Source organism: Delphinus delphis, chromosome 16 (assembly GCF_949987515.2).
Source record: "Delphinus delphis chromosome 16, mDelDel1.2, whole genome shotgun sequence".
Classification (NCBI taxonomy): Eukaryota; Metazoa; Chordata; class Mammalia; order Artiodactyla; family Delphinidae; genus Delphinus; species Delphinus delphis.
Genome location: NC_082698.1, coordinates 15407490 through 15479578, shown reverse-complemented (window position 1 = coordinate 15479578; position 72089 = coordinate 15407490). Strand labels below are relative to the sequence as shown.

The 72089-nt window shown below is 38.5% G+C and overlaps 1 protein-coding gene across 2 annotated transcripts; it reads left to right on the top strand.

Moving 5' to 3' along the window:
• Positions 1–25673: 25673 nt before the first annotated feature.
• On the top strand, positions 25674–61723 carry FHIP2A (FHF complex subunit HOOK interacting protein 2A). 2 transcript variants are annotated; one of them, XM_060034016.1, is made up of 17 exons: positions 25675–26065; positions 33347–33425; positions 37750–37919; positions 39622–39726; positions 40167–40289; positions 44858–45151; positions 45327–45523; positions 46870–46984; positions 47623–47699; positions 47780–47972; positions 48156–48325; positions 48705–48848; positions 49738–49828; positions 51871–52014; positions 57739–57879; positions 58226–58329; positions 58434–61723. In XM_060034016.1, exons 1-17 carry the CDS (start codon positions 26021–26023, stop codon positions 58537–58539), a joined length of 2298 nt encoding a protein of 765 aa, XP_059889999.1. In that variant the 5' UTR covers positions 25675–26020; the 3' UTR covers positions 58540–61723. The 2 variants fall into 2 exon arrangements, with proteins under 2 accessions (XP_059890001.1, XP_059889999.1); XM_060034018.1 differs by lacking the exon at positions 57739–57879 and having other exon boundaries at positions 25674–26065.
• The last annotated feature ends 10366 nt before the right edge of the window (positions 61724–72089 follow it).

The following is a 72089-nucleotide window of genomic DNA, read 5'->3' as shown; positions in this document are numbered from 1 at the left end:
TGGGAGCAGAAGCCAAATTAAAGTGGATAGAGTAGTGCAATAAATGTAAGAAAGGAGAGACAATATAAAACTCTCCTGAAGAAATAGATTGTGGCTGGAGGCAGAAGAGGAGTCAAGATTAAAAAAAAAAATTAAAACTTAATGAAATTAAGATTTTTGCCCTAAGATACATTAAATAAGTATAAATGGCATGGATAGGATTTGAACCCAGGTTAGTTTGACCCAAATGCTTATGCTTTATTCAGAGCTTCCTGGACCACAGAGAAAAAAAATTTTATAAGCCATCTAAACACAGAATTATAGATGATTTTTCTTTTTATATTTTTCTGGATTTTTCCATTAGAAGAATTTTAAAAAGAGAATAAATTACTTTCATAATCATAAAAATGCTTATAAATATATAATAGATTTTATATTTCCCAAGTACCTACTGGGATACAGCAAAGTATATGAAAATCATTAACTAGTCTAGTTCAACATAAATAGCATATTACCAAACAGTGCCACCTAGTGTAAAGTTTATTTTGAGATAAATATTTAAACTTCCATTCTATTTTACAGCTTATAAATCAACACACATTTAGATACCTGTGAACTAAAATACCTAAAGGTGCTATCTTCAAAACTCATGATTTCATAGATTCTAACTCTTAGGTGGTTTCGCAACATTAGATACAGGAAGGGACCATGTCCTGTTCTGTGTGGTGCTAAGTACACTGTCACAGCTCAAAAGATAATAAATAGTTTTAGGAAACAGTGGTGTAACTTTTCTGTAAAGAAATCATTGGCTGTTGTATTGAAATTTAAATAAATTAGGGACTTTATTGGAGTTCATTAGGATGTTTTCCTTTGGCTTTGTAAGAAGACAGATATCTGTGATAAGAATAAGCATTCTTAGTAGAATGGGTGGAGGGTAGAGGTATGGGTGTAGATACAATAGATAATTGAGGTTCCATTTTTACATAATTCTATATTATATCATTTATGTATAAATACAATTTTAAGATTATGGCTGTATCTTTGGATTGTGGTATTAAACTATTATGATGATAATAGTTTTGTGTGAATACAAAATCTCGTGCTCATGGAAACAGATTTTTTAAGAGCACAATACAATTAATATATTTTTCTTCTGCCTACATTTAATAGAATTATATTTAGTTTAAGTATAAAAGAGAGATTAATCACTGTTTTGAAAGAGAGAGAAAAGTACATTATTTGCAGATAGTTTAATTGTATATTAGAAAGCTCAAGAATATTCATATTAACACTACTTGAACTACAGAGTATGGTCTAAAACAAAAATAAACATACAAAAATCAATCTTACACATCAGAAGTAGTCTGTTAGAAAAATATAGGGAAAAAATTCTATTTACAATATCATGAAAAGCTACAAAATTCTCAAAATAGCCCTAGAAGTATGAAGGCACCGTACTCCACTAGAACTGGACCACATATGGGTTTCAATCCCTTTGATGATGAGTGTGGGAAAGATGAGGACTGAATTATATTTATTTTTGAGTACCTTAAAAACTATATTTTTGAGAACTTCATTTATCTATCTTTTTTAAAAGCCTTTTTAATAGATTAATAATAAAGTATTAAACTTGGATTTGCCAAGCAGCTCCCATAAAATTACTTGATCACACTGCCACCTACAGGTGGTAAAAAAAAAGCAGGGTGGCACTAAAATGTATCACCTACCATGTATCAGACATTGTATTAAGAAAAATGCTAGGGTTGCCAGACAAAATAAAGGATGCTCACCTAAATCTGATTTCAATTAACAACCAATACTTTTGTACTATAAGTATGTCCAAAATATTGCATATGACATACCTATGCTAAAAAATGATTAATTATTTATCTGAAATGCAAATTTAATCGGGCATCCTGCAGTTATACTTGCTAAATCTGGCAGCCCTTAAAAATGGAGATAATAATGTTGACTGTACTGTGCTGCTTAAAACCTTTCAACGGTGTCTCACTGGCTTCAGGAGAATGTAGGAGCACCTTAACATAGCATTATAAGAACAATCACGTCTCTACTCCTGTCTTGATCCTCCCTGCCTTAGCACCAGCTTCCCGTCAATATCAGAATCTTCCCTTTGCTTAGACAGCTCGGTTGGCCTAGGATACAGAAGTTCCTGGTTTGCGTGTCTTTTAATATTGTTTATGATAATTTTATTATGTAGTTACATCTTACTTACAGAGTCCAGAGTGAAGTGAAGTGAAGGTAAAAATTATAATCTGGACTTAAGTGAAGGTAAAAATTATAATCTGGACTTAAGTGAAGGTAAAAATTATAATCGCAGATTATAATTAATACATTACCTCAAGGAGAAAAGATGAGTGAGAACATTACTGTGGAAAGGCACATTGGAAAACACTTTATTTCCAGCAAATTTTGTGTTCTTATTTAAATGTAATGAAAGAAAAATTCTAGTGAACTTAAATTGTATGTTTGTGCGTGCGTGTGTGTGTGTGTGTGTGTGTGTGTGTGTGTGTGTATCTGGCTATATAATTTGCAGGGCAGCATGCATTACGAAAACGTGGAACTTCTTATTCAAAAAATTATTAAGAATTGCAGGGTGGTAGCAGCACAGCATTAACTCAAGCATGGGAAACTCTTAAGAACAGGGCTCTGACTGCACAGGTCACATGCCCTGTATATATGTTTTTTGTTTTTTGGCTTTTTCACCAACTGAATTGACTTAGAATTTAAATTTCTCTGAGGGAAGGTCCTTTTTGTTAAAAATAGAAGTATATGAGTGACTTAAAATTCATGATGTTTTGACATCCTACTTAGTGGACCCTAAACAATCAGGAAGGAAATCAAGCTTATAGGAATATGGACTTTGCAGCCAATTCAAGACCTGGCTTCATGGCTGCCTAAAGGGTTCATGGGTTGGCTTTAGGAATCCACAGACTCGCTCAAATTATAATCAAAATTGTGTGTGTGTGTGTGTGTGTGTGTGTGTGTGTGTATCTGAGTATGCATTTTTCAGAGGAGAGCTTTCACCTTATTCTCAAAGGGATCAATAACCCTAAAGGGCTTAAAACTACTGTTCTATGAAACTATTTCTCCTTACTTTGACTTTCTCTGTCCAGCCAATACGTAAAGAAGCCTCTGTTGGCAACTGGTTTAAAACTTTAAATACAAGGAGTTGTGAAGATTTTAAAAACAGTTTTATTTCAAAATATAGAAAAGAAATAAGAAAAGAAATATGAGGAGAAAACAAGTACATAAGGATCCCAGTCAGAGAAATGAAATCTGAAAAGATCTACATTAAACCCTAAAATCCTAGCTGCTACCATCAGAAAACTTGAGAGAGAGAGTAAAAGCTATTGTTAATGGCAATATTTCTTATGTAATGATATATAACATTTATTGAATACTTATCGTGTGTCAGGCGCTGTCCCAATAATCATTTACAACTATTACCTCACTCAATCCTCTCAACAACCCTATAATCCCCAGTGTAGAAATGAGAAATCAGAAGACTGAGAATCTTGCCCAAGGACACACAGGAAAGGCAGAGACAGGTTTCGAATTGGCAACAAAGCCAAAATGCTTATAAGCTTTATTTTCTTTATTATTTAGTAAGTCCACTTAGCAAGATATTAATACTTCATAGAACTTTCATTTAATAGATATCAAGATTAAAGAGGTAGAAAACTGAAATTTTATCCTTCCAGAACATTTTCTCACTTGGCTCCCTGGACACCACCCTTCTGTGCATCTCCTCCTACCTGCTACAGCTGCTCCTTCTTCTGTCTTTTTCCGGGATTGTCCTCTTCTCCCTGTTAGACCTTGAACCTCTTCTTTTCTCCAGCTATATATATTACTTAGGTAAACCAATCTGGTCTCATGCTTTTAACTGCTATCCATACACTGGTGATTTTCAAAGTTACATTTCCGGTTTGGAACGCTCCTTGGAAATCTAGATTCATCTATTCAGCTGCCTTTTCAACGTCTCCACTTGGGGGTCAATTCAACATCTCAGACTACATGGCCAAAATGAACTCCTGATTCCCCTCCTTCAAGACCCCCTCAGTCTTCCCCATCTCAGTAAATGGCAACCCCCTTCTCCTGATACTCAGAACAAAAAACCTTGGAGGCGTCTTTGTCTCTTCTCCCTCCCTCACACTCCATATCAAATCTACTGGCAAAAGAGGTCAACCTAACCTTCAAATATGTCCAGATGAATATACAGCCAAAATCCATCTACTTCCTGAACCCAAGCCACCAGATCTCTCATACCTAGATTATGGCAAAAGTCTCTGTGATGGCCATCTGAAAGCTCCCAGTCTGACTGATGGCCCCAGCTGCTGCACTCTGAAATCCATCAGAGTTCACCCTGAGGCCGTGTTTCCCAAGGACTGCTTCTAGCTAATGACAGCATGGCAGGAACACAGGGGCAGGCCCACTCCTGGGAGATGAGGGACTTCTACGATGGGTGACTTTGACTCAAGGGCTCCTTATTGGCCTTGCCAAACTTTCATAGACCTGCACTGCAGTTTCAGACTCTTCCATCTAACCTTCCTGCCTCCTTGACCTGGGTCAGAACTGCATTGCATTCTGAAGGTCCTCAAAGCCTTTTCTGACACCCCCTTCCATTTCCCTTCACAGGTGTTCCCTTAATAGATCTCCTACACATGTAATCCCAAATTCTCAGGCTTCTCAGGGGACCTACACTAACTGGTCTTCCTGTTTCCACAATTACAATGAAAATTCATACTACAGTCTCTTGACACAGCAGCCAGAAGTGATTACATTAAAATCAAACTCTTCACTTTGGCCTGTGGACTTCACAAGGTCTGGCCCTTGCTTCCCCACGGATCTCATCTCCTCTTTGCTAACTTTGCTACGGCCAAACATGTCTCCTGGCCATTTCTTGACCCATTAGGTATGGTTTGCCTGCCTTTGCACCTGTGTTCCCCTCTGGAATGCTTTTGTCCCTGACAAATACATATCTTGACCCCTGTCCTCATCTAGTCTATCACTTTCTATCCTCTTATCTTGCTTTTTTTTTTCATAGCATTTAATCACCATTTGACATATATCTATTTTGTTTATTTGCTTATTAGCTCTTCCCCCACTACAAAACCAGACACTTCATATGTTTCAGTCACTCCCATATCCCCAACACAAATAAAAGTACCTGGCACATAATAAGTACTCAATAAATTTTGTTGAATGAATGAGTTCTTACTAAAAACCGTGTATAAGATCTTAAAAATCAAAGGAATTTACAAACATAAGTTTGATTAGGAACATCTGAGTTTTCTGAAGAACAAGACTACAACTAGAAAAATTAGTACCATCAGTGATTAAGGACACATATTTCTGTTTCCTTATTTTTGCAAATTATAAAAACAATGCTAAATTTTTACAAAATTCAAACTACACATTAATCACTAACCTATTTACTATAAAATATGAAATTGTATTTTTGCTCAAGCAAGCTCAAACCACACTTAATTACCTGAATTGTAACTGGGAAAGTGCTAAAATGTCAAGGGAGTAAAAATTGTCTTTCTGTGACTCCCAAGAGAATAAGTGATTCTAGGAAATAGTTGGCAAATCTATTTTTTTCAAGCACAGTAGAAAAAAACACAGGAAAACATTCAAGAATCTCCATAATGCTGAGAATATATGACAGCAAATTAACTTGCTGACTGTAATGAGGAGTAATTGGAAACACATCTGAATTTTTGTGAGATTTAATGAAATTGGAGCCTTGAACACACTTGAGATTAATTTGCTTTAAATCTATGTTCTAGTGAAACCCAAATCTAATTTTCTACTCTGCTCCCTTCTTTCCTAGCTATATTCTTAAGGAAGGAAAACATAAAGTAATTGTAGAATCATATTTTTGAAAACTGAGTCCCAAACTGTAAGTCAAATGGTCACACAAAATCTCTCTGACGTAACAATCCGGTGCATACAAATGGCAGACTCTATGGCATGGAAGTAGAAGCCACAAAGTGACTTTTTGGCAACATGCCCTTCTATGAATATTACATTTAGAGACAACAAAGAAAAATGCAGACACTAGACCCTGTCACTGATTCACTGCACAGGAAGGGCAGAATTATTGAAGTATTTAAATGATATAACTAATACCAGTTACTCTATGTCATTCCTGTCAAGTGGTTAAAAGAAGCCAAGGAGAAATTATATTTCTGGTTTTACCACCAAGCTATTGCACAAACTTTAATTAGTCCTTTCAATCTTTCCATGAATTATGGCAAAAAGATATAAGCGTGCTTTGGAAATGCTTATGTGTTACACTCTATGTTGATGACAAAGAAAAATTTGCCTTACTGAATCTTATTCTGCATTCCATGAGTTTTTATTTTATTTTGCCTAAGAAGAAGCAGAACTATGATCCATTAAACATTTTTAGATAGGTATTAACACCTCCCGAGTGCATGTGTTTCAGTACCAAAAAAGCACAAGATACACCAGAATACAGCATGACCGTAAAGAACAATGAATTGAGAGTGAGAAGCCCTGTGTTCTCATTTTAAATTGGCCACTACCTAGCCTTGTGCCTTTGGGTAAGTTACCCAAATTCTCAGTATTATTTATCTCTTGCTGCTTGACCAAGTATCCCAAACTTAGTGGCTTAAAACAACCAACAAGTATTATCTCCCAGTTTCTGTAGGTTAGGGATTCAGGAGTGACTTAACTGGTTCTGGCTCAGGGATTTTTCATGAGGCCGCAATCAAGATGTCAGCTAGAGCTGCAGTCATCTAAGGCTTGACGGGGGCTAGAGGATTTGCTTCTAAGCTTGCTCACGTGGCTACCGGCAAGAGGTGTTGGTCCACACCATGTGGGTGTCTCCATAGGGTTGCTCATGATAGGGCAACTGGCTTCCCCCAAAGTGAGTGATGCAAGAGGGAGAGAGTAGCTAGACAGAGGCTGCAATATCCTTTCTAACCTGACCTCAGAAGCAACAAACCATCCCTTCTGCTGTATTGTACTCTTCATGGGCACTAACCCTGGTGCTCTGTGGGAGAGGACAACAGAAGGGTGTGAATACCAAAAGGTGGGGCTCATTGGGGAACATCTTGGAGGCTGACTACCACACACTCTGGCCTCAGTTTCTTTATCTATGGAATGAGATCTTTTAACTAGATGAGCCTTAAAGTTGATGACCTCCTCTTTCCTCAGTGCCTCCCAAGTGTCACCTCCAGACTTTGCTTTTCACTCTCATGTAGAAATGCCTACTCCTTTTAGCCTTAAGCCATATGGCTATACCAAGCTCCATCCCTCCACGTTGCTGTCATTTACAGACATCCTGGTCACTGCCCCATCACCCATCACTGTGACTTGGTACCCGGCTTACAGTTGTCCTTCTCACTCCAAGTCCTGCCATCATCACAAGATATCCATATCCTCATGGGTGACCCATCTGTCACCGTGGCCTTCAGTTCCTTAACCTCCTCATCTCCAGTGTCCTTCCCATCCACCCCAATTCAGACCCCACTCCACACCAACACCCTGGAGTTGTCAACACCAAAAGTATTCAACTTTGTAAACAATAAATTCAATCATCTCATTGTTTCACTGTAACTTTCTATTTTTCCAGTTCGCTAATCAGTGAGTCCTGAGATGGGTCCCCAGACCTGACTGGAACTTCCAGGAAACTGTCACATCTACTTTCTCTGTATCAGATCTCTCTTGTCGTCATTTCCATTTCAGATTAGATTTTAAAGTCCATCACTTGAACCCCTCTCTGCATAGATTCCTCATCTCCTTTGTCTCATAGGCTCTCACTCACATCTGTCTGGAAGCGCCTTAGTTTTGACTGATTTCAACTGACAATCTTACACCTTTTCTACTACCTACGACCAGGTTAAGGTAGGCTGCTGGAGAAAATCACACAACAGTATAGACCAGATACATGGTCATCACATTCACACTGGCTTCTGAAGTGGTTCAACAGTTCCACCATCAGTGTTTCCTTGGCCAGCTCTCTCTCTCCCCAGTCCCCACAGAGACTATTTCAGATACATGGTCATCACATTCACACTGGCTTCTGAAGTGGTTCAACAGTTCCACCATCAGTGCTTCCTTGGCCAGCTCTCTCTCTCTCCCCAGGCCCCACAGAGGCTATTTCAGATACATGGTCATCACATTCACACCGGCTTCCGAAGTGGTTCAACAGTTCCACCGTCAGTGTTTCCTTGGCCAGCTCTCTCTCTCCCCAGGCCCCACAGAGGCTACTTCAAATATTCTCCACTTTCCTCAAAACTTCAAATCCACCACCACTGCCACCCTCCACCTCTCCCGTCATTCTCATTTGCATTTTTAGTTCCCAAAGGAAATAGAATCTATTAGCTGGGGACTCTTTGTGTCTGGACCCATCCTCTCCTCCTTTCCTCTTGTTACAATGAAAGAGGAGTTTTGCCTCTGATCTGAAGTCAGTCCCTCCACCTGTGCTTCAAATTTCATTCCCTCTCAACTTCTCAGCAACCCTGATATTTTTTACCCAGGTGCAATCTCACTCCCACCTTCCTGTCTTCCCTGAAGTAGTCGCTTTCTTACTTTATTTTGTTAGCTTCTTCCTTTGTCTAAAACTGTGCTGCCGAACATGGTAGCCATTGGCCACGTGTGGCTATGAGCACTTGACATATATAGTCCCAACTGATAAATCTAGGCCTCAAAGACTTAGTATTTTTAAAAATGAAAATAAATTATCTAATTGATTAATTTTATATTGATTACATGTTGAATGTATGACTTTCTTGGGGGAGGGATGTTGGGTGGAACAGGGTAATTAGATTAGCCTCTGATACCTAAATATTCTGTCATCTGCCTTTATGAAGTTAGATACAACACATTTCCCTCTGTATATATTCAAGGTTAAATTTCTCACATAGTTAAACCCATTATAAAAAATGCTATCTTTGGGCCTCCCTGGTGGCACAGTGGTTGAGAGTCTGCCTGCTAATGCAGGGGACACGGGTTCGTGCCCCGGTCTGGGAAGATCCCACGTGCCGCGGAGTGGCTGGGCCCGTGAGCCATGGCCGCTGAGCCCGCGCGTCCGGAGCCTGTGCTCCGCAGAGGGAGAGGCCACAACAGTGAGAGGCCCGCGTACCACAAAATAAATAAATAAATAAAAGTTATCTTTGGGACTTCCCTGGCGGTCCCATGGTTAAGACTCCACGCTTCCATGCAGGGGGCAGGGGTTTGATCCCTGGTTGGGGAACTAAGATCCCGCGTGCTGTGTGGAGCAGCCAAAAAAAAAATTCCATCTTTATTTGTGAATAAAAGAAATGATCTTCTATTTCAATATTAACTGTGGTCATAAAGTAGGTAATTGTGTAGTTACTATTGTTTAAGCTGCAGAAATTAAATGTGACTATTTTCTCTTTTATACATTAATATACTCTCACATACCATACAGTATAAATAATATATATCATTAACAAATATCATAGTATGTATAGTATTTATAAATGAAATTAATAGTGCTGATACTATTATTAATAATGTTATTCATATTTAAATATAGGGCTTTTTTGGATTTTAGCACAGTGAAACTCATTCCAGACCTCTGACCTTCAGTACTATAGGATAATCCATTTTTGTTGTTTTAAGCCACTAAATTTGTGGTACTTGTTACAGCAGCAATAGGAAACTTATATACCAGTTTTAGACTCTGAAGTCTTTTGACTGTTGTTGTTAGCTTGTACATGATATCTATTGCTGAACAGAAATAGTTAATTTTGATATGATAACATCTCTCAATCTTTCCCTTTATAGTTTTCTTTTTGTGGTCTTATTTAAGAAAATCTTCCTACTCTATATTCTCCTACATTTTCTTTGATTATTGAAACTACAGATTTACCTTTCATGTTTATGACTTTAAACCATTTGGTGTTTTTTTTGATATAAATATGTTGTGATGGACAGATCTAGCATACATTCTTTTATAGCCATAGAGTTTTCCAAGAGCAGTCTGCATTGTTACATTGGTTTATTAGTCTCTCCCTCCATTATCACTGTGCTATTTTATTGCCCTGGCTTTACAACTGGGTTTTTTAAATTGAGGTGAAATTCACATAATATAAAATTAACCATTTTAGGGGCTTCCCTGGTGGCGCAGTGGTTAAGAACCTGCCTGCTAATGCAGGGGACGCGGGTTTGAGCCCTGGTCCGGGAAGATCCCACATGCCGCGGAGCAACTGGGCCCGTGAGCCGCAACTACTGAGCCTGCGCGTCTGAAGCCTGTGCTCCGCAACAAGAGAGGCCGCGATAGTGAGAGGCCCACGCACCGTGATGAAGAGTGGCCCCTGCTTGCCACAACTGGAGAAAGCCGTCGCACAGAAACGAAGACCCAACACAGCAAAAATTAATTAATTAATTAATAAACTCCTACCCCCAACATCTTAAAAAGAAAAACAAAAACCCTCAAATGGCTTCCAGGTTGACTCAGAGTAAAATCCTGAATCCCTAAGCCCTAGCCCTATGGTAAGATCCCATGGTAGTCAGTCTTAATGGAGACAGTACTAGCATATGCTAGCAGGTGTTTTGGAAATTAGTGGAGGACTATGAAATTCAAGGAACAGTTCTAGACATCCTGCAATATACGGGCTATTCCCATAAAAGAAGGACTTTTGAATTTCTGGCTGGATATTCATGTAGATGAAAAACCTATTTACCGTTAGTTGAATATTTAGTATAAAATAAAATTTCCAGGAATGCACTAATTTGTAAATCAAGGGAGAGTGGTACATTATTTTTTTTGGAACGTTACCAAAAGTTGCTCACCATGTTGAAGAATCACATTATTCTTGGCAACACCATTTATTATTTGCATCACTAGTGTGACATGCCTGAATAGATTTAGAGCTGTCACCTTCGTGCTGATCCCTCATATGGATGTAAACATCTATTTTATCATGTCCTCTCTGGAACTGAGTCTCTGCATTTATGTGTTAAAACACACATAATCCTATTAAATCAGGTCCAAATCCACCCTCCTGAACTCTGCTTTGTGGTCTGGGTCTAGGTCTACAAACTAGTTTCTCTTTTGCTGGATAACTGTTCAGTTCTGCCAGCAGGGGGTGCTGGAGGGAGAGTATGAGGTGGAAGAAAAGCAGCAGAACTGCCTCTTCCGGTTGCGTGCAGTTCCTGTCATTGTTACCTACGCAGCAGCATTTCCCTCTGGCACCAGCAGTTACTTCCAGTCTTTAGGTTCTTTTGACGCTTCCAAAATTATCTTTATGGTGCTCCCTATGAGGTACTGGCACCAGGAGGGCAGCACCTCCTTCTCAGGGGTCTAAGTCCTAGCTCTGTGGGGCTCCTCTTCCAAGCCTCTGGTTTTTGAAAATACCAACTTTTTTTTTTTAGTTAGTTAGTTATGGCTGTGTTGGGTCTTCGTTGCAGTGCGCAGGCTTCTCTTGTTGTGGAGCACAGGCTCTAGGCGTGCAGGCTTCAGTAGTTGCAGGCTCAGTAGTGTGGCGCACGGGCTTGGTTGCTCCACGGCATGTGGGATCTTCCCAGACCAGGGCTTGAACCCGTGTCCCCTGCATTGGCAGGTGGATTCTTAACCACTGCGCCACCAGGGAAGCCCTGAAAATACCAACCTCTTCCCTTTGTTCCAGTGGCAGGTCATTATCTCTGGGCCTCAATGTTTGCCCCATGTAACACATTTCTTACATTAAATTCTCTCTGCTGAAATGACTGGTGTGGTCTCTGTCTTCCTGACGGTACCCTAACAGGTACAGTACTCAGTGCCAGAGTGGTTCTGGGAAACAGACCCTCAAAGATGGGATTTGGGATTGTTTGGTTATGTCCTTAACTTTGAAAGCAGTGCCGAGATCTTTTGCTAATAGAAAATAGGAATCTAGTTGCCTGTGGTCATGCAGGTCATCATGATTAACTAAAATATCATCTGTAGTTGACTGTGAAGAAGTGTGTACTGAAACAAGTAGCCTGGAGGACCAAGTGGTTGATGCACTGGGTTGCTATGATAATACTGAAAAGTATGAGAACTAGGGGGTCATTGGCTGCTTCTGACTGCACTGGAGAGCTTACAGAAAGAAAACAACAAGATCAAGGTTTTAAAATGTGATTTTAAACTTTGAGACATTTCAAGTCACAAAGAACTCGAGAGAGTCTATGGTGACCCTAAGATAGTTTGCAATTTCTTATAGCTGCAGGGTCAAACTCACTGAAAATCATACCCCAAATTTAGCTGCTTGGGTTGCAAAAACAAAAAAAAAAACAAAAAAAACAACTTGAGTTGAATTCATAGACTTGGCCATGTCTCTTACGTTAAAGTTATGGCATTGAGAGGGAGTGGATCTGAGACTTGGAATGGGGACCTCTGGTGGAATTGAACAAAGATGAGAACTTAACTCCAAGTCTCTCTGAGCCTCTCCTGCCAACACAGACAGCCTGTCCTCCTGTGTCCAAGGAGACTAGATTAAAGATCCTGTGTAAGATCACCTAGGGAAGTTGCCTTGCATATCCTTCTCGAGACCCACCCTGACCACCCCTAATGACTCTAGACTCAGATCTCAGCATACTCCTGAGAGAACAGTGTTTTCCTGAAGACTCAGTTACACCACCAGTTTGAATACAACATCCTGTCAAAAGAAAACTCAAAGACAAAAGCACTCAGAAAAGAAAAATAGTTTGCAAAGGAGATTTTTAGAAATAACATTACCAAAAAAATACAATAAGTTTTTTTAATCCCACAAAGTTACCAATGTTACTGAGTTTATATTTCATTTGTACATGATGGAAAATAGCAATTTTCTCATATTATTATCACATCCACAAAGACCATGACATTTTTTTCAGGCATCAGCACTACAAAACTCAAGGATGAAGTTGGTTGTTTTTGTTAGGGAGTGAGAAATTTCCAGAAAAAAAAACCACTTAAGGTTTCATTTATTTGGGGGACCAGAATTATATGGGGAGATTTTTTGTTTGTTTGTTTTTTAAAGCACAGTTATACATAGAGTTTGACATGGCTTTGCTTCAATATCCTGAGCGTCTGTACTGTGATTCACATATAGCAGCCTGCCAAGTGCTCCATACAGCGTCCCTATCTGCCGCTGACATTTCAGGCACCATTGGATCTGCTGGGTCATATGGCCAAGTGACAGAGCAGCTTATGCTGCAGCCCAGTCCTGTTTTGGGTCCCACTCAAAACTGGAAGCTTTGGGGGTCACTTCTTATATGGGTCAGAGCAGCATGCAAGAATGAGGTATATATTGCCTCCAAATTCCAAAGAGGCTTACTAGGTATTGTACCTCTTTCTTAGTGGTAGTGGGGGCCAGATGGAGCAAATTATCCTTCACACGGGAGACATATCTTGACATGCCCCAGACCGCTGAACTTCCTAGAAGTGTCACCAAAATGGCAACAAGCCTCTAAATTTTTGTGGGATTTATTTTGTACCTTCTGGCACATGTGTAGCAGGAAGAGTTATTACTTCCTGCTCAGCAATCAGCATAATGTCATCAATGTATCAGACTAGCATGATGTCATGTGGAAGGAAGGGTGATCAGTCTCTGAACACTGGATTATGGAATAGGGGTGGAGAGTTGATTTGTCTCTGAGCTAGGACATTGAAGGTGTATTGTTGGCCCTGCCTGCTGAAAGAAGACCCCATGTGTTGATATTTAATGATGCAAAAGGTCAGCAAACCATGGCCTGAAGGCCGATCTGGCCTCCCAGCTGTTTTACATAAAGTTTTACTGGATCACAACCACGCCCGTTAATTTATATATTGTCTACCGATGGTTTTGCACTACAATGTCAGAGTTGAGTAGTTGTGACAGGGATCTACGGCCCATAAATCCTAAAATATTTTCCATCCGGTCACTGACAAAAAAGTTTGCTGATCCCTGGTCTTTACTAACAGGTATAGAGGAGGAAAAAAATCTCAAAATAGCTGCGAGCCAGTTGCAAGAGGATGTGTTGATTTGCTCCAGCAATGAAAGCACATCTGGAACAACAGCTGCAGTAGGAGTCACCACCTGATTAAGTTTACAATAAACCAGTGTGGTTATGCAAGACACATCTGTCTTCTGCAAGGCTACATAGGCAAGTTGAATAGAGATGTGGTAGGAATCACCATCCCTGCATCTTTTCAATCCTTGATGGTGGTACTTATTTCTGCAATCCATCCATAAATATGATATTGTCTTACTATTTTCATAAACAGAGGCAATTCTAGTGGCTCCCACTTAGCCTTTCCTGACATAACAGTACTCACTCTATGAGTCAGGGAATCAATGTGGAGATTCTGCCAGTTGCTGAATATGTCTATTCCACTTATGTATTACAGAACTGGGCAAATAACCGCAAGGTAGATTCAGATACCCACTGGGACCACTATATAAGAACCTGTGACAAAACTCCATTGACCACCCGACTTTAATTTCCTAAGGCCCTACCCTCACTGTTGGACTACAGTAACATTTGAGGTCTCTAAAAATTAGTGTCAGAGCTAGTATTTAGTAATTCCTAAAATAATCTGACTCTTTCTCTTTCCTCCATACACAGCCACGTTGGTAAATGATTACATGTCCTTGGGAGATGGCTAGAAAGAAGATGAACACTGTAAATATTTGGCAGTATGGCATGGTCCTTTCTCAAGGGGACCTGGCTTTCTCTCCATTCAAGGAACTCCAGGTTTGTGACATGACTCAATCCTGGGAAATGATAGAGTAGCTGAGGCTCTCTGTTTTGGTGATACAAGCCAGACTTCTGTTCATTAGAACTAGAGTAAGAGATGAAGTAAGACTTTAATAAGGATGCCCATCTATTTCAATTCTAGGGATACCATGATCAATTAGCCAATGCCAAAGACCTCTGCAGGTTAGAGGTCTAATTATCGCTTTGACTCTGTTGTCCATTACAGTCATTATGTCCACCTTGACTTTGGTAATTAAGTGCTGCCACTTGGCCCCTGCTATCCCACGATCCTATCATCCCCATTTAATTTAGGGGTCCCAGTTCAATGGTAGTAGTTCCCAACTTCAATTACTTACCTAAAGAAGAGCCAGCACAGAACTCTTCAAGGATTCTGGGGATCCCTTCATGAATCTATTTCTCACTACTTTGATGAAAAGCATATCCTGAGAACCCTCTTGGGGGACGTGGTGGGAGGGTGGATGAGCAGGTCTTACATGATAAATCCACTAATATTCCAGTTTCCTTAAACTTTACAATTTCCTAAATACCTTTCTCTACAACATACGAAAGAAGTTCTGGCATTTCTACTTCATTTAATGGAAGCCACTTTTGGGTCCAGAATTTGGGTCAACCAAACAAGAAAACTATCAGATCTATTTCCATGTTCGTTGGCTAACATGCTGAATCTAGACTCTCTGATTAGTGAGCCATCATTGGCCTGATCGAACTTTATATTCCTTCCATCCTTAAGATTTATTCCCACACCTATTCTCTAGGTTTCTATCTATATAAATTGGGAAAATCATGATACATTACCCTCAAAAACATGGTAAGACTGATAGATGACTTCTTAAAAAAAGTAATGGAGGCCAGAAAAATGGAATGATACATTTAGGGTGCTGAAAGAAAAATAAGTTCCAACCAACAGTAAGAATATCCTGGGCTTCCCTGGTGGCGCAGTGGTTAAGAATCTGCCTGCCAATGCAGGGGACACGGGTTCGAGCCCTGGTCCAGTAAGATCCCACGTGCCGCGGAGCACCTAAGCCTGTGCGTCACAACTACTGAGCCTGTGCTCTAGAGCCCACGAGCCACAACTACTGAGCCCATGTGCCACAACTACTGAAGCCCATGTGCCTAGAGCCCGTGCTCCGCAACAACAGAAGCCACCGCAATGAGAAGCCTGTGCACCGCAACAAAGAGTAGCCCCCGCTTGCTGCAACTAGAGAAAGCCTGTACGCAGCAATGAAGACCCAATGCAGCCAAAAATAAATAATTAAAAAAAAAAGAATATCCTTCAACATTGAGAGTGAAATAAGTGAATAAATAGATAAAGATAAAATAAAGATATTTTTAGGCAACGCCCCACTGCAAAACTAAAAGAAAAAAAACAAAAACGAAAACCAATCATGAGAGTTCTTCAGGGCAGAAAGAAAGTAACCCTAGAGGGAAACCAGAGGGAACTGAAAGGAGAAATAAAGAACAGAACAAGAAAATATATAGTAAATACAAGTGGATATATACTGTTCAAATAATAATAGTAATGTTTTACCCTAAAGGGTAAAAGTTAATAAATAGAAATAAAGTATTTTAAGGTCCCAGCATTATTATGGAAGTTATGAAGGTAATAATTTGTATTAAAATAGAATATGTCAAGGATATATGTTATAATTTCTAATCTATCAATATTAAAAGAAATATAATGTCTAATTAACAAATTTTGTTAAATTGTTATATAAATGTAACAATATTAAAATATTAATATTAATAGAAATAAAAAATCTTGATTAATTCAAGGAAGGTAATATATGAATGAAAAGGAAACAAAAAACTGGTAAAATAGAAAATAAATAGTGAGAATGGTAGACACAAACCCAAATTATCAGCAACTATATTAAACAGAATAAAATTCCAAGTAAAGGACTGTCTCAGTAGATGAAAGATAAACCTATGTTGTCAACAGACAGATCTTATTTTTTAAGCACACAGAAAGTCTGCAAGTAAAAAATGGAACTATATACTCAGTATGCAAACATTAACCAGTTATACTTATAATCAATCATAGCAGACTTTAAGGCAAGAAGCATTATTATCATAAAAGGTACTTACATCAGGACAAAGAGGTCAATCCATCAGGAAGTGACTGAAAGTCAAAATCTGAATATACATATAACACAGCTTCAAAATATATAAAGCAAAATTGGCATAACTAAAAGCAGAAGAAGCCACAGTCATAGTGGGAGACTTACATCTCTCAAAAGCTGACAGAACAAAGCAAACAAATAATCACTACGGCTATAGAAGATCAGAACCACAATATTAACAAGTTTGGCTTTTACAACACTGCACCCGACTGTGACAGAATACATGTTACATGATTCCACTTTATATACAGTCCCGAATGAGGCAAAACTAGTCCACGGTGTTAGAAGTCATAACGGTGGTGGCTCATGGCAAGGGTTAATGACTGGATGGGCATTCAGAGCCTTCGGAAGTAGTGGTAACGCTCACTTTCTTGATCTGCGTACAGATTGCCCAGGTGGTTCACTATGTGAAAATTCATTAAGGTGTACACATAGGACTGTTCTGTATTTGTAATACTTTCATTAACGTTTTTCCGTTAAGAAAAGGGGCCCTTTGAATTTGACAGCACTGAGAATTACTGCTTTCTGTGATCTGACTCCTGGCCACCTCCCTAATTGCATATTCAACTTTTTCTTTTTTTCTCCTCAAACACCTACCTATTCCAGCCACACCGGCCTTCCTCAGAGATGCCAAACTCTTTCTCATATCATAAGACATTTGCACACGATGTTTTCTCTGCCAGAACCACTCTTCTATTTGCATAGCTAGTTCCCATGCTTTGTTCATATGACACCTCCACAGAAAAGACTTCCTGGGCCACTTTATTTAAAATAAGACTTCACCAAATCATCTTCTCTCCCCTTATTCTAGTTTATTCTCTTCAAAGCTTTTACCACTACTTGAAATTTTATTATATATTTGTTTGTTATTAGGATATAATAACATTTTTCCCATTAGGATATAACCTCTGTGTATGTGTGCATGCGTGTGTGTGTGTTGCTCAATAAATATTTGGTTAAAGAATGAATATTGAGTCTTTGGAATTTCCTTATGCTTCTTTTGTGTCTGGGTATGTAATCAAATTTTGTGGATGTTTCAGGTATGCTTGAAAGTATGATTTCTTTCATGCGTATACATTTCTATGTAACTTTTAGCTTGAGCTTATTAATCATGTTATTCAAATACCCTATATCTTTGCTTATTTTCAGAGCTTGATCTATCTGCATATGTGAGAGGTGAATTAAAACCTCTAAGTACAATAGTTTATCTCTTTCTGTAGTGCTGTGAGTTATTGCTTTATATATTTTGTGTCTATACCATATTTTCTGTCAATATCAGGTATATTTATATTATTGGTCTATTATTATTTTACCAATATTGTTATATGTTTTAGCTCTTGTGACATTTTTCAATTCTTTTGTCTGATACAATTGCTACTTTTTTTTTCTTTGATTCGTATTTCCCTGGTATATCTTTTCTATTCCTTATTTCAGCCTTTCTCTTCCCTTTTTTTAAAATGTGCCTCTCCTAGAAAGTATGGTACTACAGTTGACCCTTTGACAATGTGGCAGTTTAGGGGCACTAATCCTCTGCGCAGTGGAACATCTGTGTATAACTTTACAGTCATCCCTCTGTATCTGCGTTTCTGTATCCGTGAAGTCAATCACGTAGTACCGTAGTGCATATTTATTGAAAAAAATCTGCGTATAAGTGGATCCTTGAAGTTCAAACCCATGTTGTTCAAGAGTCAATTATAGATATTTTTAAAAATCCAGTGTATGACTCTCTGGCTTTCAATTGGTGGGTTTAGCCCATTTATATTTATTATAATTAATAGACCTATTTTAAGTTTTCTATTTTTCATGCTTCTTTTTTATGTATTTTTTCTTTCCCATGTTTCATTGGATTGAGCAAACTTTTTGTACTGAATTTGAAAGTTATACCTTTTATTTTTCTGCTGGTTACTCTGAATTAAACACTACATTTCCCAACTTTCTTTCCCCAAAACTAGGTGTGGTTATGTAAGTTCTGGCCAATGAAATGTAAGAAGTGTGGAACTTTCAGAAAGAATTTGTTAAAAGGGAGGAGGTAATCACTTTTCTCCTTGCTTCTTCCTGCTACTGCCCTCAAAAGGGTAACTGGAGCTCCAGTATCACTATGAGACCATGAATTGATCTTGAGTATGGCAGCACTGGATGGAGTGTGGAAAGTTAAGAGTCCTGACAGCCTTCCAGGCAAACTTTTACTTCAGAGAACTATTTTTACTTGAGAGAACTGTTTTTAAGGAACTATTATTTGAAAAAAAGCATTTTTTTTTTTTTTGGTCATATGCAGCTGGACCTAATAGGCACTGATCACCTCTAGGAATTGCTTCCTTTGTTGTAATTCCCTAGCCTATGGGGTAAAGGTATATTTCCCTTAGTCTGGACCCAATTTGTGGCACTTGGTCTTCCCCTCAGGCTTCTTCCACTCTAACTCCCACACACAGTGGGTTTCCTCAAAAGTAGACCCTGAGACAAAGACTTGATTGTAATTTACTTCAGATCACAGGAAGTGAGGAAGTGGGGAGGATAAGAATGAAGAAGGAAAAGCATAAGAGGGCTACTGAGGTCACCACTCTGGTCAGTGGGTACTTGATCCCACCAGGACATCCTGAGAAGTGCACAGAATACTTCCTAGAATTGCTTCCCAGAATCAGACAGGACACTGGAGTCTTTATCCACCAGTTTCCATCCCCCATTGGCTAAGAGTTGTCCCCACGGGTTCTAACTCCATCACACGTTTGCAAGGAGCAGCCTCTCCTACACAGAGATTTCAGTGGCAGAAGTTCTGAAGAGGGTTGAATGAGACTGAGGTGAGATGCTGTCACCATGAGGTGAGTCTGAGCTTGCACAGAACTGCAATCAGCTGCAGCTGCAATCAGAAGTGGACCAAAGGAACGTGACACTGGACACTAGAGGTATCTGCTATACTTGCTAAGGAGTTTTCACAGTTTTTATATAAGGTTCTGGGATCTATCAGCTTCTCTCTTGTTTCTGTGTTTCTGTGGCAGCTGTAGGGTTGAGTTCAGGAGATGAAGCCTATGTTACTTTTATCTTGAACCAGCCTCCTAATTTCGAAACTCACTTCTTCCTGAACTTCATAATGTATTTTCCTATCCCTTTAACTGCTTTTTTCAGTGAATTCCTCTTCCATCTCCCAATCCTTAAATTCAGTGACTCCTGAAGTTTACATACATTCTCTTTTTTTTGTTCACTATACCATCTCACTGAACTACCTCATTTATTCTAGCATCTCATCTCTAAGAGATGACTCTCAGATCTTTATTTCCAGCCCAGATCTCTCTCTTGACTTTCTAATCCAAATTTATCATCCCGTAATCAACATCCTCACACAGATGTCATCATACAAGCAATCAAACCTAACATGTTAAAAGAAACCTATCTTTCTACATTGCCGTAGTCCCTATTTCAATTAATGGCATCTTCACCTAACTTCGTCCAAGCTAGAAACTCTATCAATATCTTTGACTACTTTTTCTTCCTCACTTTTTGTATTTAATCACTTGCACAATTTGGTTGATCTTACCTCATCTTTCAAGTCTACCATCTCCTTCCTATTTTCCAGTTATGAACCCTTATAATCTCTTGTCTGCACCAAAAATGGTTTCTTGCCTTTAGTTTATCCCTTTGCCAAACAAACTTTGGTCATATCAGTTATACTAGCATACAGTTTGTCAAGAGGTTTTTACAAGGTTTGTTATGAAATCCCCTGTCCTTCCTCCAAAACTCCCAACTTCCTGCTTCACAGAGGCAACCTCTTTCAATGCTTTGGGTGGGCTCTTTTGTTAAATACTTCCTTTCCTTAAATAATATGCTTATAGTGTTACTTCTTGATATTTTGGCTTTAAACAAATAAACAATACCTAATGTTTCCTGACTACAGATGATAAAGATTTAGCTTTCTTTCACACTCACACACACACACACCCCACCCCCACCCATCACACATCCATCCTTTCATCCTCCCTAAGTACAGCAGCAATACCATAATTTTAAATTAGATCAGTATTTACATTATTATGGTTATGTAAGCACTATTTACAGTTGAGCCATGTGTATACTATGATTACACATTTCTACACAATATTTTTCCTGGTGTTAACAATGATCTAGCTTTTTTTTTTTCTTTTCTTAGTTTTCTTTGTATTTATCACTAATTCAATATCACTCTGCTCCTATCTGATAAATCTGCTCAAACACAGATAGGCCATCCACCAGTTCCATCTTCTTGAGGAAATCTCTTCTTTCGTTTTTAAATTGAAGTATAGTTGATTTACAATATTTTATTAGTTTTTCATGTACAGCATAGTGATTCAGTATTTTCAGATTATACTCCAATAAAAGTTATTACAAGATAATGGCTATAATTTCCTATGCCATACACTATACCTTTGTTGCTTATTTATGTTAGACATAGTAGTTTGTACTTCTTAATCCCACACTCCTACTTTGCCCCTTCCCCCTTCCCTCTCCCCTTTGGTAACCACTAGTTTGTCTTGTATATCAGTCTTTTATATCAGCAAGTCTGTTTCTGTAGGGACTCTCTTCTGACTTGCTCCAATTGGGACTGGTTGTTTGCTATCCCATAGCTGTCTTCCTGGGATTCTGCTTTACTATCATCCTAGGAATTTCCTTTACCTCCTTCTTATGGTGGATTCTGTTAGCTGATTCCTTTATCTTTTTTCCTTTGGTTTACTCCCTGAGTTTTGATGGAGCACATCTTCTGACAGCTTCCTGAGAAAGACTGCAAGTTAGGAAAAAGTTTCAACACCTTGCACATCTGAAATGACTCATTTTATCCTTACACTTGATTGATAGTTTCTTAGTATAGAATTCTAGATTGAAATTATTTTTACCTCAGAATTTTGAAGGCATTGCCCCAAAGCCTTCTGACATCCCATTTTGTTCTTGAAAAGTATGATGCCATTGTAATTTTTGTTTCTTTGCATAAACTTGTTTTCCTTTTTTCCCTCATTGGAAGTGAGCTCATTTCCCTCATTGTAAGAGCTTTCTTTGAACCCACTGTTCTGAAATTTCACAATAATGCCCACTAGAGTGAGTCTATTTTCATTCATTGTTCTGGTGTTTAATGAACCCTCTCAATTTGGAAACTCATGTCTTTCAGATCTATAAAATTATATCGAATTATTAATTAATATATTCAATTATTTCCTCCCTCTATTCTCTCCAGTTATTCAGATGTTGGATCCATTGGACTGGCCTTCTAATTTAAAAAAATTTCCCTGCCATTTTCCATTCTTTTTTGCTCTAGTCTAAGCTTGCTAAATTTTTTCAAGCTTATTTTCCACGCTTATTTTTTTAAAAAATGTCTGTTATCATATTCTTGATTTCTAAGAGTTTCTTTTTTGTTTCCAAAATGCTGCTTTTTAAAAATACCATACCAGGGATTCCCTGGTGGCGCAGTGGTTGAGAGTCCGCCTGCCAATGCAGGGGACACGGGTTCGTGCCCGGGTCTGGGAAGATCCCACATGCAGCGGAGCGGCTGGGCCCGTGAGTCATGGCCGCTGAGCCTGCGCGTCCGCGTCCGGAGCCTGCGCGACCGCGTCCGGAGCCTGTGCTCCGCAACGGGAGAGGCCACAACAGTGAAAGGCCCGCGTACCGCAAAAACAAAAACAAAAACAATAAAAATACCATACCATTCTTATTTTACAGATGCAACATCTTTTTCTATCTCTCTGAGGATATTAAAATAGTTGTTTTTTTAAGTTTTCTTCCCATCTTTCCCTATCTGTTCAATGTAAGCCACTCTGTTTCTTCCCAGTTTCTTTTTTGTCCTGTTTTTCCTTTGGGTTCTATCTTTAATGTTGTAAGCTTTCCTCAAGTTGTTGATGACCCCGGGGCTGTGTGATCCTATTTAAAAGAGGTGCATGAAGAAACTGAAGCTCTGAGCATGTGGACAGAGCTTGTCAACTGGGGGCTGCACTGAAGACTTGTCTGGGTTCCCTCTGCAGGACCTCTGGGTCTTTTCTCTTGGGCTAAACGGATTCTCCAGAGAGGATGCTTCCTGTCTTCTACCTGGAAGGATCAGCCTGATGATTACATTTTGAGCCAAGTGCAGGATGAGAGTTGGGGACGTGTGTCTTCAACATTCACAAGGTTTATTTTCACTTTATCTTCTTCTTCTCCTTCTCCTTCTTTTTTTCTTCTCTCAGTATGGAACCTCTCTCTTTCTGGGAAAAAGTCTCTAATGTTATTCCAGGGTGGGAAAGGGGAAGTCAGCCAATCTTGTGGAGTGGGGGGGATGCATCTATCCAGTTCTAAACAAACTTTCAATCCATCCTGCTATTTTCAGTCCCACTTTTACCTCTACTTCCAGAGGTACTTAATGCTACCAATTCCTGAGCCATTGAGAGGTTCTGTGAATGTACTGACATATCACTTTTGTTCTTGGTTTCCTTAATTGTTACCTTGGGATTCAGCTTTCTTATGTCAGTTATATCAGTGACTCCTTTACAGTTACTTTCCAATTCTCAAAATTTTATTGCTATCTCTTAATTTATTTGTACTTTTTCAGTGTGTACTTTGAAAAATCTCTTTACTGTAATTTTTAGTGACATTTGGAAAGGGAATGTTGCTGAATTCTATAGAGAGGGAATATATATAGAAAATCTCCAGAAGCCTGGCACATCTTGAAAGTGGGTTTCCTCTCACTCTATTTCTTCTTCAACTCCATCCCACCCGAGTTTCAGTTTTATAGATTTTTCTGTGTCCTTGCTGATTAAACTTTATTCAGAAAAGAACTTAACAAATTCATTCACCCTCAGGTGTAATGAATGATAAGAGTTTAATGTGTTATCTCTCCCCAAAGTATTTTAAGTTAAGCAGGGACTAAATTTCTTATTTGCCTTAAGCCAAAGGATTGAAGAAATAAAGCTCTAATTGAGGAATTTCAGGCACCTATATCTAAGTGTTTTGGAGACCCAGGAAAGCCTTTGTTATGCTTTCTTAAGTCATAAGCTACTTTGTTGAGGTAGGTTCAACTCTGCCCATGCATAAGGCTGGTGATAATGTTAGTGTCATTCTAGGATGAGAATAAGTAAGAGTATCCGCTCTATTATAATTCTAGTCCAACTTGCATGCCTTGGAAACTATATATCGAATAGATGAATCGTCATCCTAAATATTGATATTAATCTAGAGCAAAACATATATCTTATTGTGCTTATATTAAGTATACAAAAGACAGGCATTGTCAAATACAAACAACTCTAAGTAAGCCTGCTTTAAACAAACCTCCTCATACAATTAGTGGTTGTAAGGTATTATGAAAATACAAAACACCATATAAATGTATGTCAATTAGGTCAGGAAAATAATTAGTTAATAATATGACTAACCATCTTAAACTGCTGAATAATAATAATGATAATAAACAGTATGTACTCTTGGTTGAAGCAGACACAACTACCTACACTTTGATAAGGAGCACATTTCGATCTTTAGCAAATGACAGAATTTGCCTCCAGCATTCTGGGGACTACTATACAGGGAATTAAGGTCAAATTTACCTGCTATCCAAGGACAGAGGTAGCAAAAACAGGAGAGAAAAGAACACAAGACTAGTTAAAGTCTCCTCCTTAAATCTTGATTTCTGGCCCTATTATTTTGTTAAATACTACTATTACTAATAACAACAACAATAATAACAATTGTCCATGCATCGCTTACTATGGACTGGGCATGTTAAAGTATTTTACGTATATTAAGGAATTTACATACAACTTCATGAGGTAGGTGCTACTCCCATTTTACAGATGAGGAAACTAAAAGCACAAAGAGGTTAAACAACTTGCCACAGTGAGTGGCAGAACTGGGATTTAAATCTAGGCTACCCAGCTCCAGAGACTGGCCCTAAATACCACTCTGCACTGATGCTACTTTTTCTGCCTTTTTCCTCTGTTCAACTAATTCAGTTACAAATACATGTTTTCATCACCAGTTATGCAACACTTAACTTCACCCTCATCTTATCAAGAATTTAGTAGTTCTTTTGATAAAATGCCAATACAAGCAAAAACAAAGTTCTCCAGGATATGAACATTTTCATAATTTGTATCAACCCAACCTAAACTTTACCAGCCCGAATCTTGTTTCTTCAAGGCTTGACAAATATACTGTTGCATCGTATTTTAAGAAGCCTCCATCCGAGCGCTTACATTGTAGCTCCACTTATCTGTCCTGTGCATTTCCTAGAAACCCTTCTGATTCTTTTCCCTCACTGATGTTTCCCAGTATCAACTGATAAGCTGAATAGAAAATGCTATACTGAATGCATTTTCTAGCTATCAAACATGTTACAAATTAATAACTGAATCATCTTACCATTTGTCCATCTGGGGCTTCCTGTTTTAATGTTGAATAAATAAATAACTAAATAAAATAATAACGACAACAACAATAAAAATAATAATAAAGATTCACAGTTAGCAAAGCCATTTCATCTGCATTAGTGGATTTGTTCTAATTCTTAGCATTTAAACCCACGGTTCCTGTTTGCCTTGGGAATACTGTGCTTTTTCTTACCGGTCTTGCAAATCTGCCCTTAAAAGAAGAACCTCTGAATTTTATATACATACATGTCTACGGTTTCATACAAAATCGGCATGTTAACTTCCATCGGAGAAACAAAGTGAATGAGAACGGCCGAATTTTTAAGACGTAAGAATGACCGCGTCGCCGTAAGAGGGAGGCGGCTGCGCCCAGGCCCGACTCCCGCCCCAGGCAGGCCGCGGCCTCTCTGTGCCTCTCCCGCCCCCGCGGCGTGTGGCCCCCGTGGCGCAGGGCCGGCCTGGCCTGGCTGGGCGCCCCACCCCCGGGCCGCGGCGGCGCCCCCTGGAGGCCGCGGCGGGCAGAGCGGGCGGAAGGAACCCGAGCCGAGCTGCCACCGTGTCCGAGCGAGAGCCGCCGCCGCAGCCGCCGCCGGAGTGTCGCGGGCCCGGAGTCCGCCTGGAACGCCCTTCTCACCGCCCGCCACGTCGCAGCGCCCGCCGGAGCCGCCTCGCCGCCCGCGCCCACCCGAAGCGGCCGGGCCGGGCCCGCCTCGGCCCTCTGCTCGTCCTCCCCGCCCCGCACCGGCCTTCACTCTGGAGCGGCCCCGGCAGCCGCAGCAGGGGCGGCGGCGGCGGATCGAGGAGCTCTCCAGGTCGTCCCGGGAGAGGCTGCTGCAGTCCCGGGACAGGATGTTCTCCAAGTTCACCTCCATTCTGCAGCACGCCGTGGAGGCGGTAAGGCCTCGGGCTGCGGGCGCACGACAGGCCGGGGATGGCGGCCGGCCTACGCTCCCCCGCCGGCCCCGGGAGAGCCCGGCGGCCTCGGCCCGGCCCTCGGCGTCCCCGGCCCCGCGGAGGGGCGAGGCCCGGGGCGGGCGCCGCGGGGTCGTGCGGGCGCCGGGGCCTCGGGCCTGGCTCCGAGCGGACCCCCTGCTCTCCTTCCTGCTCCGGGCCGGCGTGGAGCCCTTTCCTTCGCTCAGGAGGGTGGGCGGGGGTCCCCGGCAGGACTGGCCCCCCGGCCCGGGTCGGGGGTCGCCCGATTCCTCCGGTGGGGACAGGGGAGTCGGGGAGCACCTGACAGGGCCACAGAGCTCTCCCCCGGACTCCCTGGCCGTTAACCTCAAGTGGTCAGCGTTGACCAAGACAAAAGAAACGGCCTAACACTGCTTAGGTTTGTTTTGTTTTGGGGGGTGGGGAGGCAGGCAGGGGTGCTCTTGCCGGGGGCGCGGCTCTGGCGAGGAAGCAGCCCACCCGACCCAGTTTCGTAGTCTGGCCAGCTCTTGCTTTCACAGGCCTTGCGGCCGAACTCAGCTGGACCTTACTGATTGATGTGAAATAGGCGTTTGGAGGGTCTCGTCGAGGGCGCTTTAGACAGCTTCCAAGCCCTCACACAGCACCGGGACCATCTGTTTCCTTTCACCTCTTCCTTTCCTGGACGCTCGTCGTTTTTCCTGCAATTGTACCCTCCTCTGAGGATTTTAGACACAAGCATAGGGAGACATTACTCAAATATCTTAACACTAATAAAAGAGAAGTAACTAACAGGAAAATGTCTTCCTGCTGTTTCAGTGAAAGGGGTCGAGTTGCTTTACTCTGGTTGTTTTGCTTTATTTTATGCTGGCAGAATTGCCCAAATTGAAAAATGCACCCTGTGAAGTTCATAACAAGTGCAGTTTTGCTAGTGTTACTTTGCTAGTTTTAAAAATGTCATTCTCTTTCTATGTTCAGTTTGAGTGATACAGCACATTCAAATCTACACAACTTTAAGGAAAAAACAAAACAAAACCCAATTACAATAGAACAGTTTTTATGGCCAGATAAAAATAAAATGGATTTTTAAAACTCAGTAATGGAAACAAAACTTCGATACAATTTTTATTTTAAGTGCTGTGTGGGAAATGTTTAAGAGTCATTTTAGCTCTACTACAAGTTCTTGAGAAAATGAGTGTATCAAATCAAGCAAGACAGGGTTTTTCATAGATGAAGAGCAGTATTACTCATGAGGGAGATGACAGTTTTAGACTTTAAGGCAACTTTTAATTTTCCTTTCTTGGCTTCTACACAATCAGTCTACAGCACCTTATTGTAAGAATTTAACTGAAATTTATAAAAAACAGCGATATTTACATTTTATATTATTCCTTAACTTAAAGTACCAAGAATCATTTAATTTTTAACACTCACTACAGCTAAATACTGAGATAATTGGAAATAAAAGTTTATTAATTATTTATATTCTTTACTAATTCAGGCTGATATTTACAGAAATAAGTAGTTAGAGAAAGAAAGATGGCTTTCATGCTCTCCCAGTAAAGACTCATTTTTGTCCAGAGGCCTGTGTTCTCTGTCTGCGTTATCTTTTTATAACTGTATGTGTTAGCATCTATCAGATTATCCATGTAAATTGTCTGACTCTGGCTCTGTAATATCCAGGTTCTCTACTTTGCTGAGGTTAGTGAGCAAAAGTTAAGAATGGATTATATTCACCTGGTCTTAGGAGTTAATGCACTGCATTTAGAAAAGTAATGTTTTTATTTGCTTAGCATTAATGTTTTCAGCTGTGATACTTCCCAGTTTACCTTGATACGAGGTTAAATCTTATGAAAAAATTTTGGCATACTTTTTTTTCCCCCTTTTAACATTCTCTTGGGAATGAACTCATATTTAATGCTGAATAAGCCACCTTTGTGGTATTTGAAGAATATATTTTTTTCCTAGCCCAAGATTGGTTTACATTTATTCAGTTCTCTTTCTTTATTTGCTTGACATTTTTTTCTGTGTACTAATCTTACCATTCCTCAGTTTCATTGGCTTTTCTCTGTACTCCTTTTAGTTTGTATACCCAATTAGCATTTTCTGATACAGTATTGCAATTATCATAATTATCAGGATTCTACAGAGATGGGAGATAATCCTATATGCAGATGCTGACATGACCTTTTTCCAGTTGTGTCATTATGTGAATCTCTAATGTTTTCTCAACCGTTTTGGTATTATTACTTCCTAGGTTTCTTTCTTTCTTTTTTAAAAATTAATTAATTTATTTTTGGTTGCCTCGGGTCTTCGATGCTGCGTGCGGGCTTTCTCTAGTTGCAGCGAGCAGGAGCTACTCTTTGTTGTGGTGCGCGGGCTTCTCATTGCCGTGGCTTCTCTTGCTGTGGAGCACGGGCTCTAGGCACAGGGGCTTCAGTAGTTGTGGCTCGTGGGCTCTAGAGCGCGCAGGCTCAGTAATTGTGGCGCACGGGCTTAGTTGCTCCGCAGCATGTGGGATCATCCTGGACCAGGGATCAAACCCGTGTCCCCTGCATTGGCAGGTGGATTCTTACCCACTGTGTCACCAGGGAAGTCCCTCCCTAGGTTTCTTGATTTAATTGGATCAGCCTTCAAATGGTTTTTTAGGGTCAACCAGGTACATATTCATTTAAATGCAGTTTAAGTGTAGAGTTTTCCTTATTGTTTAATTAATGGTTTCTTCACATTTCCTGTTAACTACTTAAAAAGGATGAAATACAACTAAGATGTTTTCAAAGATCAGTATTTGAAGATGTGTTATTAAGCTGATAGACTGCATTTTGAATTTAGGAGAGAAATTCACACCTTGATCAAAAACAAAAACTATAATGTAACTCTTGCCTCCTGTTTCAGAAATGACAGTTTTCCCTCAGCATACAAATGATTGGCCAGTAAGAGTTATGAAATGAATCTGTTCTTTTAGCCAGTTGCCACATGTCACACGTCTGAAATCAGGCCTCCCATGTAGTTCTGAGGTGGATTATTTTAGTACAGCTTCTCCAAAGGATAAATAAAACACCTTCCATACAATTCAACATTTGTTGAGGGCCTTTGTCTATGTGAGGTTATCTGCCAGGGACTAATACCTTTTAAATTCCAGTCAGTTCCATCCTTGAGGGCAGATTTATTCCAAGAGGATAAAGGGCAGTGTCAGGAAAGAAAGTTTCATCTACCTTAACTAATTAATTCAATGGACGTCATCTTTCAGAATTTGAATGCAACATTTTCTTTTTAAATTATAGTTTGAGTTAATGATGATTGTTGGGACCAGCAATTCCTTAAAAATCTACTCTGCACTAGGAATTAAAACATAAGATGAGGACTTCCCTGGTGGCGCAGTGGTTGAGAGTCCGCCTGCCGATGCAGGGGACACGGGTTCATGCCCCAGTCCGGGAAGATCCCACATGCCGCGGAGCGGCTGGGCCCGGGAGTCATGGCCGCTGAGCCTGCGCGTCCGGAGCCTGTGCTCCGCAATGGGAGAGGCCACAACAGTGAGAGGCCCGCGTACCGCAAAAAAAAAAAGCAAAAAAACCAAAACATCAGATGGAACATATGTAGTGTTTTCTTAAGTGTATTCTTTTCCAACAAGTGATCTTTAACTTTAGTCCTTTAGTCATTCAGTAAATATTTTATGAGCCCACCAAGAAAGCATGGCACAGTGTGAGTTCACAGTGAGAATACATTGGGAGACAAAACAAAACACTGGTTAAAGTACAAGCAGTGCACAAGAGTGTGGCCTAGCCCCTAGAGCCAGTCAGAGCAGGGTTCCAGGCTTGCCTGTGTCCCTTGCTTTTTCACTAGACAAGTTACTTAGTCTTTGTACATTTCAATTTCTCACTGTAAAATGGAAATAATTGTATCTATCTGATAGAATTGTTGTGAAAATTAGAATGAGATTGTATATATGAAGTGCTTAATGCAGTGCCTGGCACATAGTAAGTGCTTAGTAAATGTGAATCATTATTATTATTATTATCTGGATGATTGTTCAGCCAGTGAGTTCTATAGGAGGAGGGGAGTAAACACTTAGGGTTGGAGTAGTTGCAGAAGGCTCCCTGGAGGAAGTGAGACTTGAGCTGGACTTTGGAGAGGAAGAGAAGATAGGATGGGCGTCTGGAAAGTTGCTACAGAGAAGAAGCATTTTAAAAGATCTGGGCATGGAATGTTCATGATACATGTGAGACTGCAGATGTGGCTTTGAGAACACTAGTTCTCATCTGAGTTATCAATGTAGGTAGGTCCTTTTGTGTGGTAGGCATTTTGGAGAAAGAGAGTCCAGGTTTCTAATTACAAGTAGTGTTCCTTTGGGCAGGTCAGTTAATGACTCAGGGTCTTAGAGTTTATTGTGAGAATTTAAGAGCATATGGTAAGTGTAAACTTTGTAGCACTGTGCCTGGCACATAACTACTCATTAAATGGTAGCAACTGCTGTTTGTTCACTCAATAAATGGTACTGAATGCTTACTATTTGCCATCATTGACTAGGAAACGGGATTCAGTGATGAGAAAGATGATATAATCTTTGTAAACTCATTGAGTTTACAATCTAGTAGTGGAGAAGATGGGTAACTCGACAGTTACAAACATGGGATAAGGGCTGGGAGAGTGAGCGGTCAGTCAGGGAGTGGGTGCCACAAAGTGTTTGGAAAGGACTATAACCTCGGCAGGAAGTCTGGCAAGACTTCTCAGAGAAAGTAATATCCAAGTTAGATATTCAGGTCAGTTTTTGGTTGAGATAGTGATCGATCGCATGAATTTTCAAAAATTTAATCTCTGTATTGTAAGAAGTTAACTCAAATTAGAATCCCCTCATGCTGATTCACACATCTTTTTTTTTTAACCCAGAGCGTAAATGTTTTTATGTAATGATAAAGCATATATTTTGCATGTTATAATTTGAAATGAAAGAGGCAAGTTTACTAGGAAGTTTTACTTAAATAAAAAAATTTATTCATGTTTAAACAAGATTGTTACTAAATTATTAGCAACTTAGAACTGTTTCACTGTCTCCGTAAATAGGTTTCTTATTTAAAGCAAATTTCTGCAAGAGATTCACAAGTAAGCAACACCATCCTGCTTTGAATTTGACTGTAACAGCAAAGGCCCCGACACAAATCATTTAAGACCTCTGATTTAGTAACTTTCCTTGTAAATAGAGTTAAATCCCATGGGAGAAATAATGTGGAACAAGGATGCTTTAATTCCATATATGCCCTGGAAATTCCCTTGGAAAAATTTAACAAGTCATAATATTTACACATAAGAAAGTAGGTACATTTTTTGAAACACCAAATTTCATTTGGGTTTGTCCCAATTGTTAATACATAATTAATTAATAATAATTGTCAACGCTACATAAAGTTGGTGTGTAAAAAACCAGGCCCAAAAAACAAGAGAAATTTTATGTGTTTTGAGGAAGATTCTAAAAATAAGTAGCTGATTAAAACAGACTTTTTAATCTAAAAATTTCAGGAAGATTATTTTCCCAAGTTAATTCTTTCTTTCCTATTTTTCTTTTTAATTGTCTTCTCAATCTCCTACAAGTTATTTCTTTCCCCATGTTCTTGAAGTGTATAATCCCAAAGGTTTTAACTCCTTTGTTAAAGATCTTAAAGTCTTTTAAAATTTTTCATAGCATTCTATTTGGAAATGAGATGAATATTTATATTTTCTTAATTCAGTACTCTTCAGAGTGGTATGAATATGCACATATGAAAAAGCTAGCATTATGATGTTGATGGTTGCTGAAAATTTTTCAGGTCCATTTTCTTCCTAAGTACAGTTCATCTTCTGGATTGAAACACTTAAGACGTCATGACCAATGTTTATAATTTGCTCAAGAGTTTGGAAATTGTTTTGACAGGGTTTCGAACTTTGAGGTCCCTGCAGGAGACTCCAAGAAATCAAAATGGAACAAGTAGAAGTATAGGAGTGACATGGCCTCTTAGGTCGTCTGTTTAGATGAATATATGAAAATGGACGATTACGCTGCCATGGTTTAGGTTCCCGAAATAGAAACCTATTTGTTCTTTTTTTTAAATAAATTTATTTATTTTATTTTTGGCTGTGTTGGGTCTTCTTTGCTGCACGTGGGCTTTCTCTTGTGGCAAGCAGGGACTAATCTTCGTTGCATTGCACAGGCTTCTCGTTGTGGTGGCTTCTCTTGTTGCGGAGCATAGGCTCTTGACGCATGGGCTTCAGTAGTTGTGGCTCGCAGGCTCTAGAGTGCAGGCTCAGTAGTTGTGGCGCACGGGCTTAATTGCTCTGCGGCATGTGGGATCTTCCCGGACCAGGGCTCAAACCCGTGTCCCCTGCTTTGGCAGGCAGATTCTTAACCACTGCGCCACCAGGGAAGCCCGAAACCTATTTGTTCTTAAGAAAACTGGGTCAACTCTGTACTTTCTGACCAGAATTTATTGATGATACTAGGACTGAGAGAGAGTTCTCTCTCTCTTTCTTTCACTCTTTCTAAGGACAAGAAAATGTTTTAGAAGGTACATCAAGTCTTTTTCTATCCATTTAACACCCATTTGAAATACTTGTAAATTTGCTATGAGATGGCTGAAGGGATATAATTTTAGTCTTAAAACTTCTGAAGTAAATTTCAAAATTAAAATGTAAAACATTTTTGACTTTGTGGAATTTAAATTGGTAGTGTCTTGTTCATGTAGTTATTTTGCTAAAAATATGCACTGCCTAATCTAGGCTTAAAAAGAAAAGATTCACTTCTGTATGTCATTGAAAATACGGAACAGTTTTAATCTGATTACAGGGTTGACTTTGGTGATGTGTAACTAATTACATAGCAACCTTTTTACTGTCTTGCATTTCAAAGTCCTAGGTACAAAGATCCCTGGTTATCGATAATTCCATTTTACTGATACTTTAGTAATAGAATATTGTGTTGTCATGTAACGCTGTTACTTTTGAAGCCATATATATAGTAACTAGTGTCGGGGAGTAGAAAAAATACCCAATACTATAATATAATAATAATGCTGATAAATGTGTTTGTCCTATTTCTTAATAAATCATTTTTACTTTCTTGGATGTGACTCATTTTGTTTCTCTTTGATATTGACATAAAGAATCAAATTAAAGCTCACCCCTTACTCTTATGCTGCTTTTGCATCATTAGTAGACAAATACAGAGTTATACTTAATGGGAAGCTTTTAATGCCATTTTCTTAATTGCTGTGGTCTTTTTTGTTTTTGTTTGTGTAGCTTGCACCTTCTCTTCCTTTACAAGAAGATTTTGTTTATCACTGGAAGGCAATTACCCATTACTACATAGAGACTTCGGGTAAGAAACAATGCTAAGATTAATTAAAAAGAAAATTTGTGAAATGCTAAAATACATTTCAAACTAGTTTTCAAAATTATTTTATATTAAACTTACAAACAGTTTATTTTACTTTTAATTACTCTCATAGATTCATTCAAAAGTATATCTGTTGAACACCTACTACGTGTAAGCATTGTTCTAGGCACTGGGACATATAACAATCAAAGAGACAAAAATCTGTCCTAGCAGAGCTTATGTATTGATTGGGAGGAAGCGAACGATAAATAGACAAGTATACATAGTGTGTCAGATGGTAAGTGCTAAGGAGACGATGAAGCAGGCTAAAAGGGAGAGAGGTGTGTGTTGGGGAGTGGGGGTCAGGGGCAGATGGCTCTTTAAGATTAGAGAAAGCCTTGTTGCCCCAGGTGACTGCTGAGCTGAAGTCTGAAGGAGGAGGAAGCAAGCCTGGGGGCACCTGGGGTAGAAGTTCCAGGAGAGCGCCCAGCGCACAAACCCTGAAGCTGGAGCGTGCAGCACTTGGCTTGTACTAGGAACCACAAGGAAGTGTGGCTAGAGCGAGTGGACGAGGAGGGAAATGGGAGGAGGTGACAAAAGACAGGTGAGGGTGCAGATTCACACAAGGCCTTGTAAGCCATTGTAAGGGCTTTGGCTTTTACTCTAAGACGGGAAGCCGTCAGAGGGTTTTGAGCGGAGGTGTAACGTAATCTGTTTTAAAGGAATCACTTTGGCTTCTGTGAGAAAATTAGATGGAAAGTATGCAGAGGTGAAGCTGGCAGAACAGTTAGGGGACTATTGCAATGGTCTGAGAGATGGCGGTGGCTCAGACTAGGGTGGAGGTGCAAGAAGCGACTGTCTTCTGGGTATACTTTGAAGAAAGCTTTGTTGGTGCATTGAATATTGGGTATCAGGGTAAGAGTCATGGATAACTCCGAATGTTGGGGCTTAGGCAGTTGGAAAACTAGGAGGGCCACTCGCTGAGAATGGGGAGACTGCTGGAGGAGCAGGTTTGTGAGGCACTGTGGACATGCTTAGTCTGAGACGCCCATTATATATGCAATTGGATATGTCAAGTAGACAGTAGGAAATAGGAATCTGGAATTTAGGGTAGAGGCCTAAACTAGACATAGGGAATTGAGACTCATCGGCATGTAAGTAGGATTTAAAGCCTTGAGACTGGGTGAGATTATCTAGGGTTAGCTAAGGATAGGCGGAAGAGGGAAAGTGTTCAGGAACTAAGGCCCTGCAACTCAGTGTTTAGGGATTGGGAAAACGAGAATGATAGCAAAGGAGATTTTGCTTTTGCCAGTTCGGTAGCAGACAGCCAAGAGAGAATGGTGTCCTAGAAGCTGGAGGAGGAGAGAAGGAACCAAGTGTCAAATGATGTCACGCTGATGAAGGCTGGGAACCGGTCATTGGATTCAGCCATGAGGAGCTCATTAGTGGTCTTGATAAGAGCTCTTTTAATAGCAAGGAAGAGAGAGGAGACCTGATTGGAGGAAGTTTCAGAGAAAATGGACAGAGAGTGTATAGAGACAGTGTGTGAAGACTGCTGTCTTGAGGAGTGTTAGTGGAAAGGGGGGCCGAGAAATGGAGCAGCAGCCATGGGGGAGATGTGGCATTGAGGGGGTTTTAAAGTTTTTGTAAAGATGGAACATACTAGAACGATGTAGTGGAGAAGGACAGGTGGGTACGAGAGTCATATGAGATCGTCTCTGAGCCATATCCTTAAGTTGGCAAGTGGGGTTTGGGATCCTAGTGCATTAATGGAGGCTTCGCCTTCATAGGCGTGTGGACAGTTCGTCCATAACATTAAGGCAGAAAGAAGAACATACGGGTGTAAATTCAGGAAAGGGGTAGACATGGTATAGGGAGTCTTTGGAAGTTGTTTTCCAGTTGCTTCAATTTTTCTTAGTGAGTAGACTGAAGAGTGAATATGGGGAAATGTGAATAAATTAAGTCAAAGGTTGGCAAAATTTTTCTGTGAAGCGTCAGATAGTAAATATTTTAGGCTTTGTAGTCCATGCAGTCTCTGTCGCAACTACTCAATTCTGCTGTTATCGTGCAAAAGCAGCCATCAACAATAAATAAAAGAAGGGCATTCTTTTGTTCCAGTACAACTTTATTAAAACAGATGGCAAGCCTGGGTTTGTCCCATGAGCTGAAGTTTGGCAACCTCTGAAGTAAGGAAACAGAGTAGCCTTGCTACATAGCACTATGGGCTCCTTTGAGGAATGTATAGGTAAATGCTAGTGGGTGTGCAGATTGGACACATGTTTTTTAACTGAAAGGAAACATGAAAAAAAATAGTTGATCTGATAAGCTGATGGGGTCACAGATAATTCTTTAAAAGAAAGGAATTCTTCATATTTGTATAGTAAGTGAAAATGAGACTATCTATATCTATATATACACCTTTAAGTGTAAAATATAATTTCTACCTTAATTTGGATGTTTAGACCGCAGATCTACAGAAAAGTTTTTTGAGAGGAGCTGCCTTTTCAAATGACTATTCTTAGCCCTTGTGAATTTCTCACCCCTCCACAGTCTTAAGGAAATGCTTTACAGGAAAGCCTGTGAGTTCTTGCTTTAAATGATTTTTTTGCAGTCTCGTAGCAAAAACAAGTGTGTACACTACAATAAAGTATGGACAAAAAGGTGCATCAGGCACAGAGAGAGAAGGAAGAAGGGAGAAATAGGAGGCAGTGTCTGACCTGGGCTTTAAAGGATGGGCAGTAGGTTTTGAGGTAGATAAGGAGGGCAAAGGCATTTCAGATAGAAGGAATAGCTTATGCAAAGGCACAGGGATCTAAACATGGTTTGGGATGAGAGTGGATGGCAGAAACTAGATCTTCTTGAGAGCTAGGATTTTAATCCTGTCAAGTTGAATTTACAGTTTATTTATTTCTCAAAAAAAACAGTCTTTTTGATTATTTTTCTCCATAAATAAGTGTAATCAGACCATGCTTAAATATTCATTCTTTCCTGGGATGTTTATATAAAGTCTGCAGTAAAACAGGTGAAAAAACATTTTTAAAAAGCAGATTTCAAATAAAATTACACACTATTTTTTATTAGTCCTAGGCTACTCATTTTAGAAGAATATGAAGTTATAAGTTAACATTTCTTGAATTCTTACTATGTTCTAAGGCACTGGGCTTTACACAGAGTATTTCGTTGAAATCATGCGACAGCACTTACTGGTGTTGATTAACTCCATTTTATAGACGTTGGTGCTGAGGCTTAAACAGTTTGCCCAGGTCATCCAGCTAAAAGTGACAGAGCCAAGATTTGAATTCAAGTTGTCCAACTCCAGGTCTCATGCTCTTAACAACTGTCCCGTACTATATAAATTTGGTACATATATGTCCTCCTGGGGAACAAGAGTGACTCTTCTCTTTCCATTGTTTTCTCCATAAGCCTTTAGTATTATCGTTTGGTCTGTGTGTGTGTATATATAATACATACATGTGCATATGCACAGACAAAGCTTTAAATCATCAGATACATAGTATACCAGGATTGTGTAGTATGAACTGTAGCAGTACTAAGTAAAGGAGAATAGAGACGTAAAAAAGAACTTGTCACTCCCTAATATATTTTGTATTTAGACATTCTATAAAACTTCACATTTTATTGAGAGTAATTTAACCCTTATGTAATAAAGATAGGTTAATAAAACCATGTGTTTTCGATATATAAAAAGTATTCATGAATTTTTATTTTGAAAAATCAATATTTTATAAGAATTCTCCTGAGAAGCAGCTTTTACTTTGGGAGTAGGTATCTGCTAATGAGAGGAGATGTCAGAAATTTTTAATAGAGGGATTTTCTTTGGGGTCCTCATGTTTTCAAATCTGGAGATGAATTGGGGACAGTAAGTGCATTGTTACAAAGCAGTGTAGCAGTGATCAAAAACAGAACCTGTCCTCTCCTCATATCCTACGTTATTCAGCTTAACATTCACGGCCAACCTGTTTCTATATAAAGAGACCTAAAGTTTAGATCTTCTGAACTGGCTAATTGAAAAAAAATTTTTTTAATTATAAGTGGGTACAAAATTCTGATGTTACTTATATTTTTTCTGATCGTGTTCCCATTCCGCATATAAATGGCTCCTTTTCTGAATTACTTTGCATGAATATTAGCTTATAGACCATCTTTCAGAATATAGATTGTTTTTGAGTAAGATGTAAGCCTCACTTAAGTATGTGTAGTTCCGATTTTTCTGTTTGAATAGGAACGGGGAAATATAAAGAGTATTTTACGTGCAAATGTGCAGATAAAAATGTTTGAAAATTTGATGAATGTTTTTATTATTTAGATGATAAAGCCCCGGTGACAGATACAAATATTCCATCTCATCTGGAACAGATGTTGGTTATCTTGATACAAGAAGAAAGTGAACGGGAATTTGGAGAGACGGGGCCATGTATGGAATATTTACTTCATCACAAGATCTTGGAAACATTATATACCTTAGGGAAAGCTGATGTAAGTTCCTAATCCACGTGGCGTTCTTGGGCATGTAATATATGTGTTCATGTCTTAGAGATAAGGAAGCTGCCAAGCACTAAATTTAATTGTAGAGTTGTGTGTTAAGTATGGCAGGATTCAAGTCAGTATGTGGAAAAAAAAGAAAATTGTATGGCCTCTGTGAACATGGCTTTGCATAGATATAGCGAAGCTCCCAAATGCTCTCGACAACAACTGGTACTTAGGCTGCTTAGAATTACATGTAAACATTTGTGAAAATAAACTCAAGTGCAGACGCTCAGAATCAAAGGAAATGAGTAGGAACCCAGTGCAAATTGGGTTACAAAACTAGGAAGTATTTTTCATAATCCTGAAAGAAAATGTCACTGATTATTCTGACATTAACTCTACTGACGAGTGGAGCCAGTTTCAAGTAAGTCTCTTTGGTTAATCTTCCTCCTCTTTAAAAACTAGGAGGTGATCACCAAGGGGCCTCCCCCAGCTCTAAAAATCTGTGGTTCTGTTCTGTGAATTATTATAATACATGATGTGAAAATCAAACTAGAAAAACCCCAAACTAATAGACATGTTTAAACACCAAATAGAATTATGAAGTAGTATTGAAGACAGTTTCCTTTTAACTAAATCTGTAATACTCCATTTCATTTCTAGGTTAAATTCATTCTATTTATATTTTCTAGGCAACGTGTTTGCTCCCTAACATCCTCCGATTCATTCCCCTCCTGCCTTCTTTTTCCTGTTCTGTGGAGAGAGGGGTTATGCAACATTATATTGAACAAATATTAATTGACTTTTGAGCAAATATTAGTAATTATACTACTAGGAAATTTAGTTTGATATTGGTGATTGTAAGTATTGTGTTTCACCTGAATAATTGAAGGTATTTGCTATCTTAAGATATTATTGTGCTTAAGATTATAGCTTATGCTATTTCCAGATAACGTGTCTATGATGATGTTTTGGAAATACTTCTTTTGTGACTATATTTTAAATCTGAGGCAGAATAAGCAGGTTAACTATAGAACGTATAACCTTGTTAACTCATATTCTCTTAATCTACAACATGAGTAATCGTCATGTTTACCTACTTTTCAGCAAATATTTAAAACAATTGGCATGTTATCAAAACTTATTTATTAAATATTCATTGCCTATAATAATCATAATGTAAATAATTTTGCAACTAATTTAGAACAGCATTGTTAGAATAAATCACAGCAGTTTATACATAGGATTCCTTTATTTACATCATATGTGTTAGAAGGCTTTATTACTGCTACACGTGTATGATGGAAGGTTATTGATTACCTGTCATTAGCGTAAGCGGTAAGATTCTGCCTTTGCTTTGGCTGGGGAGTTTCCTGTTACCCTAGCGTTTAGACTACAAACAGGTTGGCATTGCCTGAACCAAACTCCAGTCTCCATGGCACATTATCACCAGGCTATTTGTAATTACATCAGCCTGTGGTCTCATACACTATATTATAGTCCCAGATGTGGTTTTATTTATACAATACCAGTCAGTAATAATATGGTGGAGAATTTTATTCTGATAAAGTCATTAACTGGCTAATTGCATTGATTTTTGAAGGGGGAATATGTTCACGTACATTGCCTCTCCTATTTTTTAAGCTTTTGAGTAAGTATGTTTGCGTTGTCTGTTTTTTTCTTGTTTGCTTTTCTTTTCTCCTACCCCTAGTGTCCTCCGGGGATGAAACAGCAGGTTTTGGTGTTCTATACCAAACTTCTGGGGAAAATCCGGCAGCCACTACTTCCACATATTAACGTGCATAGGCCAGTGCAGGTATTTTGTTCCCTTTACACAAAACTTTTTAGTTTGCTTCTTTTCGTGTAGAAATAATTTTATATGGTTTTTCTAAAATAACATGCAAATTAGCAAATACTTGAGCTTTCTTTATGCATGACGATGTATTAAATGCACTTCATGTCTTTATATTTCTCTTTTAAAATTTTATACATTAATTTTACCATTTACCTATTTCCATGACATCTCAAGGAGAGTTTATTATATAACCCCTTAATTTTTTAGAGTAACATATTTGAAAGACCTACGACTAGCAAATGTATTTTGATAGAGGTGATTGTAAATAGTGTTCTTTCTGAAAAATGCAAGGTATTTGCATTATTTGAACATTTTAAATATCCTGAAGGTAAATGAATGGCTGTTTACATGTTTATAAAAAGTAACCCAAGTTTAAACATTTGTTTTAAATTTTTTGACAGAAATTAATTCGACTGTGTGGTGAAGTCCTTGCAACGCCAACAGAAAATGAAGAAATTCAGTTTCTCTGCATTGTGTGTGCAAAGCTGAAACAAGATCCCTACTTGGTTAATTTTTTTCTGGAGGTATGGTATCCTTCTTGTCAACCTTCAAAGTATGTGTGTATTAAAATTATTATGAGAATTGAATTCTGTGAATAATATTAGAAGGAATTACTTCTTTGGGAATCAGATAGCTTATTTTACTTCCCAGAATTTTCATTTAAGAGCACTGTCTTATTTTAACCTGAAATCTCCTGAGAAAAACGATTCTCAAAGAATGTGATTGAGCCAGATGTATGGGGCGGTATAGGGGCTGGACAAATGCAAAGCCAAGGCTTAGTACAGCTTGAAGGGCAAATCAGGGAGAGAGAAGTCACGGGAATTTATAAGCTATCATATTTTCAGCCAGGCTTGCTCAAGTGCAGAGTGTGGGTAACTTGACCTGGGGTAAGGATGGTGTGTGCAGATTTGGACATGATGCGAAGCATCATGAGTTACCTCCCCACCCTCGTGTAGCAGTTGGAATTGCTCTACTATCTTGTACTATCTTTTCATAGCTGTAGTCACCGAATCATAGTTTATGTAAATCAATTGACATTTAGATTTTATTTCCAGTTTTAAATTAGAAAATAACTTTTATGTATTTCCTGCTTTCATTTAATTTTTTTCAGCAGTGAAGTCATTTAGGAATATATTAGAAAAAATGTGTTTTTTTAGTTAAAAAAAAAGTTTTTTCTTCTTTTTTTTTTGTTTTTTCAGATTGAGGTATAAGTTAGAGTACAATTCAGTCTTTCTGATCCACCATTCTATGAGTTAGACAAACACAGTCGTGTAACCACCAACACAATCAAGATATGCAGTATCTCCATCATCTTACCATATGTCCTTTCCTGGTCATCCTGTTTCCACCTCTGCCCCAAGCAGTCATTGATCTGTTTTCTGTCCCAAGTTTTCTCTGTTTCAGAAAGTCATAAAAATATAATCAGGCTTTTGAGTCTGGCTTTTTTTACTTCATATAATGCATTTGAGAGTCATCCATGAGTTTGGTCCTTTACACTGCTGAGTAGTATTCCACTGTATGGATGTACCACAGTTGTTTATCCATTCACCAGTTGAAGGACTTATGGGTTGTTTCCAGGTTGGGGCAATTATGGTTGAGGCCACTGTAAACATTCACAGATTTTTGTATGGATTTAGATTTTCATTTCACTTGAGTAAATACCTCAGAGTAGGATTTCCATATCATGTAGTAAGTGTATATTTGCAAAACTCGTCCCAAGTGGGTTTTTCATTTTGCATCCCATGGACACTGTATGAGAGTTCTGTTGTTCCGTGTTCTTGTCAGAGTGGGTGTTGTCAAGTTTTTTTGTTTTGTTTTTAAAACTTTTAGCCGTTTAATAGATGGGCTCATTTTTAATTCACTTTATTTAATGAGTAATTCAGGATCTTATTCTGCATTCTTATTGGAGGTAGGTAAGCAATGAAGCTGCAAAATTGCATAAATTTAAATTTCTAGGTTAGTGTTAAGGACTCTGAATGCCTGATGTTCATGGTATGCATCATATTTTGAAAGTTTGCTTCAACATGGCTGGAATAGCTTTATGATATAAATGTATCAAATATCTTGATTTGGCTAAGTGTGAGATTTTTCTTCTCAAAGTTTTTTACTAAAGTTTTCTTAGATACCTAAGTTACTTTATTTTTTTTTAATTTTCATTTATTATATTTTGGCTGCATTGGGTCTTCATCACTGCGTGCGGTCTTTCTCTAGTTGTGGCAAGCGGGGGCTACTCTTCGTTGTGGTACGCGGGCTTCTCATCGCGGTGGCTTCTCTTGTTGCGGAGCACAGGCTCTAGGCATGTGGGTGTCAGTAGTTATGGCACGCGGGCTCTAGAGTGCAGGCTCAATGGTTGCGGTGCACAGGCTTAGTTGCTCCTGCGGCATGTGGGATCCTCCTGGACCAGGGCTCCAACCCGTGTCCCCCGCGTTGGCAGGCGGATTCTTAACCACTGAGCCACCAAGGAAGTCCTGATACCTAAGTTACTTTAGATGCAGTAGATTTTTTTCCAAGCTTAAGCTTTAAGGAGTTTTTCTCAGAATCTCCGAAACTTGTTTCAAAAGTACACAGCCATAGACCAGAAGCAGAGAAAATTTGCAAGCATATGTATGCCTGCCTGTTTTCAGAGGAACATTTACATTTAGACCTCAATACCAAGAACACCTTTCTGATAGTGTCATGACTGCTGTAATGCAGCGTGTTTATAGCACATACTTCTCCAAAGCATGAGGTGGTAGGTATCTCCATTTTCTGAACTGATCGGACTACTTATACGCTTTTAATGTCAGTTATTATAATCTCCCTAGCATTAGAGTTATTTATATGCATTTTATTTTTTTTTCCTGGTCAGTAAGCTCCTTGAGGACAGGGACTCTATCTCATTAATCTTTAGGTCCCCACAGCTTCTCTGGTATCTAGCACAATGCATAGTAACTTTAATTAACTCTTATTGAATGAATGAATCTTTAGAGAAATGCAGCTTTATTACTGGTAAGTAACAGATAGTAATAGAAGTACTTTGCAGTTCTTGAGCATGTATCCCCTGAAATCTAATCTCTCTGTTCATTTATATCAGCTAATAGATACATTTGCTGTGAATTAAGTGCAGATAGTAGATAAGTTAGAAACATTTTTGCCCTAAAGGAGTTTGTAGTCTGGTGATGAGGGTAAGACTAATGTTCAGATACTGTAATCTAAGGTAGAGTAAGGTGAGTATCATAAGAAAGATACCCCCTAATGCCCCCTAAATGTTCATAGGTTGAAGAGATTACATTGGCCCTGGTCATTAGGAAAGGCAGCATGGAAGAGGTTGTCTTTGAAATGAGCCTTGACAGTTGTTTAGATAGGAAGGAGTGAGCATAAGTAAAGGAGTGAAGGAAGATATGAAAGTTTGTGGTGTGTTCACATAGTTTAATTAGGCCATGTGGTAAGAAAAGGGCCTAGACAGATAGGTTGGAATCGTCAGAGGCTTTGAATGGCAGGATGAAGAGTTTGTACTGGCTTGCAGAGCTTTTTCAAAATGCAGATTCCTTGGAGGTTCCACCTCCAGATATTCTCATTCTGCAGGTCTAGGTGAGACCCAGGAATCTGCCTTTTTATCAAGCCCCACAGAAGACCACATGGCCGACAGTCCTGAGTCGCACTTTGAGGAACACTAGGGAGTGAGTGCCGTTCTAGGGTTATTCTTCCTCTTGCCATTCTCATCCCAGATGCCACTCCCAACAATAGTATTAACATTTTAGACGGAATAAAATATTTTACATTCATAAAGACTATGATATGCAATTGACTTTATAGAAAATACGGAAGTTGTTTGGGATATTCATGGAGTTCCTCAGCATTGTTTCCTTTTAATGTATGTGCTCTGAGCTCAATTTCTCAAGATTGGTCTAAACTCTACTTTTAATAGTAATAAAAGTGATTTATAATAACTGTCATATAACTTTGGAAGTAGAACTTTGAGTTCATTCAGCATTTAATGCACTTCTGTGATGGGTGCAACACTCTGATAGGCCCTGCAGAGAAGCGGGTTTATGATGAATTCTAACTTGTGTGAGTGATTTGACTTTTGCTCTTATGTTTTTTTTTTTTGTTTTTTGTTTTTTTTGCTCTTATGTTTAAATGCAAAGCAAGATACTTTTACCTGGAAACTAAAGATTTGCTTCAGTTTAGATTCTTTTTGTGTTTGGGTGTATGTGGTGGGAGGAAGGGTCACAATATTTCAAGCAAATCTTAGTTTTATCCTCAAAAACACGAGTAAGGATGCCCTCAGAGTGTTGATTTATATTTACAGAGCAGAAGTATAAGGAAAAACCAGAAAAATCATCTTAGAAAACTGGTTTTAGAAGAGTCAACATTGGGGCAATATATTTTTAGCAGCCCAGTGATTAGAAAACAGTTAACTGCAATTGAAACTTCTTGAATCTTTTTTTTCCTCACTAACATCAGTTGTTTTCAGTAGTAGTCAAATAGTTATCGCTAATATTGTTCATTGTTTATAGTCGGTGTAAAACAGTTGTTTGTCGTCGGTGTAAAACAGTTTGTAGATCGTGTTCTGAAGAGTATCAGAAACGCCTATGTAATTTTTTTTTAACATCTTTATTGGGGTATAATTGCTTTACACTGGTGTGTTAGTTTCTGCTGTACAACAAAGTGAATCAGCTATACATATACATATATCCCCGTAGCCCCTCCCTCTTGCGTCTCCCTCCCTCCCACCCTCCCTATCCCACCCCTCTAGGTGGTCACAAAGCACCGAGCTGATCTCCCTGTGCTATGAGGCTGCTTCCCACTAGCTATCTATTTTACGTTTGGTAATGTGTATATGTCCATGCCACTGTCTCACTTCGTCCCGGTCTCCCCTTCCCCCTCCCCACGTCCTCAAGTCCATTGTCTACGTCTGAAACACCTGTGCCATTTTAAAATATCTAAAGCACAGTTTGTTTAAGTCTGGGTATTTTCATTTGTCACAACACGTATCCATTGCTACAGTGGCTAGGTATTGAGTGTTAATTATAGAAAAACTCATTAAAGTATGATTTCTGTTCCATGAGGCTTTTGACGTGAATCTTACAAAACATGTATTCCTTTTCAGAACAAGTTTAAATCACTGGCTTCTAAAGGAGCACCAAACGCAACTTCAGAAGATGTATTAAAAGGTCAAGATTCCTTGTCAACAGATACAGGACAGTCCTGTCGGCCAGAGGAGCCGTCTGGTGCCTCTGGAATGGAGCACACGGAGTTAGAAGACGAGCCTCACGCTCAGATGGATGATCTGTCCACAGGCTTGGACAGCCTCAGCATCGCTGCACTGCCAGAGGCCACGGTTGTTCGTCCAAACCAGGATTACAACTTAGTGAATTCTTTGTTAAATCTTACGAGAAGTCCTGTGAGTCATCTGCTTTACCTTCTTTCCCTCTAACATAATCTCAGTTTTTTGCATAGAGAAAAAAATCTATTTTCATTTTGGTGTAGAACTTTAAATCCGTTTAAGTTGAATTTTTCCAAACAAACTGATGTATGTCTAATTCAAGCATTGAAGAGGTATGTGTCTTTCCCCTCAGGATGGCCGAATAGCTGTGAAAGCCTGCGAGGGCTTGATGCTGTTAGTGAGTTTGCCAGAGCCAGCGGCCGTCAAGTGCCTCACGCAGAGCACCTGCTTGTGCGAACTGCTCACAGACAGGCTGGCCTCCCTGTACAAGGCCCTACCTCAGTCAGTGGACCCCTTAGATATTGAAACAGTGGAAGCAATTAACTGGGGGTAAGAGCTGCTATTTTGTTTTTCCATAAAAGTGACTTCTTAAACCTACGCTTTTAAATCCATTTCCATTTTGCAATGATAGAAATCTTTAGTTTTGAAATATACAGCATTGCTAGTGAACATTAAACAAGATTGTGTTTTGAGGCTTGTTTTAAAATTTGTTATCAGGAATGAATTGGCATGGGAACAGTCCATCTGTTACATAGTTAAGCTATTTTCCCTCTGTCTGTTAATAGTGATCAATTACGACCTTAACTGTGTTAAGATCAGTAACTTTATCTGACTATATATATATATATATATATATTTTTTTTTTTTTTTTTTTTTGCGGTACGCGGGCCTCTCACTGCTGTGGCCTTTCCCGTTGTGGAGCACAGGCTCCGGACGCGCAGGCTCAGCGGCCATGGCTCACGGGCCCAGCCGCTCTGTGGCATGTGGGATCCTCCCGGACCGGGGCACGAACCCGTGTCCCCTGCATCGGCAGGCGGACTCTCAACCACTGTGCCACCAGGGAAGCCCATCTGACTATATTTTTTAAAAAACAAAAAACCCTGAGAGAAGGAATCTTCTCTTTTATAAATCAGCTCCACTGCCCCTGGGGCAGTCTCATAGTTCATGGCCTGCCTGTGTGGAACCTTGCCTCCTACCTCTTTGTTTCACCCCTTCCCCCCAGCTTTTAGGGCTCCCCCCTTGATTCTCATATGAAAATATGATTATTGAGGAACATTTATAAGTTATTAAAAACTGTAAAGCAGCATAAATAAAATTACCCATAATCCCACCACCTGTAAGCAGTCTAACATTTTGACATAATAACCTGTTATTGTTTCTCTGTGCATTTTTAACCGTGCTTTGGTTCTTACTTGTTTTTTTCCACCCTGTATTCTGTTAACATCTGCCAGACTCACTTGTTAACTTTACTACTGGGTGGTACTTTAAGGCAGGAAGAGAAGCAAACCATTTATTTCTTCTTGCAGTCCCTTCTTTATGTTTCTTTCCTTCCATCCTAGTGGCTGAGAACCTCCGACTTTTCATTTCTGTTACTTGGTCAAATTTATGGTGGAAATATGAGGACCTATCTCCATGGTTTTTCTGCTGCAGCTCCATTCTGCTTCAGTCTCTCTCCACTTAATGAGTGAAAATTATTCACAACTTTCATTTAAAAGGTTTTCTCTTATCTGTGGCTTTTATTTATAAAACCCTCTTCTGATTGACATCCAGCGTCGCCTGTGTAAATGTATCATATACCGTGTGTTCATTCACATGCCTTCATCTCCCCTTTTGTACTGAACTGGATTAATGCTTTCGGATAACTTTGGACTTCAAATTTCTTCTGTGTCCTGTAGCTTGGACTCATATAGTCATAAAGAAGATGCTTCCGCATTTCCAGGAAAACGAGCCTTAATTTCATTTCTGTCCTGGTTTGATTATTGTGATCAACTCATAAAGGAAGCACAAAAGGTTTGAATATTTGTTGTTTTTTACTGATAACTTAAAACTGTAAATATCAACTAAGTAAAATTTGAATCCTCAATTTATATTTTTGAATACGTCTTAATTGTCTTAGGATAGCACAGTTAGTAGTTTATATCCCTAAGTATTATCTTAATTGTCTTAGGATAGCACAGTTAAATAAATAAAATGAAATAAACCCCCAAAAAGTGTATATATACGTCTGTGTGTGCGTGTGTGTGTGTGTGTGTGTGTGTGTGTGTGTGTGTGTGTGTGTGTATTACAGCTCTGGAATGAATCGGAGTTCAAGTTCTGCCCATATGTTTCTTTAAGTATTATAGCATAACCCTTCACAAGGTAACATTGGCCTCCCTCCATTTCTCCTCTTTGGGGAGATGTTAATACAATAAGTGATTGGGATAATATTTTTATCCTGTTTGTCTTTGTTCTTGGAAATTTAGATAACATGTAAAGGACCCAATAGCTAATGTCTAATCTAGGTTTATATGCCATCAACAAGATGGTCAGTAGGCAAGTTTTTTTTTCACATTAATTCAGATGGAGAGTGCAAACTGGCTTAACTGATGTTATAAATTAATCTCTTTCGCATTTTAAAAAAAGATGATGATACTTATACTATGTTCTAGACTGCTGCTGTTGCTCTTGCCAAAGCTGTTCATGAAAGATTTTTTATTGGTGTTATGGAACCTCAATTAATGCAAACGTGAGTGGCCTCTTTACTTAAAAAAAAAATCACTGTGTTCATGTTATTTTTGCCCACTAATTACTTGTTTGTTTTGCCAGTTCTGAGATGGGTATTCTGACATCAACTGCTCTGCTTCATCGCATTGTTCGGCAAGTAACCTCTGACATTTTGCTTCAAGAAATGGTGTTTTTCATCCTTGGAGAACAGAGGGAACCAGAAACTCTGGCAGAAATCAGCAGACATCCTTTAAGACATAGGTTAATTGAACATTGTGATCACATATCTGATGAGGTAAGCTATGTAAGGATTTAGAATTGGACTTAGATTCTTTGACATACTGACTTTGATGTACTTGTGATGTTTTGAATATAGCCTCTTTTTTTATGTGGCTTTTTATTTTGAAAATTGCAAGCGTGAAGAAGAATAGTTTGTTTAAACTATTTTTCAGTTACCCTTTATCATTTTGGGTTTCAGATAAGCATAATGACATTAAGAATGTTTGAACATCTTTTGCAAAAGCCCAATGAGCACATTCTTTACAACTTGGTCCTAAGAAATCTTGAAGAAAGAAACTATACAGAATATAAACCTGTGTGCCCAGAAGATAAAGATGTAGTGGAGAATGGGTTAATAGCAGGAGCAGTGTAAGTTTCATCCAACTCTGTGAGTTTAGCATTTCATATAGAATCATAATTTTCTCCCCTCTTATTTCCCTTCCTTATTCTTAAAAAAAATACCTCTAACAGTTTAAAAGTTTTTTAAAAATAAAATTTAGATGTCCTGATTTTATTGTCCCTTTAAATTACAAGTGTCAGTATATAGTCATTAAACCTAACAAAATCATATAGCCTTGAGTTTGATGTTAGTATAAAATGTTAATTTCTCTAAGAAATGTAAATACATTCATTCCTTAATTCTTGTATTAGCAAAATCATGTAATGTTTTCTAAGAACATAGCAGAGAATCTTTTGGTTTAGAAACTATAATAAAATTTTTTTTTATACATCGTTAAATTAAACTTAGAGATCTGGAAGAAGATCCTTTGTTTACTGACATTTCACCAGATAACACTTTGTCAAACCAAGAGTGGCTTAGTTCTTCACCTCCTGCTTCTCCAGACCACCCCAAAAATGATGGGAAAACTGAAGTCCATAAAATTGTAAATAGGTGAGTTGCTATATTAATTTGACTTACATCTCTTTTACTTATTTTTATAACAATGTAATAGCTCTGCTCCTTGATCATTATAGAGATATGTTATGAATTCAGTCTTCCCTCCTTTAAAATCTTTAATGTCAGCTTTTTGAAATGCTTATGTAGCTAGTGACGGCCTAGGGGCAACGATCCATACAAAAGAGAAAAGCTGCAGCGTAGTAGTGGTTAAATAAATCTTCAAGGTCCTCTACTTATTTTTAATGTAAAATATTTTAAGTAATTCCCAGTGGGAACAGCGCTGAGAATTTCCAGTTTGGCAAATTGAACTTATCAGCCGTGTACTCACATGTGTTAAGCTGAGGGCTATTCCTTTTTTTTTTTTTTTTTCTTTTTTAGCGTTTTTATGTTGTTGTTTCTTTTTAAGTGCCCTTTCCCGGCAATTTTCTTCTTTTCCTTCCTTTGCAATCCTGTCGCTGATATGCCTGGTGCTGGGAGGTGACTTTAGAGAAGACTGCATGTGGTGTAAGATGCACGGTTTAGGGTGCATGAAAATCGAAGTTTCAGTTACTTAAAAGCCAGGTTCCTGAGACTAACAAATTTCACGGCAATCGATCATTGTCCTGTAATGTAAAAAGAGTCGAGTTTTCTTGTGCTTGATTCTACTTTTAGTGGAATGAGTAATTTTTAAATAAAACCTTCAAAATAATGACAGAGTATTTAACAGTGAATTGTAGTGCTGATTCAAGATTAAGTACTTACGAATATACAATTTTACTTTTCAAGTTTCCATTTGCATTAATACTTGGCTAAACTGAAGATATTGCTAGGTATTTTAACACATATAGAGATGTTGAATTGTGAGAGTATTCGTATTATTGATTATGGCATTTTTTCATTTAAGTTTCCTCTGTCTGGTACCGGATGAAGCAAAATCATCCTACCATGTTGAGGGCACTGGATATGACACCTACCTCCGAGATGCTCATAGGCAGGTAAGAGAAGTAACTAGTTTTTGACATGCAGTCTAATAAGAATGCACACACATTGTCACATTGCCCACAGTCGTTTCTCCAAAGGTTTCCCTTTCTCTGCAAGACCTGAACTCCACTCTCACCACTTGAACTTTTTGCCGGTGACCTGACTTTGCATTTCACTAACTGTGTGTCTCTATCTCAAGATTTCTTTATGGTCCCTTCCCCACCACCCCACTCCTTTTCTTCCCTTTCTTCCTGCTCTTGAAATTATATGTCCCCCACATCCTTTCCCCTGCTAATCTAAAACATGATTTTTAAATAATTCTACCCACCGCCCACCATGGCCCCCAGCCCACAGGCTATACCCTTTCCTCTTCACTGTTCATACTCATCAGTAATTCACAAGTGCTGGCTCTTCATCCCCTGCATCCCAGCTTTCCACCTCACTGAAAGTACTTTCTCAAAGGTCTCCTCTTAGTTATTAAATTAAATGGCCTTCTCTCAGTCATCTTTCCCCTCTGTAGCATTTTACATTTTTACCAAATTCCAAATTTTGAAATGTCTCAAGTCAGAAAAATATACATTTAATTTTCATTTAAATCCTTTGGGTTGAAGAGTGCTCTTACTGATAATTAACTTGCATGCGCTTATCGTTAATTCATGATGCTTTAAGCCTGAATTCAAGTCCACATTACTATGTGAATAACTAGAGTAATGCAAATACATTCATGTAACAATAAAATAGAGGCAATAAAAGTAGTACCAACCTCAGTAGTACTGATTGGATTTTTAAACTGCTTTGATTCTTTCTGTAATGTTTCATTTCCATATTCTGATTACAGTTATGATTGTTTCAGAAATATTTGACAAGACACAAAAAGAATAGAAAAAATTTACACTATTACTTTCTAGCTCAAAATTTCGGAAGTGTTAATATAAAAATGCTTTATTAAATATTGGGGTGTGGTTTTATAAAGAAAATTTTCTATTGAAAGACAAATAGTTTAAAACTCACAAAATATTGAAGAAGTTTGTTTTTTAATCATTTTTAATATGTTTTTCTTTTAAAAGTTGAAGTTAGTGCTTTGTGTAAGAATATGTTTTAATCTCAGTTAATTTGTAAACTAGAGATGATAAGGTAATTTTGCTTTATTGAATAAGGAAAATCTGAAAAGGGAGAAAATATGGAAGAAAACTATGCTCTAAATTTCTTTTGTTTAAATTCAAGGAAATTACATGTCAGGGAAGACTTTAAATTTTTCTTTTTATTATAAGAGATATTCTTGTGCTTATAAAAATCCATATTGTGTATCCTGCTGATAAACTGTGTAGTGAGGACCAGTTTCCACTTATTTCCAATCTGTCACTGACCAATGCTTTTGTAAAACATAAAAAAATGAAAAGAAAAAACACAAAATACAAGCCCTGATTATTTTATAGATTGAACAGATGTAAAATGTACTCAGTGAAATTGCAAGAGAAGTTTCTAAACTTGCTCTTAGTTTTTGTACTCGTCTCAAGAGCAGTGGTAGGGGACAGTTTTCGGACCACACTTAGAGCAGCCCTGTTTCCTCCTGGCAGTCATGGCAACGTGCCTGGGTTAAACACATCGTAGCAAAGTCAAGTTTGCCTTCTCAGGTGCTGTGTATCTGTTCACCTATTTTATATATGATATATATTTTAGAATAGATTTGAAAATGTGGCTAAGACTTGCTTTGCTTTTTAAATACTCGCTAAATCTGTGACAAGAATAAGTAAAAGTTTGAACTCCTCTAAAGGAAAGAGCATAAGCTCAGCAGTGAAGGGGGTACTTTGGTAAAGTTAAAATCTGCCTGCTTTCGCATCAAGGTGCTGGGACTGGTGGTTGTGACCTGACCTTGTGCCTCTCTCCAGTCAGTGTGTTATCCGGGTCATCCTTTTCCCCTCTTCCACGGCACCTCACACTAGCAGACACTTAGCATTCAAGCGGATTTCTATGCCTGTTTGGGAAAATTATTTCTATTTAATCTCCATTTGTTTTTGTTCAGTTCTTCTTTAATGATCCAAATATTTCTCCCTAGTTCCGGGACTACTGTGCTATCTGCTTAAGATGGGAGTGGCCTGGGTCTCCAAAAGCATTGGAAAAGTGCAATTTAGAAGCAGCTTTCTTTGAAGGTCATTTTTTGAAAGTTTTATTTGACAGAATGGGAAGAATTCTTGATCAGGTAATAAGTTTTTTTTTGTTTGTTTTAAAATTTATTTATTTATTTTTGGCTGTGTTGGGTCTTCGTTTCTGTGCGAGGGCTCTCTCTAGTTGTGGCAAGCGGGGGCCACTCTTCATCGCAGTGCACAGGCCTCTCACTGTCGCGGCCTCTTGTTGCGGAGCACAGGCTCCAGACGCGCAGGCTCAGTAGTTGTGGCTCACGGGCCTAGTTGCTCCGCGGCATGTGGGATCTTCCCAGACCAGGGCTCGAACCCGTGTCCCCTGCATTGGCAGGCAGATTCTCAACCACTGCGCCACTAGGGAAGCCTAGTAATAAGTTTTAAAATATTAATTTCCATATTATTTTGTTACCATTCACCATGAATTCTACTCACATCTTAGTTTACATCTTCAGTCAAGTAGTTTTATTGTTTTCTTTTTCCACTAGATGACTTTTTCATAAAGCTAGATTGCCAACAGCTGGTGGGTTTCTGATGCATTCATTATGTTAAAACTTTTATTTGGCCTGACAGCTGTTACAGAGTTGTATGTTTACTTCTCATTGTAGGTCATTGTCTTAATAACCTTAACGCCTTTCGGCAGTGCCTAGAGTGCTTTCTTAGAAAGCCTTTTAGTTAGTACAGTTAGTACAGATACAGGTAGAGTGAAACTTGTTAGGTTTAATTCAGAAGACCTTAAATGTCATTTCAAATCGAATCTTGAGAGCTCTGGTCTCACTAAAGTTATGGAACAGTATCAGATGAACCTGCTTCTTCAGACAAAGAACTTGTGAATATACTCATTTTCAAATGAGGAGATGCAATTTAAAAAAGGTTAATTTACTTATTCCAAGGTAAATAAAAATCACCATTGGCCGGTATGTTGCTCTGTCTCCATTGATTGTCAGGAGAACTGAATTTGGGATTATATCAATAGAATCCCTCTCTCCGTCTCTCCTTGACATACAAAGTGACGATAGAGTTTTGAAATGTTTTATGCACTGGGATGGACACTTGAAATAAAACAATCTGGCATTAAACTTGCCTCAACATGGAAACTGAGTTAGCCAATTTAGAATTAATTTAAAACTGTATATTAAAGTACTTGTTCATTTTAGCATTTTAGATAAATATTTATGTGACTGTAGGGAGTTATAAAAGAAATTTACTCCACAAGCAGGCTGTCTTCAATAACCAGAAAGCCAAATAAAGAAATGATAAGAAGTGTTTCACTGTGTTGGACTTCAGTCAGCACTGTTTCTGATAGTAATCAATAAAGACACAGAGTAAAGTCCTTTTTTTCTTTTAACCTCTTAACAACATGTGCTGAATTTCTAGTGTTTCATTGTTTGCTGATTTGTTGGTTGGTTTTTAATACTTAACAACCAAAGTATTTAAATCCAGCTACTGAATGTATTATGCTGTAATACATCACGGCTGTGTAAACCTCCCAGGTAATGGGGCTCATCAGTATGTTGTGTTTTTGTGCTGGTTCTCTTGGCATAGTTTGGATCTGATTAAACTAACACAGAAGAGACATTAACAATCAGTATTAAGTCAGTAATCTTTAGAAATTTTGACCGAAAGCACTAACAAGGAATCTAAATTTTAAAAAGTAGTTTCTTTTTTCTTCTTGCGGTACGCGGGCCTGTCACTGCTGCGGCCTCTCCCGCCGCGGAGCACAGGCTCCGGACGCGCAGGCCCAGCGGCCACGGCCCACGGGCCCAGCCGCTCCGCGGCATATGGGATCCTCCCGGACCGGGGCACGGACCTGTGTCCCCTGCATCGGCAGGCGGTCTCTCAACCACTGCGCCACCAGGGAAGTCCTAAAAAGTAGTTTCTGAATTGAGTGGAAAGATCCTCTCTGAATCCTCATCACACTTGAGCATTTTTCCCTTCAGTCTGTAGAGTACTGACACAAAAGGATTCTGTCGGAGACAGAATATCCCGAAATGCTTACAGTTCTTTTTCGTTCACCAGATAGCTCTTCACAGGGCAGAAGCGATTCATACACAGTGTCTCACTTATTCTTCCTAGAATCCTGAATGATAGGCAAGACAGTTCCTTGTATTATTGTATAAATGAGGAATCCTTAGTTTCAGTTCATGTGACTTAGTGAGCTGTGGAGCCTAGCCTCAAACCTTCTGTCTTTAAAACCCTTGATTTTCTAAGCCTTTTTGGATAAGGACATTATAATCAGATCTCAAAGATAATCATGAGTCCTGGTGTGCCTAGCGTGCTTGGTTTAATTTCATTTTCTTTCTTTTCTAAATGTTTTTGCTGAAGGTGATGTTTGCTTGTATTTTCTTGGTACATATATACCCCTAATAGGATCAGGGTAACCAGGCTGGGATTAAACATTACTATGGATAATTAATAAAGTAGCTAATTTCTGCATGTATAATTGAGAAGTTATGACATCAGATATTCATGATACTATTGTGTTGTCACAATGTTAATTTTTGAAAAATATAGTGTGTTTAGTATTGTTTTTAACCTTAGTGATTTTAAAAAGATAGTAAAAACGAAAGTCCATAGCAGAATGTAAGGAATACCAGGGAGAATATAGGGAAGCCCAAGTTCTTGTCCCTGTTCTGACGGTGAAAAATCTGAATTTGGGCAACTAAACTTAGCTGTTTGTCACATTTTCTTATTGTTAAAGTGAAGTTGATATTACTTGATTTGCTTGTAAGAATTGTCTGAAAAACAATTTAAAATACTTTAAAAAATATAAAATCTTGTTAAATGCAGGTGTTATAAGAAATCTCCGAGACTATCAAGTTGTTGAGATTTTTAAAAATTTGACTTATTTCTTATTATTTTGACCATCTGCATACTTGGCCTTTAATAAAAGGGTTGCGACTGAGTTTGCAGGTGACATCCGTGTGCTTTTTTTTTTGGCTGCATTGGGTCTTCATTGCTGCGCTTGGGCTTTCTCTAGTTGTGGCAAGCGGGGGCTCCTCTTTTTGTGGAGCATGGGCTCTAGGCACACAGCCTCAGTAGTTGTGGCGCACGGGCTCTAGAGCACAGCCTCAGTAGTTGTGGTGCATGGGCTTAGTTGCTCCGCGGCATGTGGGATCTTCCTGGACCAGGGCTCGAACCTGTGTCCCCTGCGTTGGCAGGCGGATTCTTAACGACTGCGCCACCAGGGAAGTCCGACATCAGTATGCTTTTTTTTTTTTTTTTTTAATTTTTTTTATTTTTGGCTGCGTTGGGTCTTCGTTGCTGCACGTGGACTTTTCTCTAGTTGCTGTTGTCTTCGTCATGGTGCTCGGGCTTCTCATTGCGGTGGCTTCTCTTGTAGTGGAGCACGGGCTCTAGGCACGTGGGCTTCAGTAGTTGTGACACACGGGCTTAGTTGCTCCACGGCATGTGGGATCTTCCCGGACCAGGGCTCGCACCCACGTCGCCTGCATTGGCAGGCGGATTCTTAACCACTGGACCACCAGGAAAGCCCTCAGTATACTTTTAAGTCAAAGTTTATTGTTCCAAAATTCATATCTTGTATTTAGGGTGAGCTCAATCAAAAATGGGCCAAGTGCACTTTAACGTGTCAGAAAAATCTGGTTAACTTTTATTTCAGGTGAATACTGTATAAAGTACAAATGGGAGGGATTCAAAATAATAGATACAAACAGTTGCTGTTTGCAACCCTCTAAAAGGCCAGCTTGTTTTAAAGTTACTACTTTAAAGTAGGAGAAAGAGACTAGTGAAGTAAAGACCAGTTCAGAGTATGGTGGAACAGTTTCTATCTAGCTGAAATTTATCTTCATTTTCACAACATTAAAATATAATCTGGGACTTCCCTGGTGGTCCAGTGGTTAAGACTTTGCCTTCCAGCGCAGGTGGTGCTGGTTTGATCCCTGGTTGAGGAGCTAAGATCCCACATGCCTCCGGGCCAAAAAAAACAAAACAAAAAACAGAAGCAATATTGTAACAAATTCAATAAAGACTCTAAAACAAATTTTTTAAAATATAATCTGAGTCAGCCTTAAGTTTCTTAAACAACCAAAGATATAGATTCTTGTTCAAAAAAAGCTTAAAACCAAACTAACAAACACCATATAGAGAAAATACAGAGTTTAAGTGGCAATATATAGTTGTTTGAAGCCAAATTTTCTCAATTTATTTAAGTACCTGTAAATGGCAGAATTTAGTGACCTAAAACTCTGAACCATCTGAAATGAAGTCACATACAATACTGTACTTACGTTGTATTTTAAATGATTTTGTCCACATTTTACCAATTGCATTCTTCTTAAAGATTTTTTTAAATGTTTTCCTTTGTGCCTAAAATACAATTTAATGTGAATTCATTGTTTTGAACTGAGTCTTGGAGAAGGCTGTTCTCTTGCAAATATTATCAAGTAGGAAAAGATGCCCTTCAGACTATGTTTAATGTGAATCGTATCTCCTTTCATTTATCTTGCTTAAGGCTAGATTGTGAATAAGAGTGACTTAGGGGTAGTTTTTCTTCTTTCAGAAAATCTGTGTTCATGTATCTAGTAGTAAGCAGAAAAGACTAAAATTGGACCTTAGCACAGGACTTGAGTTTTTGTTCAAATAACAGTATCTTTGATATCTTCTGGCACGTGCTCAAGCATTTGCTGTCCTTTAAATGTCAAATATTCACTTCTGGATTGGTATTCATTATGATCAAGGGCTTAAAAGCTGCTCAATGAATGAGGGTAAAACATTCAGATTCTGTTGTCAATATCAACTTGGTCCTGAATCACTTTTCCCTTGCTACTGCTGCAGCATCTGTTTCTCACTCATCCAGTCACCTAGGTTCTTTCCAACCTTCTCACTGAAGTCGGTTTTGTTTCAGCCACTCAGTTGCCTTTAGCTGCTTAGAAGAAGAAAACTGGAAGGGATGAGAGATTTCTGTTGAAAGTTCTAGGCACAATAATAGCAAGTCTTTTTGTACATTATGCATTTTGCTTGGATTTTGACACATACTCCGTAAAGCACCTCCAAGCTGCTTCCTACGAGGAATAAACAGATTAAATATTAAAAAAACAGAATTCAAGTAAAATTGTGATACATACAAAAAGGTATACACAGATGTACACAGACATTGTTTTGGAAGAGTTAATGCTCTTGCACAGTAAAGGAGGTGATCCCTGTCTGTAATCATGATTTTGAATCTTCTCGTTCACTTTTGAGGCATATGGTAGTTATTTCCACCCCCAAGTACTTTCATTCTGTTGACAGGGTCCTGTGATGTATATGACTTTGTTGTATACATGCTTTTGGTAATTGGCAGTAGTTGAATAATTTAAGAGACGAGGATTATCATTTCTAAAACTAGACTACTATAAAAGATTTTAATACCTTCCCTTCTATCTTTGGTCTTACATGTAATGTCTTCTATTGTTTGTAATTAATATTACATATGACTCTTCGGTGAGTTTTGATGACCTCTTGAACTATTTTACTACATAAAACCACCTGCATAAAACAGAGACATTCTGACTTTGTTATACATTTACTTTATTCTGTATGTTTATGTGCATACCTTTTATTTTAAGTTTTAGGACTGTGATATATGCACTTTGACTAAGGTGGTGCGAGCTAGAGCTAATTTAGTTATAGATATTTTCATTGTAGAAGAGCATGTAGCAGGAGGAATGAGATGGTAGATTTTCCTTTTTCTTAAGAAGACAAATGGAAATGGTAAATTAAGTGCTCAGGTATATACATTATACATAATGTCAAATATCTTTTTGGTTTTTCCCTCTCCGTAGCCATATGATGTCAATTTACAAGTAACATCAGTGTTATCTAGACTTTCTCTCTTCCCTCATCCACACATACACGAGTACCTTTTGGACCCGTACGTGAACCTTGCTTCTGGCTGTAGATCTCTCTTCTCTGTAATCGTCAGGGTGAGTTATCAGTTTTGTCATGTTCTCTAGGATTGATAAATCCGACCAATTAACATCTTAATATCATTGTGTGTAATTAGTGTCACATAATAAAAAATGTTACATATTTACTGTTCAGAAATAATTATTTTACTACAGAATGTGGAGAATAAAGATTCATTCTTTTAAGTGGTATATATAATTTCTGTATTTTAAGGTATAGCTATGAGTCCTTTGTCAAAGATTGTTATGTGAATAGTGAAAAGTGACAGTCTTCATTTAGTAATAGGAAATGGAGTATTTTTTTATCCTGAAAATCCCCATGGAGGTGTTTAGGGACTGAGCTCCTTTTGTCCCTGTGACACAGGTTGTTGGAGACCTCATGGTTCGAATCCAGCGTATTCAAGATTTTACTCCCAAGCTTCTATTAGTCAGAAAGCGATTACTTGGTCTGGAACCTGAAGGCCCTATGTAAGTCAGCGTTTTACATGTTGTTTATCTAAAACTTTTGCCAAAACTTGATGATCTGCTAATACCCTGCGTCGATTGATTGATTGCCTGCTTTCCCTTTCCAGTATCGAGCACATCACGTTGCTGGAGGGTGTGATTGTGCTGGAAGAGTTCTGTAAGGAGCTGGCGGCCATCGCCTTTGTGAAATACCATGCTGCCTCCACACCATAAACGGCATCTTGCAAGTAACCAAGGGAACAGAACTGTTGTATGCATTTCATCAAAAAAGCCTCAGTTCCACCCAGCCACAAGAGGATAAAAAGCCTTTTTAAATGAAGCATTGCTGTAAACTGGACAGAACCATTCAGAACCCACTGAGTGGACACTCAGTGCAATGTTGTGTGATGTTGACTTTATCGTAATGGTTCTAGATATAAAGTTGCACATCCTTGAGTCCAGGATACAATCAAAGGAACTTCAGGAAATAAGCATTTCTAATGCCTGTATGAAAAGCTGCAAAATTTCTGATGTCATGACTTTGATGATATTTCTGTTAATTTAACATCCTTTTAGGTAGCAAGGCATTTTGACATTCTCTGGGACTCAAATGCTTATATTCTTTTGGATTAATAAGTAGCAGAAAAAAAAAAACACCTAATTTTATAACTTTTTAAGGTCAATTCTTATCAAACAAAATATTGAAAAAAACTGTAAGTGAGAAAAAAATACAATTTAGGAACCATCAAATGAATTAATAATGGAAGATAAAAATGTGTAGTGCACCGTTAACTTTCTTCAGCTTTTCTAAGAAAAACAATTTAATATGATAATGAAATTCTTGATTAATATAATATATATTTTTTAAAGAAACCTTCTTTTACTCTCTTGTGCACATAGCCTCGTTAGTGATTGATTTTCATGTATGGGTCCCAGTTTATTTAAACTTTGTCATTTTTGCAACAATGTTGAATATGTGCCCACTGTTGGTAGTGTTTACTAAAATAGTATTTTTTAAGCTAATTAACATGTATTGGGTTGAGACCCTTTTTTTTCTCTCTCTCCCTCCCTCTCTGAAAATTGCTTTATCATTTGATTTTCTTATTGAAATGCATGGTAGCGTGTAGGTGGCAGCAATCAAAATGCCAATGGCCTCCTGAATGTTTACATTTTTTTTTTTCCATTTTGTTCAGTCTTTTGTTTTAAATCATTCTGAAGAGATTTTAAAACAAACCAGCAAGTCTGACCCGTTTACGTATGAAAGGACTTGGGTAAATTGGTCTATGTGTGGATGGGTGCGTGTGTAGGAGCGTGTGATGTGGGTAGCTGGCAGAGCTGCACTGTGCACGGCATGCTGGTACTTGATTTACAAAATGGCGTTTGCTAATCCACTTTCTCTTCTTCCTTTAAGTGATACTTATCACTCAAATATTGCTCTTAAGCTTCCTTGGGTTTTTGTTTTATTTTTTCAGTTGGAATGTTAAGCAGCAGCACTTTCCTCTTTACCTTTTCATTTACTGATATTCGGGGGAGCAGACTAGGCAAACCTTCCAGCCTGAAAGGAACTGTAGCTGCCCATTCTAAGAAGTTGTTTTGTGTAGCATGTTTGTATCTATACATCGTGTAGCGTGTGTATGGAAGCATATTTTACACCTACTGCTAATTTTGTTGTATTCGTTTCCTGATTTATTTTATAGTTAGTTGTTGCTATTTATTAACAACAAAATGTTGAAAATTATGAATATTCTTGGCTCTAGAATGCTTACCACTGTTAAAACAGCAACAAAAAAACTAAATTTCTAATTTAATGCAAATCTCTGTTAGCTCACTCTAGGAAATTTATTGAGCGAAACAATGAAAAAACAGGTGGGAGATAGTTACTTTGTGCATGATTTTCTTTAAATGATTTTTAACGATAGGAAAGCATTATTCTGTTTGCTGTATTTATTGATGAAGGAATGCTGCAACATCTTCATTTTTAGATGTAGTTGTCGTCTACTTTGATGTAGGTGTACTTAAAATAGACCATTAAGAGATTAGATATTTCTTAATGTTTTTGCAGCATTCGATAGGTGTAATGGCAATGATGTTACCTCTCGAACCAAATACGATTTTATTCTTGCTTTCACCGTAGGACCTTTTGGCTAATCCATGAAACCAAGCTCAGAGAAGCTTTAATTCATATTTGTGTGTTTGTATGCTGCTTCTTAAAACATAATTATTTTCCTAAGTTATTGTAATGACTTTGATTTGTAATCAGCTAAAGCTTAAGATATAATTTGTTTCTCTTCTAAGTTTGCTACTGTCTTTCCTTCCTTTCTTCTTCGTATTTAGTTCAGACCTAGAGCCAGCACAAGTTCTCACAGTGAGTTGGATTTGTTGGTGAAACATTGTCCTCCATGACTAGCCATTTGTGTACTGTCTTTCAGAAGCTATTTCTGTTCCTCAGTATTTGCAAAACAGTGACTGATGTGCACTGTGTTGAGTGGGCAGTACCACCCTAGCAATCGATTGCCATGACAAATTCCAAACTGAATTTTAGCCTTGCTTCACATTGGTGTAAATGGGCATGCACATTCTTTTTTTTAACTTTCTAACAGTATAGTCTTTGGGTTTATTTTGTTTAGTAATGAGCCACATTCTTTACGTGATAGAACTCAAAATGTGTCCTTAGCCAGCCAGTTATCATTGTAGTACTCACATTGACTATGTAAGGTACTCATAATGTATCTGTCTGTGCAATATATAAGCTATGAGTCGATTCATAGCTTTTTGGTTTAATTGTACATTATTGTGTGTGTACATGTGTGTATATATATGTGTATATATCTGTAAGGACCAAAATCCTTAGCTTGCTTACACTGTTGCTAGTGTAAAGATTATTACACTTAATTTTACGGGGCACAAATTATGGAATTACTTCATAATTCATGGTAACATATTTCCATAAATTATTGCATTAATATACAATTACCATTTAATTATGAAGTTTATAGGTATTGACAGAAGTTACAGTGAAGTGCTGAAATCACAGTTTATATGGTAATTATATTTTGGGTTGTACAATTAATGAAAATATGCATGTCATTGTGACACTTGTTGTGTTGAAACATGATAGATAATCATATTTCTGGGCCCTGTAAAATAGTGTTACTATAATACTCTGTTTTGCCTCCTGCCTTGTTTACATTAAACAAAGGATATTTGGTAAATTTTTCTATTGTACATTGTATAGGTTACTGACAGTGTTACCAAGGCCTGGAAATCTTGGGCCATCTGTGAAGAAACTCTTCAGATGGTGATTATGTACCTAATATCTCTTCAAAGGAGGTTGTGATCAAGTTCAACTTTTTGTGCTAACAATGCATGCAGGACTAAGAGGGATGATCTATAAATAAATAACGTAATTTAAACAAAATGTTGTCTTGTATTTTTGTAGAATTGTAAGTGGAAACATTTCATTCCCTGATAAATCTAAAATAATAATTCATAACATACAAAAGGATATGACACACAGCAGTCAGTGGTTCATTATAGCATTGATTCCAGAGAGAGAACAAAAAGGAATATATCAGAATATTTGTGGAAGGGGGAGTGTATAGCTTGAAAATTCCCTCTGGGTGAGCCTTACATGTATTGATATTTTCCACCCTACCACAATAACCATTTCCCTAAAGGAAGGAATGGTTATATAAGTCTTAGAAATATAATTCACTGTAAGCATTATTTCTTTTTTTATATATAAGTTTATGTATTTTATTTATTTTTGGCTGCATTTGGGTCTTTGCTGCTGTGTGCGGGCTTTCTCTAGTTGCGGCAAGCGGGGGCCACTCTTCGTTGTGGTGCGTAGGCTTCTCATTGTGGTGGCTTCTCTTGTTGCGGAGCACGGGCTCTAGGCACGCGGGCTTCAGGAGTTGTGGTTCACAGGCTCTAGAGTGCAGGCTCAGTAGTTGTGGTGCACGGGCTTTGTTGCTCTGCAGCATGTGGGATCTTCCCGGACCAGGGCTCGAACCCATGTCCCCTGTATCGGCAGACGTATTCCCAACCACTGCACAACCAGGGAAGCCCTAAGTATTATTTCTTAATAGATGTATAACACATAAAAACTTCTCTCTTTAACTGACATTTAAAACAATCTGACTCTAGGCTTATTCCATTCACTCGAGTATTTGCCAAAGTCCCTTAGTTGGAAACTGAAAGAAACATGTACTGCATGGCACAACGAGAAAGAGAAAAATCTAGTTACTAATCCCTCCTACCCATGATTCTTTTCAGCCAGTGTTCCTCAAAATAGTTTTAGAAGGAAATAAAGAAGGTAACAGGTTTAAGGATGCAAGGGAGGTAAGGTTTAGGCATTGAAGAGTTAAAATTACCTCCTTATCTTGAGCTCCTTCGAAAGAAAACTGCATTTTAGGAATGCATAATCAGATCCCCAGTCCAAAAACCTGGTTCAGAATTTTGTACTGTTCCATCTAGAAAACTAGTTATCTCAAGGGAATTTAAAGAATAAAGTTGTTAAGGCTGAAATTTTTTTAAAGTCTTTCAAGTAAAAGCTGTACCTCTTTATCAAAAACAAGGCAAAAACACTGTGACTGTTTGATGCTGAAGTTTCCATGGAAGAAGTAGGTTTTAGTTGGTCTAAAGGCAGTTAGGAAAGTTATTACCTATGGGCCTCGCCTCACAGGAGACCGGTTTTTAAATTTACTTGATCTACACCCTACTACCCACATTAGAAAGATTTCATCTAAGCCTGTTTGACATACTGTTACGGTTTGACTGTTGTGCGCATTTGGGGTTTTATTTGTGTTATAATAGCATTTCTAAAAATGTATCAGAAATAGGATACTAACATGTCATCTAAAACCAAACCAAAACAATAATTTGGTTTCCTCGACAAATATTGGGGACTTCTTATGAACCAAGTTTTAAGATGCTAGGAAAACAAATAAGAAGAAGCTTTTCTGCCCTCACCAAGTCACAGTCTCGGTTCAGTGTGCTGACAAAAATAAGGAACGCTGCACACCGGAATACTGTTAGAGAGACGGCGCCGAAGCATTGTGAGAGCACAGGGAGAGGAAGTCGTGTTGCAGGTCATCAAAAGAGAAAATCTAAGACTCAAGTCTTGACTGAATTATATCCTTACTTGTGAGTGCAGATAGGCCAGATACTCTGAGAAGTTGTAATGATAAAGTCAACTCAGCGATAAATAGACACTGTTCTGTATCCTGTTATATTTACCATGATTAACCGTTGCCTTTCACCTTCTTCATTCTGAGATTGGTATAAAGCACCAGCCTAAATAATTGTGCCTTTGGGCCCACATTTTCTCAATTGCTGAGAAGTAATTAGCTGTTCTGATTTAAATGATCTCTTTCTAGAACTATTATATAGAGAGAAGGCAAAAAGTCAATTGAAATATTAAAACCAAAAGATTTAAGAAGGCTTAAAAAAATGATCGGAACATGAGGGTAAGATTTGGTTTAGTAAATCTGCAGAACCAAACCTTGCTCCCGGCTTGAACTCAATGCTCCTTTGACCGCATTCTTTATTCTCTGCCGGATTGGGGCACAGGTCGCTGCGTATCCAATTAAGAGGGAACGAAATGGGCTGATGGAGACAGAAAAGGTGAATTTGGAAGCCACATGCTGGATGTGTGTGAAGATGGAATGTGTAAACTTCCACTGTTTCTCATAACTCCATCCGTTCCTGAAATTGAAGGCAGGGGTCAGGCTAGAAGGCAGGTGGACAGGCTGGGGGTCACACCTGCCAGGACAAGATGAGGAAACCTGACTTCTGTTTCCTTTCCTAACCTCAGCCTTCTTGAGGTAACCTCAAGGAATTACCTGATCTCCCAGGAGTGAGTCTGAGGAATTAAAGGAAATGCAGCGTGCCTTATAATTTTATATGACCTTACTCTTCCCTCTAGTTAGACTAATCAGTATATGAAGGAATTAACAGAGATCCTCTTATAAAGGGCCTTAAGGTATTGATTCTCTTGACTAAGTAGCCAAATCCTGACACGAATGTAGGACCCAGTAGGAGCATCAGGAATTCAAATACTACCATGGGTTACTTTGCTCTCATTGCAAAGGTGAGGAGAAAAGACATCCTTTGAGTTTTGTAGCTTAGTTTCATAATGGTACCCATGTTATATACATTCATTTGCATGGTGATCATTCTATTAATTCTTAACAAAATATTTAATACCAATGATGTGCTAAAGTTTTCAGGGGAGATATCCAGGTTGGAAGATCTAAATAAGCCAAGAACACATTCTGGGTCTAACAGATCAGTCTTTTTCAAAACACATTTTTCGGTTGAGAACTATATCCAGAATTGCAGGCTTGAGGAGCTATCTGTGGCTCAGAAAAAAAAAAAAAAAGAAGAAAAAAAGAGCAAGTGACGTGCGCAGCCCCTGAGACTCGAGGAGACAAAGCAAAAGCATCTCCAAGTCTGTTACTGCCTCAGTCCTGTAATTTATGAGTAAGGAATCATAAAATCAATTTCACTGTTATGCAGAAAGATGAGATGGCACCCAAATTCGCTATAGTCTGGGTAAAGTTATATTTCAAAGCCCTGAAGATGAGATTCATTTATGTAATAACACGAGAAATGTATTCCTCATTCCACTCATAAATAGAATAGCACGTAGGGCTTTAATTGATCAGACTTCCCAAGAGAACCATGTACAAGATTTCTAGAGGGAAACAAATTGGCCATTCCTTAAACATTATTCTTGCATGTTTAAAATATGCTTTCCTTCTTAAATCTCTTTATCCTGTTGCTATTATCAACAGTGTAGCAAGTCACAGAGCATTTTATGGTTCTATAATCTTTGTTGGCCGCTTCAATTATTTGGGTGTCCTGCGATCATTATTTCAGTTCCGTTTTAGAAATGATTAGGAATAGAACATCTTTTTCTTAAGTCGAATTGCTTTTGGGCTCCAACAGAAATGGAAGTCGGGAAGGTAACGACTACTTTTAGGATATAAATATTATCCCAATAGTCTGTATACCCTGGACTCCTTGACAATAGGTTCTGTTTTACGAAGACGTGCATTTTCCTTAAAATGAGTCAGTGTGATGCAGCTTCAGGAAAGCCTTTCCCTGAAAATACTGTCGGCAAGAGCACATGACTCATTGGAGTCTGGGTTCAAAACCACATCCTAAAAAGAAAAGCTGTAAGTGCAAATGTGCATAGCAATTTCTAGGTGTTTTTCTTTGGAATTTGACACTGAAATAAAATTTGCACAGTTTTTCTTTTTTCTTTTTTTTACATCTTTATTGGAGTATAATTGCTTTACAATGGTGTGTTAGTTTCTGCTTTATAACAAAGTGAATCAGTTATACATATACATATGTTCCCATATCTCTTCCCTCTTGCGTCTCCCTCCCTCCCACCCTCCCTATCCCACCCCTCTAGGCGGTCACAAACAACGGAGCTGATCTCCCTGTGCTATGCGGCTGCTTCCCGCTAGCTATCTATTTTACGTTTGGTAGTGTATATATATCTGTCCATGCCACTCTCTCACTTTGTCACAGCTTACCCTTCCCGCTCCCCGTGTCCTCAAGTCCATTCTCTAGTAGGTCTGCATCTTTATTCCCATCTTACCCTAGGTTCTTCATGACATTTTTTTTTCTTAGATTCCATATATATGTGTTAGCATACGGTATTTGTCTTTCTCTTTGTGACTTACTTCACTCTGTATGACAGACTCTAGATCCATCCACCTCACTACAAATAACTCAATTTCGTTTCTTTTTCTGGCTGAGTAATATTCCATTGTATATATGTGCCACATCTTCTTTATCCATTCATCCGATGATGGACATTTAGGTTGCTTCCATGTCCTGGCTATTGTAAATAGAGCTGCAGTGAACATTCTGGTACATGACTATTTTTGAATAAATGTTTTCTCAGGGTGTATACCCAGTAGTGGGATTGCTGGGTCATATGGTAGTTCTATTCGTAGTTTTTTAAGGAACCTCCATACTGTTCTCCATAGTGGCTGTACCAATTCACATTCCCACCAGCAGTGCAAGAGTGTTCCCTTTTCTCCACACCCTCTCCAGCATTTATTGTTTCTAGATTTTTTTTTTTTTTCTTTTTGCAGTACACAGGCCTTTCACTGTTGTGGCCTCTCCCATTGCGGAGCACAGGCTCCGGACGCGCAGGCCCAGCGGCCATGGCTTACGAGCCCAGCTGCTCCGCAGCACGTGGCATCTTTCCGGACTGGGGCACGAACCCGTGTCCCCTGCATCGGCAGGTGGACTCTCAACCACTGTGCCACCAGGGAAGCCCGTTTCTAGATTTTTTGACGATGGCCATTCTGACCAGTGTGAGATGATATCTCCTTGTAGTTTTGATTTGCATTTCTCTAACGATTAATGATGTTGAGCATTCTTTCATGTGTTTGTTGGCAATCTGTATATCTTCTTTGGGGAAATGTCTGTTTAGATCTGCCCATTTTTGGATTGGGTTGTTTGTTTTTTTGTTATTGAGCTGCGTGAACTACTTGTAAATTTTGGACATTAATCCTTTGTCAGTTGCTTCATTTGCAAATATTTTCTCCCATTCTGAGGGTTGTCTTTTCGTCTTGTTTATGGTTTCCTTTGCTGTGCAAAAGCTTTTAAGTTTCATTAGGTCCCATTTGTTTATTTTTGTTTTTATTTCCATTTCTTTAGGAAGTGGATCAAAAAAGGATCTTGCTGTGATGTATGTCATAGAGTGTTCTGCCTATGTTTTCCTCTAATGATAGTTTCTGGCCTTACACTTAGGTCTTTAATCCATTTTGAGCTTATTTCTGTGTATGGTGTTAGGGAGTGTTCTAATCTCATACTTTTACATGTACCTGTCCAGTTTTCCCAGCACCACTTATTAAAGAGGCTGTCCTTTCTCCACTGTACATTCCTGCCTCCTTTATTAAAGATAAGGTGACCATATGTGCGTGGGTTTATCTCTGGGCTTGCTATCCTGTTCCATTGATCTATCTTTTGTTTTTGTGCCAGTACCATACTGTCTTGATTACTGTAGCTTTGTAGTATACTCTGAAGTCAGAGAGCCTGATTCCTTCAGCTCCGTTTTTCTTTCTCAAGATTGCTTTGGCTATTCGGGGTCTTTTGTGTTTCCATACAAATTGTGAAATTTTTTGTTCTAGTTCTGTGAAAAATGCCAGTGGTAGTTTGATAGGGATTGCATTGAATCTGTAGATTGCTTTGGGTAGTAGAGTCATTTTCACAATGTTGATTCTTCCAATCCAAGAATATGGTATATCTCTCCATCTATTTGTACCATCTTTAATTTCTTTCATCAGTGTCTTATAATTTTCTGCATACAGGTCTTTTGTCTCCTTAGGTAAGTTTATTCCTAGATATTTTATTCTTTTTGTTGAAGTGGTAATTGGAGTGTTTTCTTAATTTCACTTTCAGATTTTTCATCATTAGTGTATAGGAATGCCAGAGATTTCTGTGCATTAATTTTGTATCCTGCTACTTTACCAAATTCATTGATTAGCTCTAGCAGTTTTCTGGTAGCATCTTTAGGATTCTCTATGTATAGTATCATGTCATCTGCAAACAGTGACAGCTTTACTTCTTCTTTTCCAATTTGGATTCCTTTTATTTCCTTTTCTTCTCTGATTGTTGTGGCTAAAACTTCCAAAACTATGTTGAATAAGAGTGGTGAGAGTGGGCAACCTTGTCTTGTTCCTGATCTTAGTGTAAATGGTTTCAGTTTTTCACCATTGAGGACAATGTTGGCTGTGGGTTTGTTATATATGGCCTTTATTATGGTGAGGTAAGTTCCCTCTATGCCTACTTTCTCTCAAGTTTTTAGCATAAATGGGTGTTGAATTTTGTCGAAAGCTTTCTCTGCATCTATTGAGATGTTCATATGGTTTTTCTCCTTCAATTTGTTAATATGGTGTATCACGTTGATTGATTTGCATATATTGAAGAATTCTTGCGTTCCTGGGATAAACCCCACTTGATCATGGTGTATGATCCTTTTAATGTGCTGTTGGATTCTGTTTGCTAGTATTTTGTTGAGGATTTTTGCATCTATGTTCATCAGTGATACTGGTCTGTAGTTTTCTTTCTTTGTGACATCCTTGTCTGGTTTTGGTATCAGTGTGATGGTGGCCTCATAGAATGAGTTTGGGAGTGTTCCTCCCTCTGCTATGTTTTGGAGGAGTTTGAGAAGGATAGGTGTTAGCTGTTCTCTAAATGTTTGATAGAATTCGCCTGTGAAGCCATCTGGTCCTGGGCTTTTGTTTGTTGGAAGATTTTTAATCACAGTTTCAATTTCAGTGCTTGTAATTGGTCTGTTCATATTTTCTATTTCTTCCTGATTCAGTCTTGGCAGGTTGTGCATTTCTAAGAATTTGTCCATTTCTTCCAGGTTGTCCATTTTATTGGCATAGAGTTGCTTGTAGTAATCTCTCATGATCTTTTGTATTTCTGCAGTGTCAGTTGTTACTTCTCCTTTTTCATTTCTAATTCTATTGATTTGAGTCTTCTCCCTTCTTTTCTTGATGAGTCTGGCTAATGGTTTATCAGTTTTGTTTATCTTCTCAAAGAACCAGCCTTTAGTTTTATTGATCTTTGCTATCATTTCCTTCATTTCTTTTTCATTTATTTCTGATCTGATCTTTATGATTTCTTTCCTTCTGCTAACATTGGGGTTTTTTTTTGTTCTTCTATCTCTAATTGCTTTAGGTGCAAGGTTAGGTTGTTTGTTCGAGATGTTTCCTGTTTCTTAAGGTAGGACTGTATTGCTATAAACTTCCCTCTTAGAACTGCTCTTGCTGCATCCTGTAGGTTTTGTGTCATCGTATTTTCATTTTCATTTGTTTCTAGGTATTTTTGATTTCCTCTTTGATTTCTCCAGTGACTTCTTGGTTATTTAGTAGCATACTGTTTACCCTCCATATGTTTGTATTTTTTAGTTTGTTTCCTGTAATTGATATCTAGTCTCATAGCGTTGTGGTCGGAAAAGATACTTGATACGATTTCAATTTTCTTAAATATACCAAGGCTTGATTTGTGACCCAAGATGTGATCTATCCTGGAGAATGTTCCATGAGCACTTGAGAAAAATGTGTATTCTGTTGTTTTTGGATGGAATGTCCTATAAATATCAATTAAGTCCATCTTGTTTAATGTATCATTTAAAGCTTGTGTTTCCTTATTTATTTTCATTTTGGACGATCTGTCCATTGGTGGAAGTGGGGTGTTAAAGTCCCCTACTATGAATGTGTTACTGTCGATTTCCCCTTTTATGGCTGTTAGTATTTGCCTTATGTATTGAGATGCTGCTACGTTGGGTGCATAAATATTTACAATTGTTATATCTTCTTCTTGGATCGATCCCTTGATCATTATGTAGTGTCCTTCTTTGTCTCTTGTAATAGTCTTTATTTTAAAATCTATTTTGTCTGATATGAGAATTGCTGCTCCAGCTTTCTTTTGGTTTCCATTTGCATGGAATATCTTTTTCCATCCCCTCACCTTCAGTCTGTTTGTGTCCCTAGGTCGGAAGTGGGTCTCTTGGAGACAGCATATATATGGGTCGTGTTTTTGTATCCATTCAGCCAGTCTGTGTCTTTTGGTGGGAGCATTTAATCCATTTACATTTAGGTAATTATTGATATGTATGTTCCTATTCCCATTTTCTCAATTGTTTTGGGTTTGTTATTGTAGGTCTTTTCCTTCTCTTGTGTTTCTTGCCTAGAGAAGTTCCTTTAGCATTTGTTGCAAAGCTGGTTTGGTGGTTCTGAACTCTCTCAGCTTTTTCTTATCTGTAAAGGTTTTAATTTCTCTGTCAAATCTGAATGAGATCCTTGCCGGGTAGAATAATCTTGGTTGTAGGTTTTTCTCCTTCATCACTTTAAGTATGTCCACCGGTCCCTTCTGGCTTGCAGAATTTCTGCTGAAAGATCAGCTGTTAACCTTATGGGGATTCCCTTGTGTGTTATTTGTTGTTTTTCCCTTGCTGCTTTTAATATGCTTTCTTTGTATTTAATTTTTGACAGTTTGATTAATATGTGTCTTGGCGTGTTTCTCCTTGGATTTATCCTGTATGGGACTCTCTGTGCTTCCTGGACTTGATTGACTATTTCCTTTCCCATATTAGGGAAGTTTTCAACTATAATCTCTTCAAATATGTTCTCAGTCCCTTTCTTTTTCTCTTCTTCTTCTGGAACCCCTATAATTCGAATGTTGGTGAGTTTAATGTTGTCCCAGAGGTCTCTGAGACTGTCCTCAGTTCTTTTCATTTTTTTCTTTATCCTGCTCTGTAGTAGTTATTTCCACTATTTTATCTTCCAGGTCACTTATCCATTCTTCTGCCCCAGTTATTCTGCTATTGATCCCATCTAGAGTATTTTTAATTTCATTTATTGTGTTGTTCATCGTTGCTTGTTTCCTCTTTAGTTCTTCTAGGTCCTTGTTAAATGTTTCTTGAATTTTCTCTATTCTATTTCAAGATTTTGGATCATCTTTACTATCATTATTCTGAATTCTTTTTCAGGTAGACTGCCTATTTCCTCTTCATTTGTTAGGTCTTGTGGGTTTTTATCTTGCTCCTTCATCTGCTGTGTGTTTTTCTGTCTTCTCATTTTGCTTATCTTACTGTATTTGGGGTCTCCTTTTTGCAGGCTGAAGGTTCGTAGTTCCTGTGGTTTTTGGTGTCTGTCCCCAGTGGCTAAGGTTGGTTCAGTGGGTTGTGTAGGCTTCCTGGTGGAGGGGACTAGTGCCTGTGTTCTAGTAGATGAGGCTGGATCTTGTCTTTCTGGTGGGCAGGTCCACATCTGGTGGTGTGTTTTGGGGTGTCTGTGGCCTTGTTATGATTTTAGGCAGCCTCTCTGCTAATGGGTGAGGTTGTGTTCCTGTCTTGCTAGTTGTTTGGCGTAGGATGTCCAGCACTGTAGCTTGCTGGTTGTTGAGTGAAGCTGGGTGTTGGTGTTGAGATGGAGATCTCTGGGAGATTTTCGCCATTTGATATTACATGGAGCTGGGACGTCTCTTGTGGACCAGTGTCCTGAAGTTGGCTCTCCTACCTCAGAGGCACAGCACTGACTCCTGGCTGTAGCACCAAGAGCCTTTCATCCACATGACCAGGTACATGGGAAGTTTCTTGCCTTTTGGCAGGTCTAAGGTCTTCTGCCAGCGTTCAGTGGGTGTTCTGTAGGAGTTGTTCCACATGCAGATGTATTTCTGATATATCTGTGGGGAGGAAGGTGATCTCCACGTCTTACTCTTCCGCCGTCTTCTGCACAGTTCTTAATGGTTGGAATCTTTATATGCATAGCTTATAATATAATTGATATTCATTGAGTTCTGAGTCTTTCAAAGAAAAAGCTGATATATATCTTGCCAAGTAGTGTTTTGCTCATTTATTATCATTTTTATTTCAATAGAAAGAAAAAGACTAGAGAAGTGTAATTAATTTGACGTAGATAATTCTGGGCTGAGCATTTCAATATCAACACCATTTTAAGGCCATTATGAAAAGTTCTTTGTCCTCATGATGCAGCCTGCCTTTGCTATACTTTCTGATCCAAGACTATTGTATTTTGGCCCTTCCTCCATTGATCTGTGTGATCAATCACTCAACTGATGCCATAATGCCTTAAAACAGAAATCCTCACTCTCAGCCTTTTTTGGATAAGAAAGATGTTGGGTAGATGTAGATGCTGAGCTTTTCTGCTGGTTCTAGGATTATATGTAGAAAGACCTTACAAGTTTCTCAGACCCTGCATTACATTTTTTTTTAATCTGCAAAC

Coding starts and splice junctions, on each gene's coding strand:
- FHIP2A (XM_060034016.1), top strand. CDS start 26,021: ATGTTCTCCAAGTTCACCTCCATTCTGCAGCACGCCGTGGAGGCG. Junction 26,066..33,346: donor TGCAGCACGCCGTGGAGGCG/GTAAGGCCTCGG, acceptor TTGTTTGTGTAG/CTTGCACCTTCTCTTCCTTT. Junction 47,973..48,155: donor GTGATCACATATCTGATGAG/GTAAGCTATGTA, acceptor TTTGGGTTTCAG/ATAAGCATAATGACATTAAG.